This window comes from Paroedura picta, chromosome 11, assembly GCF_049243985.1.
Source record: "Paroedura picta isolate Pp20150507F chromosome 11, Ppicta_v3.0, whole genome shotgun sequence".
NCBI lineage: Eukaryota > Metazoa > Chordata > Lepidosauria > Squamata > Gekkonidae > Paroedura > Paroedura picta.
The window spans coordinates 33,678,950-33,741,958 of record NC_135379.1 but is presented as its reverse complement, the minus strand read 5'-3'; the positions used below and the strand labels follow the sequence as shown (position 1 = coordinate 33,741,958).

Here is a 63,009-nt window from a genome sequence, read left to right as displayed (position 1 = left end):
GTTCAACTTTTACCCTGAATCTTTTTCTCAGTTGACCTTCTGCTGGGGTCAGTGTGTAACCCTTTGCCCACATTGTCCATACCAGCACATGTGGACTTCCAGGGGATTGATTTATATTGAGAACAAGGTGCCCCTGTCCAGATTGTTCTGCCACTCTGTAGATAATATGTATCAATGTTTTAAAAGATGAAAAATGTGATTACAGATCTTCAATACTTTGTTTGGACATGATTTGAAGAGCTGCAGTAGGTTCTAACTGGAGAACAATGCTCCATGGGCTGCTTCTCCTTGTTGGGGGATGTTGCAGAAGTTTCTCCATTCACAGCAGTATTTTAGGTAGCCGTGGCAAGTCATCACTGGATCCAGGTTATACGTCTATTTTGCTAAACCTCAGAAAACCTGAGCAGTGGGGATGTTGATCTCTGTATCCTGTTCTGCTGTCTGATAGAGCAGAGTTATAGATTCAGCCCTAAATATACTCCTAGTAAATTATTCAAAAGACCTTTCCGTTTTAGAAAAAAACTTACCAAGAATAACAGTGCTGGATATGTGAAACCTTCCCCCTTTGAGAGCCAGCTTGGTGTAATGGTTAAGAATGGCAGCCTCTAATCTGGAGAACTGGATATGATTCTCCACTCCTCCTCCACATGCAGCCAGCTGGATAACCTTGGGTCAACCACAGTGCTCTTAGAATTCAGTCAGCCTGACTTGTCTCACAAGGTGCCTGTGGTGGGGAGAGGAAGAACAGGCAATTGTAAGCTGCTTGGAGACTCCTTTGGGTAGTAAAAAGTGGGGTGCAAAAACTCCAACTCTTGTTCTTTATTTCTGTTGGTGTTTTCTGCTTTTCTACCTGTTGTCTTGGATAGCACAAATTAACCTTGTGCTCAAGAACTGAGAGGATGAGTAAAACATGCACAGGAATGTGCATTAGAATGCATAGCCATATATGGAGGCTGCCCTTTACTTTCAGTGGTATGCACATTCTTTTTCTGACCTTGTCCGCTGTTTTCAGTGGGGCACACATTCTCAGTCTCAGTGTAATCCTGGGCATTCTTCTAAATCCATGGGCTTCGAAAGGTGTCATTACTTAGGACTGTGCCATTAGATGCACATTCAAGTCTGTATCCTCATTAATCAACACCCAGTGAGTATGACCAAGTTTGCATACTGAGCTGCTGATAAATCTTTTATCAGAAAGTAAATCATCAGAATAAGACAGAAAATGGGGTTTGGGATAATTGTCTATGGATTCCCCCAGCATTTCTATCACCCATATTGCCTTCCTAACTATATGGATACAGACTAATGTTTGTATGGGTGCAAAGATTTCTGTCCACACAATGTGATCTTTTTTTTGCCTTCCCCTCCTGTAGCAGCCCCAAATGCCTCCAAATCCTGTCATAGGGAGTTTCCTTCAATGGATTTAAAGGGTGTACTGTTAGACTAATATTTTCATATCCTCTATTCTTATCAGCAGCAGAAGAATAAGATGGTCAAGGGCCAGATTAACACTTGTGATGTTCCTGCTTCCTCTGTCATCTAGAACAGGCCTGCTGTCATGTCACATGATATGCCAGTGAGTCACTGGAAGGCCCCTGGTATCCGGGTTTCAAGAGATAGTCCCAGCCTACACAAGAGATCCAGGCACCAAGGTTAAGAAGCAATGCAAGGCTGAGGTCACGTCAGGTCCAAAGTTGAGGCCCAAAAGGTGTCAGGATCCCAGGTGAGTTGACAAAACGCCATCAGGTTCAGAACAGAGGTCACTGCACAAGGAGTCAAGATTCTAGGCAGAATCTTAGTGGCATGCTCAGGTCCAGAACGAAGGTTGTTTCACACAGAGTCAAGATACAAGGCGAATCCAAGAGGCATAGTCAAGTCCAGAATGAAAGTTAAAGCACAGGGGGGCAAGAAGCAAGGCTAATCTTAATAGTCATTGCAGGGAACTGGTACAAATATTGTTGCTAGTTGGGGACTGGTAGCAACTGCCTGGTATTTCTGGAGCTGCAGCAGTCCCCCCCCCCCCAACCAGGTGTTGCTTGTTCTTGAAGGAGCTGACAGCTTCTCCAGCTGTGATCACTTATGGCTGGGTTTTCCTCTGCTTCTGTTTTGCTCTCTTCTCCCTCTGACACTCTAACCAAATAGGTAGGGCAATGTCCTCTTCCTCCCCAGAGTTAGGTTGCAATTCTAGGGGAGAGCTGGTGCTTAGCAACAGCTCAGTAAATTGTAGAGAGTGTCCATGCTTTTGGACGATACTGGCTGTAAATCCTGGGGAGGGTCTGCAGCTGTCAAACTTTTGAGGGATTCATCACCAGCTTCTGAGTCATCTTCAGACTCCCGGCTGGTTGGATCTGGCTGAGGCACGGAAGCGACTGACAGAGCCGAACGGGTGAGTCATGAGGCACCTGCGCAACTTGCGTCCCAGCGAGTGAACTATAGCCCGTGAGTCACAGTTTGTTTTTGAAATCCCGACCGGGTTTTTGTAATCTCAGGCCAACTTGCGGCTGCTGCTAATCTCTGCAAACCAATGACCCCAAGAGCTTTCCAAACCATTCCAGAGGAAAATTTGTCTAGTTGAAACTGAACGTTTGCCACTGTCAGCTGGTCACGTGCCAATTTACCATCTCTCCTCACAATTATTTACTGGCAGCACAGCAATGGATCCAATCATTGCTTTAAATTAAACTAAGTGCTCCGTAAAGCAAAAAAAACCCCAACTCGCACGCGCAGGCACACGCACACACACTAAAGAAGACACAATAGGCTGCTTTGTTTGGCTGTATTGTACACATTGTCACTAGTATGGCTCACACTTGAATTTGTAAAAGAATTGGGGGGAAAAGAAGCTGAGTCGGTAGCTGATAGTCAAGTTCATTCTTGGTAGAGCACTAAGTGGAAGGTGTTAGTAGCGCGTGCATCCTATGGGACATCTTCCCTTCGATTAGCCTTGTTGGATAAGGAAGGTCATTTTTTGTTCTTCAGCAAAACAGCTGTAAATGCCTTTATCTATAACTAAGGAACTGCTGAATGCCCCCCAAAATCTTAAGGGGATAAATTGTGCGCTCAGTGTTTCTCTTAAATATCAAAGCAATACTAAATAATATTTTATGATCCCTGTCTGAGAGGACGGCAGATTGTCTGCATTCATTGTTTACTTCTAACATAAATATCTATACTAAAGATGTCGAGTTGGCGTTCAGGTTTTATAGACAAACTCCTAAAAGTAAATAATGAGCCATATCCAGACTTTTTCCAAAAGGGTTATTGACTGGGACTTGACTCTCCGTGGTTTCCCTCCATAATTAGAAAGTCCTGATTCAGCGCAATGAAGCAGGGCTTAGAAGTGGGTTGCTATTTCCAATTGACCTGGTTCTTTGGGACATTGAAGAGCTCTGCCACTGGGACATAAGTATGTGAAATATGATTGTTTTCCAGGAGCCTCAAGCTGTCTGAGATCTTTCTTCAGATATAACTGCTTTGAAACATTTTTTGCTGAAATTACAACACTCTTTCCTATCTATCTGTTCTCTTTTCAAGATCTAACCAACTTGTTCAATGTTGTGGGAGAGGGGCAACTTTTTTTATCTAAGGTCTTAAAAGTAAGAATGGTGTCTATGGATGAGGGTCTATGATGAATACTTGGGAAGGAGGATCATGAATGGAACATCTGAATTGTTTCTTTAAGTAGAACCTGCATGTAGAATTGATACGTCAGCTCATGAAGCATTAAAGTATTTGAATTAGTGGGGAAGATGGCAGAGTTTTGAAAGAGAACAAGCGTGGAAGAAGACTCTGACCCTGAGTTTCATGAGTCATCATAAAAGTGAATCCAAGTGTTTCTTAATATTTGGAGGCCTCTGGTTTCACATTTCTGCAATTCAGGAATCATTAGACAAACTCACCCTGGTTTTCATTACAGTTTCCTAGTTTTATACTGGCAGATTATCTAATCTGATGCTTTTAACTATCGCTATAAAATGATTCTTTAATGTGAAATAAAAATATCAGATTGGGGAACAGTAGATGGAGCAAAGGGAATTCACTCATCCCTAATGAAACCCTCCTTCTGAAATTTACCCAGAAGCTCGCAACTATAGTGTAATGCCATGGGATAGATAATGGTGTTGAACTTTTCAACAACATGCACCATTTGGCTTTTTCTGAAATGTCCTAAGCCAAGATGTGATCTAGTATAGGCATTGGAGAGACCGGTTTTGGCTAAACGCCAAGAACATGAAAATGTATAGAACAACTTAGTTCATTCCACTGTACGCACTGAAATAAGACTGAGACAGTGTTTAAAAGTATAAAACAATATGTCACAATATTGCCTTCTGGGGGAAGGCAGAGCAATAAAGACAAGTCAATTGTTCTAAAATCAGGACTGCTTCCCAGCAATAAAGCTTCACAACCCCAGTGACAAAGCACTGGGGATAGGCGAGTGGTGAGATTTCCAGTGTTTTGTATTAAATGACACTTGTTCGACTCTGCCCTCTGGCTTGGGGTAATCCCTGCGGAGTTGTGACAATGAGCTCCTTGGTCTCAGGGGTGGCTTCATTCCTTTGAAGCCGAGCACAGAAGTTGATGAAGAAGACCCTTGGGGATATGGTAAAGAGATCCCACTTCTATACCAATAACTCTTGTACTGTTAAGACATGTTGTGACCAATCATCCTCACATTCATTGGGCAAATGTCTGCTCCAATCAAATCACAGTGGACATTTCTAAATATGATGAATGATTATGCCCTAGAATAGTTGGGCCTGTGGGGCAGCAATTCTGTATTTGACTCTGAGTGGTACCCAGGATCTGATGTTGGAGATAAAAGAGACTGAACCACATCCAGAAGAATTATGCTGATGAATCCATCTGTCCATCCATCCATCTGTCCTTTCTTCCATGGTCAATCCGATCTCTAATAGTCAATCAGAAGTCTTGTGGAACAAAAGCCCCATCTGGCTCCACCCACTTTCTAAAACTTTTGGCAGGTACAAGGAAAGGTGCCCTGCAGTCCCCAAGGACCTTTGTTCCAGCAGTTGGTTGCCTGTCTTAATTATCAAAAAGGGATGAAATTAAGGAGCGTTATACAGCTCTTGCCTCCAAACATGATTGTACTTAAATGTCCCTTTCCAAAGAGTTTGTACCAATCATTGGTTTTCTTTATATATGAGTCATGCCTTATTGGTTTTCTTGCTATATGAGTCATGTCAACTGTTTGCTCCAGATATCGGCTGCATTGAGTTGCCAGGACAAACTGAGCTAACAATGGTTTGTTAATGTCAAGCGCAATCACAGCTTGCTTGCCATGTTTGCATGCTTGACCCCATTCTTCCCACCTCTCTCCTCTTCTTAAGTACATAAGCAGATTAAAAATTTTCCAGTTGATCAAGCTCCAATTTGCCATGCTATTTCAATGCAGCTGTCTGGGCAAACCAGTGTTTCTTAGCTGAGAATGCCTCTTTCTGTGGAGTACACAATCTTCAAATCACTCTGGCGCTGATGTTCAGACATCACATGAAATTATAGTTTGATCAATCTAGAATTGTTTCAATCAAGCTGTGTGTGAGAGAGAAGGTGGTGGGAGGAATTAGAGAACAGGTGAACACAGAGCAAATAAGCTGTGCTCAGGCTCCATGACAAGAATCTCTGTTTAACCCACAATTGTCAACGTATCTGAATGCAGCCACCTTGGCCTTGGGTGCCACACTGGTCGGGAACAGGGCTTCCTCACCTTGGTTAAGGTAGTGCTGAAGATGAGGAAGGGGAGAAGGCAATACCATGGACTGACCAAAAAGGCTTAAAGGAAACTTTCTTTGCTATGAATCTCTCCTTAGTTTTCCAGGGTTATTAGATGAGATAAATATTGGTGATGAACACTTTGATACCAATGGGCCAATGGGAAAGTCACAATGTAAAGAATGAAATAGAATCATAGAGTTTAAAGGGGCCATACAGGCCATCAAGTCCAACCCCCTGCTCAGTGCAGGATCAGCCTAAAGCTTTCCTGATTATTATTTGTCCAGTTGCTGCTTAAAGACTGCCAGTGAGGAGGAGCTCATGATCTTCTTAGGTAGCTGATTCCACTGCTGAACTACTCTGTCTGTGAAAGTCTTCATTCTACAAGCCTTGACATAAAATCTGGGCAAGGAATGGCAGGAGAGAGCACTGCAGTATTCATCCACAGGATTTTATTCTCTATGCACTGTTAGAAGCACTTCTTTTCATGAGAGGGAAAGCCAATGGGGTTTTCATTTTATTGGTTTCAAATTGTGATGCTTTTAATTATGATTTGTAAGCTGCCTTGAGCAAAGTTGGGTTGAAAATATTTTAATAAATGAATGTATTTTGTGCTGCTTGCCCAATATTCAAAAGGAAAATAAACCAGGCACTTAGTTCTTTTCTTTTTTTAATTGTCGAGAGTAACTTAACAATTTGTTATTGCTTCAAGTGACTTATCTTTGCTTTCTGCCCTTGACCACTGAGGCGGTTCATATGTGATTGGCTAGGACAGGCTCCAGGTTTTCATGAAACCGTTAATTAACTAATTTTAATATATTTTTAAAATTTATTAAACATTTCAGGTGATATGACCATATATGGTCATGTCAACCCACATACACCCTCCTGAATTAGCCAATGAAAAATCTTAAAAGACGATGCAGTAAAAATGCTACACTCAACATGCCAGCAAATTTGGAAAACTCAACAATGGCCACAGGATTGGAAAAGATCAATTTACATTCCAATCCCAAAGAAGGGCAATGCCAAAGAATGTTCAAACTACAGCACCATTGCACTCATTTCTCGTGCTAGCAAAGTTATGCTCAAAATCCTACAAGCTAGGCTCCAGCAATATGTGGACCAAGAACTTCCAGAAGTACAGGCAGGATTTCAAAGAGGCAGAGGAACTAGAAATCAAATTGCCAACATACGCTGGATCATGGAGAAAGCTAGGGAGTTCCAGAAGAACGTCTACTTCTGCTTCATTGACTATGCTAAAGCCTTTGATTGTGTGGAGCACAACAAATTGTGGCAAGTTCTTAAAGAGATGGGAATACCAGAGCATCTTATTTGTCTCTTGAGAAACCTGTATGCAGGTCAAGAAGCAACAGTGAGAACCGAGTTCGGCAAAGCTGTATACTGTCGCCTTGCTTATTTAACTTTTATGCGGAGCACATCATGAGAAAGGCGGGATTAGAAGAGTCACAAATTGGGATCAAGATTGCAGGGAGAAATATCAACAACCTCAGATATGCAGATCATACCACTCTAATGGCAGAAAGTGAAGAGGAACTAAAGAGCCTGTTGATGCGGGTGAAGGAGGAGAGTGCAAAAGGAGTGACTGCTCCTTAGAAGGCCATATCCTGAAGATGAAACTCAAATACTTTGGGCACCTCATGAGAAGGAAGGACTCCCTGGAGAAGAGCCTAATGCTGGGAGCGATCGAGGGCAAAAGAAGAAGGGGATGACAGAGAATGAGGTGGCTGGATGGAGTCACTGGAGCTGTAGGTGCAAACTTAAATGGACTCCGGGGAATGGTAGAGGACAGGAAGGCCTGGAGGATCATTGTCCATGGGGTCGCGATGGGTTGGACATGACTTCGCACCTAACAACAAGAACAAAGTCCAGGAGGGGGTGGGAATGAGATGAGTCCCAGGTGGGTGTTCATACAGCTATGAATGCCAACCATATTCTGCACAATTGCGCCATTTCTCAGGTTTCTTGAAGCCTAAAGAATGTTTCATTACAGATCAGACTTATAGGTTCTGGTTATCACCCTTAAGGCCATATGCAGTCTGGGCCCGCTGTATCTGAGGGATCGCCTCTCTGCTTACACCCCCCCCCCCAAAAAAAAAGAACCTTATGCTCTAGCACGTCTGTCTTTCTGGTGATCCCTAGCCCCAGGGAAGCTTGTTTGACCTCAACCCGGGGTAGAGCCTTCTCCATCCTGGCTCCCACCTGGTGGAATGAGCTCCCAGAAGACAGCGAAATAGTTACGCAGGGCCTGCAAAAGGGATCTCCTCCACCAGGCATTTGATTGAGGTTGACCTGAACCACCACTTCCTCCCTCCCGCTGAGCCTCCATCCTACGGCACCCAGTGCAGTTCCACCCAGCTCACCGGGCTATCAGTATGCGTTAATTTAATGTTCTCCATACTAGCCTATTGTTCGACTATGTTGTTTGCCATTATCACTTTATTTACTTATTAAACTTTTACACCGCCGTTTCCTTAGGCTCACGGAGGTTTACAAGATAAAAATTGCAGTATAACCCATAGTTAAAATCATTAAAACCAATCCACACTATTATCAAACTAAGTTATCTGTATCGTTTTTTTTTTCATGTGAGCCACTTTGGGAAGGGTGGTATATAAATATACAAATAAAAATAAAATATTATCTATAGTATATTTCTTCTTTCAGATAGATACCTTTGTCTCATCTCAGTGTTTAATAAACATTATAAAGCTGGTGGTGACCAATAGGTACGGTGCAAGAGTTTTGAGAACTGAAGAGTTCACACACAGTATTTTCCTGACTGAATTTAATGGGGAAATTCAATCCAATTATAGCTGTCCTTTTTTAAAGTGGTATTTTATTCTTTATTATAACACATCCAGCCATTTTTTAAAAAAATGGCCTGGTGTTCTCTGAACTCTACTTCATTGCTGATATTTACAAACATAACAGTATAAAAGCCAATTTCATGCTTACATGTGCTTTAACCTTACACCAAGCCAGTGCTGATAACAGATTCATAGAATTTTAAGGGCCTGAAATGCAATTGTTGATTCTACCTGAACAGGCCAATGTTCTTTTGCCTCCTCTTTTCCCATTTCCCTCCTTCTCATCGGTCTTGCTTAGTAAACACTAAATCCAAAGAGAAACCAGGGTAAACACTGTCATTTCTATCTTATTCTTCTGGAGCGATGCTTTTGAAACATTAATTTAAAACATTTCAATTCCGCCTTTTCACCCAAGGATCCCCACTTCATTCTGATCCTCATGTTTCAACCCGTAAGCATCCTTTTCTGGGACAGAGATGATAAAACTCGTTTGTGGTTGCTAGACAACCCAAGTCAAGCATCCAAAAACGTGAGGGGGTGGGGGAAGAAAAATAAGGCCAAGGGAGAGACTGATTAAATTGCCAAGATGAAAAAATGCTGCTCTGTTGTGTGTGTATGTGTGTGTGTTTTTAAATGCCATTTGTTTGCTGCTTTCAAGGTTTACTTTCTGGCTGAAGCTGTTGAGGCTAGGACAGTCTACATAGGCAACTAAAGTGGAAATCCTGCACAACACTGATGAATAAATGGATATATGTTTTTTTCTCCGGTTGGATAGTTGACATACCATATATTACCTACAGAATGATCAATATTCCACAGTGCTCTGCAGGAAAGCTTTCTAATGTGAATATCTCCTTGCCTTTAATGTAGCAAGTCTTTCCCCACATGCCTTCTGTGTCATTTGTCCATCCCCATTTTCAGTTTGCTTTCTTACTTTTTTTTTTTTTGGGCCTTATCTCTTGCACCTCATTATCACTTTTCTAATATCTAATAATGAATCTCTCTCATTCTTAATTGCTCGTGTCCCGAGTGCCCTCTCCTCCATGCATTAATTCCCCTAACCAAGCCCTTCTGATGATACCAAATCGAACAACAAAACATTAAAAGTGGAACGTCTGCTCCTCCAGGCTATCTGTCAGTTTCTAGTTTCGTATTATTGCCCATTTAAGCTGTGGGCACTAGAAACATAATATTTATTGGATGCAACAAGCCCTCTACCACAAGCACTTCAAAGGCAGGCATTGGCAAGGAATGCCGTTCTCACCATGCCCTTCTGCATGTAAAATACTTGAAACATGGTTAAGGCCATGGCTGTGTGGAAACTATACAGACCTCCCTCCTTCTTTGTGGTTCCTCCCCCCTATTTAGAACATCCCCAGTCTGGTTAGCCTGGCAGAGTGTATTTAAGAGGGTGAAGGGTGTGTTGTTATTATTGTTAACCACCCTGAGCCCACCTGTAAGGAGGGGTAGTATGGAAATTGAATAAATAAATTAACATATTTGATAGCAGAAAAAGCAAGTTTTAATTTTACTCTAACATGATGTTTACTGGGTCCAGATAACCTTGGTTTTTGAAGACATCTAATATCTTCCAAAGAGCCTCTTGTGGCGCAGAGTGGTAAGGCAGCAGACATGCAGTCTGAAAGCTCTGCCCATGAGGCTGGGAGTTCAATCCCAGCAGCTGGCTCAAGGTTGACTCAGCCTTCTATCCTTCCGAGGTCAGTAAAATGAGTACCCAGCTTGCTGGGGGGTAAACGGTAATGACTGGGGAAGGCACTGGCAAACCACCCCGTATTGAGTCTGCCATGAAAACGCTAGAGAGCATCACCCCAAGGGTCAGACATGACCTGGTGCTTGCACAGGGGATACCTTTACCTTTTAAATATCTTCCAGTTGTGGTGACTATAACTTTTTAAATAACATAATGATGCCTTCCTTAAGTCCTAGGAAAATTCTAAACTGGAAGAAAATGTGAAAGAAAAAGAAGAAAACAATTTATCAATGCAGTTGTCACTTCCAACTAAATCATAATTGAAATTAATCTTCTTATCAGGCTGACTTTCAGATTCAGGGCTCCTCCTCCCCCTTGTTTCTGCCTAATGAAGAAATATATGTTTGAATTGTTTGAAACTAAGCTTTGCCTCTGTTCTTCAAACTTTTTTTTGCTATCATAACATTTATGGGTACAGTGGGGACTCTTCATATCAAACCAACTTACACTACTTTGCCAAAATAAGAAGCATCACTGATGCTGAAAGGAGGAGAGAGCAAAAGAGCTGAGAGACTTCAGCTGGAATCCTGATCCTTCCACAGTGAACTTGCATGGATTCCTCATCGCAAAGAAGAGGGACCATATTAGATGACATACATATGGAGTTCTGCTCTGTTGGGTTTCCATTTGGAAGTTTGCTCTGCTTAGACCGATTCCACATGGAGGCATAAAACTCACATCATTTCCTGCTTGAAAATGCACTGTTGGAAGTTGTGTATCTGCAAGATTCCTGACAAGAGACCCATCCCATGTTTTCCTGCTGCCTCATCATGAACTTTCACTTCCCTATGAGGTGGTAAGGGAAAACAACATGAATATCTCCCCCTGCTCCTTGGCTTGTCCATCACCACAAGCCACCAATCCCTGCACATTGGTTGTACCAAGGACTCAAACTTCCTTCCCCTCCTGAGCCTCAAAATTATATATATTTTTTTTAAAGTGCACTTCTGCATTGCTGTGGAGAAATGTCACAACAATGAAATATTCCCTCCTCTTTTTAGGATTCTTCATGTAATGGTCTCTATTGATGTTTGGGTAGATTTCTGATAGGCTGGCCATGGTAACTTTACCCCAATGAGTGATTGTGTGTTCACAGTAAGGTTTAAAAACAAAGAGCTGATTGGGAGAGGGCAGCTTCATCATTCCCTTCATCAGGCCCCCCTCATTCCCTATTCATCATACCTCACTGCCAGAAAATGCTAATTGGAATGTGTTTTGGCTGCCCAATCAAAAATGACCATACCCAGTGAGAGGAACATTTTATTTTTACATTTTTACATGGGGAACGTAGATTTGTGGTCCCACAGCCAACATGGACCACATCATTAAAAAAAATCACAATCAGGAAATAGAGGGGAGAACAGGTGAGAGAGTGGGCAAAATGCTGCCACACAGGCTTGCTCCCTATCTTGCTGTGCGGCAAGAAGTGGCAAATTGAGTTTTGATGATTTCCCTCACCGCAGAGCAAATTTGACTAAAATTTGCACCAGCCACTTGAGAGCTCTGGGGTACTGTTGTAGCAGCACTAAACCCTGAGAGCAATGAGAGGCTGTCCTGAGGGTAAATTCCCCATGCAGAATTGGTCTTGGTTTCATCCTCCATCTGGAGCTGACCGTTCAAGGTCCACCAGCTGCCCAAACTCCTCCAGGATCCCCAGGTCTGCAAGAGCAATGTTGGCGAAGGTGTACAGGAGATTTACTGTCTGCCTCAGAGCAGCACTGGAAATTAGTTATAGTGGAAGGAGAAAGTTTGCCATAAGAGTGAAACAGCTGTCATAGGTGGGAAGCAGAGCCTGGTGGAACAGCTCTGTCTCACAGGCCCCGCAAAACTGATTAAGGTCCCACATGGCCTGATCCCTTTTGGCAGGTCATGTGGTTGGGATCTTTGGGAAGAGACAGAGTCTTTGCTAAATTTAAAAGGCAAGCCAGCTCCCACTGACTAGCTGATAAGCACAAGAATGTGGTCCACCAAACAGCTGAAGAGTCCTTTAAACCAGAGGTAGTCAACCTGTGGTCCTCCAGATGTTCCATGGACTACAATTCCCATGAGCCTGTGCCAGCAAACGCAGGGGCTCATGGCAGACTGACCTACTGGAGAGGAATGGGAAGGTGACTGTAAGCTGCTTTGAGCCTCCTTCAGGTAGGGAAAAGTGGTATATAAGAACCAACTCTTCTTTTTCTAGTCCATGGACAGCTGGAGGACCACAGGTTGACTACCCCCTGCTTTAAACTACAATCAAGAACAAAGTCGATGTGCTTGTAATCTTAAAAAAACCTCAACAAAGGAAGCCTGCTGTTATGTCTGTGGGCATTTGGCCACTGATGCAAATGAGGGCTTCTGCCAGCTAAGGAACTAACCAATCAAAGGAACCTGATCACTTTGCTTAGAGCCAATCTGATTGATCTGCTTAGGATCAATCGGATTGCTCTGCTAGGACCAATTGGATCGCTCTGTGTAGAACCAATCAGAGGCAGCAGCTGGCTGCCTGAAAGGTAAAAAATGCATGAGTTTGCCTGTTTTTCTCTGTTCAGTAGTTGTAGTCTGTTGCTGGAGTTGCTAAATAAAAAGAGCTGTTCTGAAGACTTGGAGTCTGTGCTCACTGAACCTGCAGACTTAATACCTGCTTTATGTTTTCACTGGATTGGAACATGTGGTTGTCTTCTGAAGTCACTCCCAATGTGCACGAAACCCAAACCGATGAAGGCAAACTGAGGCTGTTGTGCTGGGTTTAAATAGTAACTGAGGCATCACATCCCCTGCCCACTCTAGGCTACCTCTGCTGTTGATAGTGATGGGAGGCCTCACCTGGATCTATCAGTGTGGTGCAGTGGTACTTGGGATGCCATTTACTGTGTTGCTACTCCTTCTGATCCTACCTGGGCCAGGCTACAGGAGAAAATTCTATTTGGTGTTCATGTGCCTCAGCCCAGTGATACTGGCCATGGGTGACCTTGCAGAGGTGTGTGTGTGTGTGTGGGAGGGCTGGCTCTGAGTCCCTCCAGCTTTCAGGCAGACTGGCCTACTGGATAAGCTGAGCCTCCTTTCAATGACCACCAGGCAAGCAGCAGCAGTGGCAGGAAAGGGTGGTGGTAGGACAACCTAAATATAACTTTTGAGATGTTTGCATTGAGTGTGTCATGGGTCAGAAGCTTCTGGACCGGCTGACTTTAGTTCTAAGCCTTTTTGTTTCATACCATGACAACAACATTGTTCTTATTAAATTACAAATACCCACAGTCAGTATGGCATTCTGCAGAGCTGATGGAATTCTACAGGGCTGATAAAACTAAACTCTGTCTAGAATATTATTGTTGCTGCCAGTGAAGAAAGGATTCAGATGGCAATCAAGATGCAATTTATATTCTGCCCACCAAAGCGGGCCCATTTTATATCTGTTTACTTTGAAAGAAAAGTGCCTGGAGCAGGAAAGAACCTTGGAGTAGACGGCAGCTTTTATTTGTGTGTCTGTTTGTTTTCTCTTCTTCGAAAAAACAGGGAGAAGTTAACATTTCTAAGGATGCAACATAACGACAAACAAACATTATTGAAATCAATGGTTCAAGTTTCCCAGTGCAGTAGTACAAGAATTTTAAGACACATAGAATGACCAGTCAAGAAAAGAGGTTTAGGAGTATAAAAATTCAGTGACAATGCAGAAACAAAATGCAAGATTCTACTTTAAATATTCACATTAAAATAGATAAAATATGTCTAGGGTGGTAAGGCAGCCAACATGCTGTCTGAAGCTCTGACCATGAGGCTGGGAGTTCGATCCCAGTAGCTGGCTCAAGGTGGACTCAGCCTTCCATCCTTCCGAGGTTGGTAAAATGAGTACCCAGCTTGCTGGGGGGGGGGGGGTAAAATGATAATGACTGGGGGAGGGAATGGCAAACCATCCTGTACTGAGTCTGCCAAGAAAACATTAGTTGCAAAATGAAGCTTTCCCTTCTGTTCAGCATAACGGGATGAAGTCTTTTGAGTTTTTAATATAAAACTGAATTCAGCATAGAGAAAATAGTGTTCGTTTTAAAAACAAGAAAAAGAGCTTTTTATATCCCACTTTTCACTACTCCAAGGAGTCTCAGAGTGCTTTCTCTTTCCCTCCCCACAAAGTACAACTTGGCCGATTCTGCATGGGCTTTGTTTCCCAGGGGGACACATTTCAGCACCAGAGCAGATCAGTAAACTCTAGAGCTTTACGCTCCACAGCACCACACTGGTGGTGGCTTGGTGTGGCCACCACTGTGCAAAATGGACCCTTGTGAGGTAGGTGGAGCTGCGAGAGCTGTGATTGGCCAAGGTCATCCAGCAGGCTTTGTGCCAAGAAATGAGGAATCAAACTTGTTCTCCAGATTAAAGTCCACTGGCTCTTAACCACTACATACCTGCTGGCTTATCTTAATTGGACCATATGTTTTAGGGGAGCCTAACTATCCGGTACTGGAGCAAGAGTGGTCGGAAAATACTAAAACCACCAGAGTACTACTGGGTAAGGCGGTTGTTGTTGGTGATGGTGCCGGGCTTTCCCCTCCAATCCTAAATGTGGGGATCCTGGAAAAGGAATAAAGCGCATCCACACCTTCCTATGTCTGCTCTATGAGTGAAAACGTTGCTTCTGGAATAGGAATGTTTTCTCTTCTCTGACTGCAGCGAGAACCCCTTGAGTCAAAAGGTGCAGCTCTGAGAAGAGTTACAGCTGAAAATATTCTAGTGCAGGGGTAGTCAAACTGCGGCCCTCCAGATGTCCATGGACTACAATTCCCAGAAGCCCCTGCCAGCAAATGCTGGCAGGGGCTTCTGGGAATTGTAGTCCATGGACATCTGGAGGGCCACAGTTTGATTACCCCTGTTCTAGTGGAATACCCAATCTTGCAAAAGCACTTTTTGCTACCTGAAGGAGTCCCAAAGGGACTTACACACACCTTTCTCTTTCTCTTCCCACACCAGACATCCTGTGAGGTCGGTGGGGCTGAGAGCCCTTTGAGAGAACTGTTCTGCAAGAATAGCTCTAAGAGATTTGTGATTGGCCCCACGTCAAGTAGCTGGCTGCATGTGGAGGAGGAGCAGGGAATCCAACCTGGTTCTCCAGATTGGCGTCTGCCGCTCTTCAACTCTACACCTCGCTGGCTCTCGTAACTGTCAGACTTAATGGTCAGATTGATTTCATGATCTGGTTGACTTAAATTCAGTATTAAGGAATATAAAATAATAAAAAGATTAACAGATTCAGGTGGGTAGCCATATTGGTCTGAAGCACCAGAACACGTTTTTATCCAATGGCACTTTTAAGACCAACTAAGTTTTATTCAAGGTATAAGCTTTTGTATGCATGCACATTTCCTCAGATACATTATCTGTTCTGTACCTGATAAAGTGTGTGTGCACATGAAAGCTGCTACCTCAAATAAAACTTTGTTGGTCTTAAAGGTACCACCAGACTAAAAAAAAAAAAAAGATTAACGGTGGCTGCTCATTTAGGAAATCTATGTAATTTTTGTGGAGACATGAATTAGGATCAATGACCATATAATTTTATAAACAATGTAAAAAAGGAGAGCCAGGAAAATCATTAAATAATTAGAAAGCTAAATTTGATGCTGCAAGGCAAGGCTAATTATGATTCATAAATGCCTGGATGCAAAGATATAGGCAAATAACAAATGTTTCTAACACACTGGTTTATGATCCTTCTACCAAAGGACAAAGTATAGGATTTCTGTCCTTCAACAAAAATCTACATAATATAGTTTGAAAAATGCTTATTTATTTTTAATCAGTTTTCTGGATGTTTGAATACAGACTTAAGGATCAACACATTAGTAATGACTAGAAAATTTCCAAGAAGTGGTCACTGCGGAGCTTTATGCTCCACAGCACCACACTGATGGCGACTTGGTGTGGCCACTGCTATCTCAAAACAGAGACAATATGAGGCGTCTGGGGAACTATAGAGATTGGTGTTGAAAAAACTAAGAACATTACACTTCTCAGGTCTGAGAGCCCACGTGGAGTGTGGAGTGGTGGTTTGAATGTTGGATTGGGGCCTGAGAGACCCAGATTGTTCAGATTCTTATTTTGTTATGGAGCTTTGCTGGGTGACCTTGGGACCACCACTCTGCCTGTCATGCTCCTCTACCTCACAGGGTTGTTTGGGAAATATAATTGAGTGGATTTCATCCTGTCTTTTTTCTCCATGGAAGCCCCGACCATGTAAATGATGGCTGTTTCAAATACAACAACGGTCCATCTTTCCAATGAAAATATAACAAAGGCACTGTGACTTTTCTGAGTTCAGTATTTATTTTGAGAAGTCCGGTGTGCATTTTCTACTCCTATACATACATCTAAAAACATTTTCCTGAAAGAAATACTGATGTCATGAACAAAAGCATGCCAAGGTCACTATTTATAGCCTATCTATACTTCCAATAAAAATTATATTTTAATTATTCCTTTTGTGTACATTAGGATTAAGGTTGTCCCCCACCTCCACCAGTCTTACTCTATAAATTCTGGTCTAGAATTTGTGAGGGGAGTGAGTAATGTGCCAAGAAAAATTAACAGTCACCTTACAAGCACAATCCCACCATTATTTGTGCATCCTGTTGCTGATTTGACCTTTCATCACCGTCAAGTAGCCATAGTTCACAACAAAATATAAAAACCTTTATGCCTGATCAAGGGCTTTAAGGATCCTATACTGTTTCCTGACAAGATTATGAAAACTCTGAAGAGAAAATTTCATTAGAACTTTCTGTGGGTACCTGTGTTGGGGAAGTGAGAATCAGCAGGGGAATCAAAACCATGATAAGCTTCTTAATCAATTCTATGGACCAGAAGACTAGATAAAATTCTTTGAGGCCTCTTATGTTTCTAAAGCAGGCCCTGGTCCATAGGAGCCAGACTCAGAATACACCTTAGCATACTTCGGAGAAAGGCTGGCTCCTACAGGACACTCAATGGACACTGCAAGTGCTCATCTGGACCAGGGCCTGCTTTAGAAACATAAGAGGCCTCAAAGAATTTTGTCTGGCCTTCTGGCCCACAGAATTGATTAAGGTTCTTAGTGTCCTATTACATAGCTAACATATTATTTTATGCACATGATGCTTTATTTATTTATGCCTAACCATTGATAAAGGCAGCCATGCCAAAATGCAACTGGTCAGTGGGGCCATTAGTATGAATGTACACTTGGATTTTAATGAGGCTATGTTTTAAGCCTTGGGTTTTTAACTTAAAAAAAAAAAATATTTAATTTTCCAACACGTTTTAGCCTACAGAGGCTTGAGCACATTTTCCTTAACCCTTTTTGGGGGTGGGTCCTTGACTTGGGTCAGGATATTTTCTCCTTTTTGTTGTTTGATGTAAACCGCCCTGAGCCTTCAGGGAGGGCGATAGATAGATAGATAGATAGATAGATAGATAGATAGATAGATAGATAGATAGATAGATAGATAGATAGATAGATAGAACTAGTGTGGCTTACCCAGCTGGGAGGTCAGGGGTTGTTTGCCAGGTGGCCAGGGGGCAGCCAACTGAGGTTTGCTCCCCAACGTAGGTCACTTCCCTTAGCAAGAGATTCCAGTATGTATGGGATCTGCTGTCCCAGCGGGGAAAGGTGCAGATCCCCAGGGCACCTCTGGTCTCCGTGGGGTGTTGGTGCAGTCTGCTGACTGCTAGGTCAGGCTCCCTCTCCCATGTTGCCCCAACCCTCCCATGGGGAGGAAATAAAGCTGTAGCCTTGTTTATATCCAACATTGGTGTGTCACGTCTTACTCCATCCCAAAATGCCCTCCTGCAAGTCAACTGAGTTCCAGTTACAAGACTGGAAATGTTTGTTCATTTATATTTAGATTTAAAACCTGCCCCATCACAAGGATGTTCTCTTCACTGAAACAGAATAAATAAAGAAATGGAGAGGGGCCATTGCTCAGTGACAGAGCATCTGCTTGGAATGAAGAAGGTCCCAGGCATCTCCTGGTGACAGGATTCTGTAGAGGGTGATGTGAGATCCTGCAGAGCTCATGCCAGTCTGAGTACACAATACTGACCTTGATAGATTGAGTCAGCGCCAAGCTACTTCCTGTGTTCATGTATCATAATCAAAAACAGACTTGCATAACTGCTTATCAGAAGAGAAGCATTTTTCTCTATCCATAGTGTCTCAAATCACATGCTCTTTCCCTCCCCACAATAGGCATCTTGTGAGGTCGGTCAGGCTGAGAAAATTCTGAGAAAACTTGTGAAGTGGGGAATCAAACCTGGTTCTCTAAATTAAAGTCCATTGCTCTTAACCAGTGGTCCCCAACCCCCGGTCCAGGGACCGGTCCTGGTCCATAGATCAGTCGGTACCGGGCCGTGGCTCCTCCTCATCCTCCTCCCTGGCTGCTGCCTTGGGGGCTGCCCTGCCACTCTGCCTCCGGCTCACCTTTGGTGCTGTGCAGTGGCCGCTATGGCTGGGGGTCCCCCTCAGTGCTGGCAGGAAAGCAAGTGCAGCAGGCGCTCAGGTGGCAGTGGCAACATCCCTCAGCAAAAGACTACCTCCCCACCGGGCCTCAGTAAAATTGTCAAGCGTTGACCAGTCCCCGGTGATAAAAAGGTTGGGGACCACTGCTCTTAACTACTATGCCATACTTTTTGCTGGTTTCTAGATCATTCTTTGGGACATTGAAGAGCTGTCTGTGTATCTTCTGTAAAACGTCAGCTTCACAAGCTCAGTTCAGATGTCACAAAAACTAACTGGTTAGAATGTGATCATCAAAACATGAACCAGTCCCTACCTAGAGCTCTTTAAGGTACAGCAATGTAAGAGCTAGTTTGAAGTACTGCTGTGCATATCCCCAAAATGAAAAGCTTGCCTGTCACTGTCGGTTTTGGTAAATCCCCAAATAAACCAAAGCATTCCTAAAATTCTAGAAAATCAGTTTTGTTGTTCAGAAGTTTGGGGAGTGTTTGGGAAGGTAGCAATAGGAGGAGCAGCATGGGAAGAGGGAGGGAGAGAAGGAGCCCCCACCCCACAATTAGGACCATTGTACCAATACAGCACTTTAAACACCCTTTAAGCTTTAAATTTTCTGTGCTGTAGACCTGGTGTCCAGAGGTCACATGTCCTTATGGTCTCTTTCACAATACAGCCCATTCCTGGGTTTTATTGTTATAGATATTAAAGTGTTACTGAAGGGGAAAATATTTTTGTGGCCCCCCCCCCCACAGTTTTGCAAATGTCTACCTAATTGGCCACAGCTGTGCAGTGGCACAGCACCTACCAAGAAATGAGGATTTTGATACTTTCCCATTTCCAAAGCACCTCTTAAACGTCTCGTGTGAAAATGCTATCCGTATTACCTTGGAAGCTTAATGGCATGGGACGAGATTTATCATACTGAGCTGTCTCCTGGAGGCATTTAGAACAATCTACTTTCCAGAAGTGTCGACAACAGTATCATTACCCATAACTTCCCTGAAACATAAACAAAATGCACAGAAAGAGCGATAAACTTTGGAACACTTCCTTTACAAAAAAGAGAGAGAGAGAAGGGCGAAACTTTGCCCATAGAAAGTTTGGTGCATGTGTGTTTTTAATTGGTGTTCTCTGCATCATCTGGGCTCGAGGCCAATAGAATTCTGTACATTATTCGAAAGTATTCTAAAGTACTTCGTTATGAACTGTCTGTTGTCAACATCCTGTTGGCAATTTCCAACTGCACTTTTTATGAGCCAATTTCACCATTATATTCTTTAGGACAAATCCCCAAGTTGTGTAAACTTGCTGATTTACAATATCTCTAAAGATGACTTATTTTAATTCCACTTCCTGAAGGATTTGCAGAAAGTCCTGACATCTTTGAGCTGAAGATTAGGTCCCAAAGTTGCTTCTGATCTATTGATGGGTTAGGATACTGGCCAACATTTGATTCCTCTGTTTCTTGACAGCTCAGGTCTTCCAGATTGTAAACTCACACCGGGAGCCAAAATCCACATGCAGAATTTAGCACTCTCACACCCCACATTCAATATTTCCTCCTTCCAGCCATTAAATCTCCAATGGGTAGAATTTGAGACTCTATTAGAAGATAAAACTCTTTATATAGTGGGATGGACAATACACATTAAAAGTAGCTCTCCCCTCCCGCTGCTCCTATAATTTACAGTGTGGAATGCTATAAGACCCTCATAATGATGGCTGCTTGCTGACTCATAATGGTTCAATATCTTTTACTGATATCACAGATTATCATTAGGGCTATCTTTTCTCACACTGTGGGATTGTCCATTTTGAATTAGAAACATGATTTGTACCAACATGGCACATATCATGATATGAATATTTATATTTGATTCCAGATTAATCATGCACCTAAGCTTGTGTCCTGATTAGGCATGTACGCGAGCACACGCACATACACACACAGGGTAATTTTTTGGTTTGGGTTTGGTTTTTGACCCGAAAAATGTCTGTATTACCCCAAATTCAGGAAAGCCATTTTTTTCCAGCTCCTTGGCATTTAAAGGGACTGAGGATCCTTTAAACTCCTACCAAACAGCTGATCCTGTGGAAGGAACACTCTGCCGGATGAACTTGACGGGGCCCCTGGTTGGAATTGTGTCCTCCAGCAGAGCCTGTCCAACAGCTGATCCCATGGAGATCCACAGGATTGACCTGGGCTGTGGTGGGGCCCGGTTTCAACCGCGACCCCTGCAGAGCCTGACAAATAACTGATCCTGGGAAGAGAAGTGTCTCCCCAGGATCAGCTTGGGCCCAGTTTGAACTGAGGACCCCTGCAGCACCCACTGGCTTGCGCCCATTCCAGCGGTCCCTTTTGTTTCCCCCCCTCTGGAAAGGGAAGAGTGAAAGGGAGGGATTCAATGAATTCCAGCCGTTTAAACTTATTTATTTATTTATTTATTTTTGTGATTTATACACTGCTCCCCCTGGAGAGCTGACTGGCAGAATGGTCAAGCTATTCCGAGTTCCGTCTCACTTACCCCCTTCCAAAGAGATTTCCAGAATGAAGTGTGCATGCTGTAAGGCTTAAATGGCTGCAAGCCATTTCAGCAGTCTCTTTCGCTTTCTTCCCTTTGCAAGTGGGGGAAGGAAAAGGGAGGCTTTAAGTGGCTACCACCCATTCAAGCGTGTCAGCTGACCAGTGGACCACCCTCAGTGTATAGCTTGTTTGGCTGCAAACCCTTTGGAAGAGGGGGAAGGTGAATGGAAGGGCTGCTATTCAAGCTGTTGAGTTTAAATTTCAGCAGTATAGCTGCTGAATATGCCTGAATAAAAGCCGGGGGGGGGGGGATCAGCTTTTATTTGGGTCAGCTGCTCCACTAGCTGAAACTGACTAGAGAATCTATATTCAGCTTAGAAATACTGGGGGGAAAAATACCAATACGTTTTTTTCGGTTCAGGTGAACTGAATGCACTGGCCCAATCCTGATTTGTGTGCTTTGTTATAGACTTCATCCTGCTGACAGTTGCCTCCATGCTTTTATTTCTGTGCACATAAATGCTTGAGGGGAACTTGGAAGTCCACATACATAGGAGCTCGGTGTATTATAGCACTCATGGGGCTCAGAACGGGTATGCAATACAATAAATAGGTGTCTGGTTTTAGTAATTCTATGGCACAAATATTTCTGAAAAATTGAATAACATATTTTTTTAAAATAAAGACTTGCTTATGCCAGAAAGTTGAGTGTTTGCATGAAGGCCAAACCAATGACCACCTGGAGAAGTTTATTGCTTTTAAGAGATGTTTGGAAGTGCAGTGGGTTCCAGAGAATTCCATACAAACCATGCACTGAACCCTTTCGCTGAAATGTGCAGACTTGCACTGTTGTCTCTGAAAAGCTATGTATATTTATTTTCCAAAAGATAATTACCCTGGACTATAGAAAAATCTATTTTTACAGACTAGTTTGTCTCCAGTGATACAAAATGCATACCGTGTTGCTGACATCATTATCCTAGCTTTGTATATAATCATTTATGCATGTGCTGAATAGTTTGGGACCCGTCTGAATTAATTTGTGCTACTTTACAGGAGGATGAAAATATGGAGCTGTTTAGAGAGTTTGTTTTACATGGGAAAAATACACTTACCCAAGCTGTGCTGGAACCAGTTAAGTCTGCAGAAAGAGGAAATTAGTCATCTGAATATGAAATACACGCAGCTGTGCTGGATCAGACCAATAGTTCATCTAGGCTAGCACCTTGTTCCCACAGTGGCCAACACAATGATCTAGAACAGGGGTAGTCAAACTGCGGCCCTCCAGATGTCCATGGACTACAATTCCCAGGAGCCACTGCCAGCATTCGCTGGCAGGGGCTTCTGGGAATTGTAGTCCATGGACTTCTGGAGGGCCGCAGTTTGACTACCCCTGATCTAGAAGGTCTACAAGTGTGGGCCAGAGGGCAAAAGCTCTCCCTGTTGCCTCCTAGCCCAGGTATGCAGAGGTCTTACTGCATCTGAACATGGGTTTTCATTTAGTCATTGTAACTAATGGCCATTGATGGACCTGTCTTCCAGGATCTTGTTTAAATCCCTTTAAACACACATAAACTACTGGCCATCACGACATCCAGTGGCAATGAATTCTACAAGCCAGTTATTCTTTGAGCGAAGAAAGAATTTTACACACATGCACGCACGCGCACACTGAATATATTTCGGTCTCTGGCTGATATTCCGGGATTTTTTTGGAATACTGAAAATGGGTCCCAAAAGTATTCAGGAATAACTTGACATTTAGGAGCCAGTTTTTAAAGGGTCTCAGTGCTTTCTTTATTTCCCAGTACATCAGCCTTTCCAGGGCTTTGGTATCACCTTGCCATGTCAGTCTGGCTTTGATTCTGTCTTTTCACATTGTTCTTGTTGGTCTTGCAACTTTGTATTCTTTGTGCAAGTTGCTTCAGGTCAGATTTGCTTTCTGCAGCAGATTCTTGGGTTTGACATTGCTTTTGACAGGCTGTACATTGACTCGGGCCTCTAGTTTTATATTTGTTGGGATTGCAACATTATTTCTATTGCATTTGGATTGGATGAGTCTTTGGCTTGACATTGACTCGGATTCTCAGGTTACACATATGCTGTGATGGTGCCCTCCCCAAGCCCCAGATACCTCCAGCCCCCCTTAAGGTCCAGACACCCCTAAAAAATTCAGCATTGCTCAATATTACCAGATCAGGTGCTTCAAAGTGAAGTGTTTGGACAGAAGTGAACCAAGTTAAATGCTGCAGATGCAGTCATAACAAAACCAAGGTCATTAGTAGAGGGGAAACAATGCACCTTAAACCTTCGGCTGGTCTCACAACATTATTTCAATAGAGGCTGAAATTCTGCAGGATCCAGGCTATTTCAAATCAAGGTAGGTTCACTGATTTGTGGATACCAAGGGTGTGATCCAATGGGCCAGTTACTTCAATAACTGGATTAGATCCAGACTACAATGGCAATGTCCAATTCTCCATTCCTGCTACAGAAACGCTTTCATGCCACTCCTTGGAATCTCCTATCCTTCTGGAAAAGCGCTCAATGGACACCATCAGTTGGCAGTGGGAGGAGGGATGCAGAAAAGTTCTGTTCTGCCATTGGAGAATGTAGTGTGTATCCTACTTGCTAAGTCAAATTTTAAACTTCTAAAAATAATCTACTGACAGCAGTCTAGTCCTGAGTGATCATGCGGGAGCGTGACTATTTTCATTCTTGAAAAATGAACTCTCTCCTGCTCAGGAAACTTTCATCGCACAGTGGGACTATTCACAATCAGTTGCAGATGCAGGTGAATGAGGATGCCGTTCCACTGCATTCTGAACATTCAACCTCATGACAACCTGGCACTAACCAGCTTGGCATAACGGTTAGTAGTGCAGACTTCTAATCTGGTGAGCCGGGTTTGATTCCGTGCTCCCCCACATGCAGCCAGCTGGGTGACTTTGGGCTTGCCACAGCCATGACAAAGCTGTTCTGACCGAACAGTAATACCAGGGCTCTCTCAGCCTCACCCACCTCACAGGGTGTCTGTTGTGGGGAGAGGAAAGGGAAGGGATTGTAAACTGCTTTGAGACTCTTTGGGGTAGAGAAAAGCAGCATATAAGAACCAACTCTTCTTCTTCTAACGTGGAATCAGCTAGCTATTGGATGGCAGGTATTTCCTTCAGATCCTTCTCCCCACAGCAGGCTCATCGATTTGCACAGAACAGGAACTATCAATCTGAAATATGAATTTGTGAAAGGGTTTCACTGCAGATGCTCCTGAAAACTCTCTGAACATTATTCCATTTTCCCTCCAGTTCTGAAGCACCAATGACCTATAACAGGGATAGTCAACCTGTGGTCCTCCAGATGTTCATGGACTACAATTCTCATGAGCCCCTGCCAGCATTTGCTAATTGACTTTCTCCATAACATTTTGAGTTCTGTGTTTGCCACATTAAATGCCTATAATCCTAGCTCTTAACTATATTAAAGAATCAGTTACATAGACAGAGCTTGGACTTTTATAAGGGGCAAAAGCAGCTGACATGCTAAAGAACACAGAAGATTATTCATATTCCCATTAATAAGCTTGAACTGTGCCGCTTTCATCTTTGCTCCATAGCTGCTTCAAGAGAAGGAATTTAACATTTGAAAATAGGAGCCGATTAATATAATTTATATCATCTTTTCTTTCCTAAAAGCAATAAGCTAAGTCTGAGGTCTAAAGTTCATTAACCATTCTGTGCTACGCTGCAATTTCATTGCGTTGATGGCAGAAATCTCATTTCACTTTCTTTCACTGCGTTCATTTTTATCAGATGCCATTTACCTGGCAGCTTGCAATGTTCCCGCCTGAAGTTTTTCTGTTTGACCTCCAGTGGGCTGGCTTTGTGAACAGGATAATGGGGGAGATAATTTCTGTTTGCAGAATAAATGACATTTGTATTTTTATCTGCTTTGGAATGTTAGTGACTGACAGAATTTCAGACTGATTCAAAAGCTTGCTTCTGATAAGAATCTTTAAACTCTTTTTGGGGTTGGAGGGTTGATGGCATGCAAGCATACATACTAAAGTTTCCCTACGGCTGGCACTTGCTGTATTAAAATTTAAAATTTACTAAAGTTGTAGGTACATGGGAACATATGTGTTGTTCTGTTCACAAAGTCGTTTCACCCACGTTGGTGTTCCAAAACTGAATGTCTGGAAAAGGCTACTTTCATTCCCTTCCTTCAAGGAGCTCAGTTTACATGGGTATCTTCTGCATTTTTATTCTCAGATTAGCCTTTAAAGGTAGACTAGACTGACAGAAAGTGACTATCCCACAGCTGGTGAAGTTGTTTCATGGCTAACTATAAATTTAAACCAAGGCTTTCCATTCATAGTTCCAATTCTAATCTGGCATGCTGGGTTCGATTCTGCGCTCCCCCACATGCAACCAGCTGGGTGACCTTGGGCTCGCCACGGCACTGATAAAACTGTTCTGACCGGGCAGTGATATCAGGGCTCTCTCAGCCTCACCCACCTCACAGGGTGTCTGTTGTGGGGAGAGGAATGGGAAGGCGACTGTAAGCCGCTTTGAGCCTCCTTCGGGTAGGGAAAAGTGGCATATATGAACCAACTCTTCTTCTTCTTCTTCTTCTTCTTCTTCTTCTTCTTCTTCTTCTTCTTCTCCTCTTCCTGTAGTCCTCAGAGGAACTCAGCCTCCTACTTTACTTTTATAAAGAGTTCTAAAGTAGTCTTTCTACTTTCTCTTGCCCTGATGAAATTTCTGGCACATACCAGGACAGAATCTAGAAGATATTTGCTGGTTCAGATGAAGATAAAGGGGTTTTGCCAGGTCTGAGGATTGAAAAACAATATAAAAAATAAATAAAAATCTAGTGACAAGGATGTTTGCCCCTTATGTGGAACACATTCCACATAAGGGGCATGGCTGGCAAGGGCCTGGTGTTGAGCACCACACCGCACAGCCACTGCCACTCATTTTCCAAGGCCATCCCCTCCTGAGTGCTACAGCAGCCATGGGAGATAGGCGGCTTTGGTGGCACAGTGGGGCTCAGTGTAGAGACCTGGCAGCCACAGCCACCTCCGCCACCCATCTTGCAAGGCCATCCCTGCCCTCCTGTGGGTGGAGTGGCTGTGGGAGATGGGTGGCATCAGTGACACAGCAGGGCTCAGTAAGGAGCCTTGGCAGCCACTGCCACCTCCACCACCTGTCTTGAGAAGCCGTCCCCACTCTCCAGAGTCAGTCTGGTGGATGCAGCAGCAGCACAGCCACCACCTACTGGCATCCTCCCTGAGTCAGGACAATGGACATCATGTCCATTATCATTTCCGTTACAGGGAGTGTGGCAGTAGATGTGTTCCACATTAAAGAAAACCCCTTCTCAGCTATTTATTTTAAAAGAAACGTGGATGGAAAAAATGGATATACACACAAGCACTTCCTTTCCCCACTTGTTGTGTGCAGAGGACCTATTCTTGCATTGACTTTGTAGAGGAAGGGACAGCAGACACAAGTGCACTGTCCCCCTCATGCAAAATCTGAGTCACCTGCCGAGTACAAATGGGGAAAGGAAGTTCTTGTGTGTATGTCCCCTCCTTCTTGCAGATCATGGGTAGGGAGCATAGGCACGGGCACTTCCTTTGCATGATTTCAGTTCTATGACTCAGCAAGTGCATAGATGCAAGGAGTGGGAATGTTTTTTCCAGGGAATGTTCAGCCTGGAGAAAAGGAGGTTGAGATGGGGCATGATAAGTATTTGAAAGGTTGTCACTTGGAGGAGGGCAGGATGCTGTTTCCGTTGGCTGCAGAGGAGAGGACACACGGTAATGGGTTTAAACTACAAGGACAACATTATAGGCTAGATATCAGGAAAAAAATTTCACAGTCAGAGTAGTTCAGCAGTGGAATAGGCTGCCTAAGGAGGTGGTGAGCTCCCCCTCACTGGCAGTCTTCAAGCAAAGGTTGGATACACACTTTTCTTGGATGCTTTAGGATGCTTAGGGCTGATCCTGCATTGAGCCGGGGGTTGGACTAGGTGGCCTGTATGGCCCCTTCCAACTCTATGATTCTATGAGTGCATTCATTGTTATTCTTCCTCCCCATGTGATGAGTCAGATAATCTACATTGGGCTAGTTCCAGCCTGTTTTACTGGGTTCAGCAGTGAACCAACCCACATTTCAGTCATTTTTTCCCCATCCCCTCCCAGAATATGTGGCCGTCTTGTAGAAGCTGCTGTAACAGTTGATATTGAAATATGTAATTCCACACTAGACTTTCTGTCCATTAAAAAAGCTTGAACTAAGAGGATTTATTTTATTCTGTGAATGAAAATCAAGGTTAATTCCACCGCTTTGTGCAGTATGTTAACATTAATTTTAGGCTGTTCATTCGGAAGTTTCCATAGGCATGTGCCAATCAAAACAAATTGGGGTGATGCCACTCCCTAGGTGTGCAGCTTTCCCCTGAAATTTATGCAAAGAAGGAGATAATGTCTGGACCAAGGTCAGAAAAATCTAAATCTCACCAGGAGAAGCTGTGTGCAAGCAGCTGGGGAAATAATTATATCTGATTTTTTTTATAGCATGGTTGAGGTCAATAACTATTCCAGTTCTGTGACCCTGGAGAATTATAGCAGTTCCAGATAATTCTGGAAACTCATTAAGAGCCTAAAGGATTTCTGTACCTCAGCTGAATTTCTATATGGAAATTATAAACCAACAACATGAAATGCCTTCAGGAGAAACTTTTTACAACCCACCAACTATGGAGAGATTGAATTCTAAAGCATTAGAAGCAATAGATTAGCATTCTACTGGTGCAAGCATATACATACATGATCTGGAACTTCAAAACCATAGTGCAGTTTCAAGAAAAATCTCTAATTATACTTCAGCTTGCAGCTCTTATGATCTGCTGCAGTAGACATCTGATCTTCTTCAGGATGCAAGAAACACAGAAACAAATGGGCTGCCCTGTTCAGAACATTGTTCTATCAAGGTCAGTATTGTTTAATTAGCAAGTGCTTTCTAGGGTCCTTGGCAGAGGTCTTTTACAATACCAGCTATGTATATATGTGCTGTCAAGTCACAATGAACCTATGGTGATCCCATTAAAAGGCTTTCAAGACAAGTAGGAGAGATTTGCCATTGCCTTCCTCTTCAAAGTCTTCTTGGGTGGTCTCCCATACATGTATGGATGTTTAGCTCTCATGATCTGATGAGAAAATACTATACTACATCATTTCACATCCCTCATCATCAACTACCTGCTCACTTTTAACCGAGGATGCCGGGGGGGGGGGGGGCTGAACTTGAGACATATCTGTGAAGCAGATACTTGTGACCAGATTTAGCCCAGCATCTTAGACATCAGGGCATTGGTTTCATTTTTTTCTCTTTCATTGCAGACTGCTAGTCTGGTTTGCTTGTTATTTGTAAACTGTCACCTTATCTTACATGTGGCTATTTTAGAGGCTTTCAAATTAAATACTCAGGTCTTTTGGCATTCTGATGCAGCTGCACTGAATGTACAAAAGCAGACATGTGGGGTAACAGGCAGGCATTTCTAAATTTACACAGGCTTAGCATCACAATCATTTTGTCACAAGATATTACTATTCAAGGCTGATTCCACATACAGCCTTGCAATACTCACCTGCTATCTGCCAAATGGTCCCTGTCCTTAACCTCATAAGTTCGTAACAGTACAGAAGGTCTGTTTCATTTGACATTCATTATTGCTTAGTTTGGCAAAGGATTTCAGCATTTCTGTATCAGTTTAGAAGGATCTTCCATTTCAGTGGAAGGGAAAGTTCTATCCCTACATGTCTCTGGTGGAAGGGTAGGGGTGGAAGAATTGTCTATGCAAATATGAGCTCTCCAGCCTACTGGGCATTGTTGGGTGTGTGTAATGTGCGTGCCCTATGTCTTTTAGCACTTGCACTTTTGAGCTAGGGAGTATTTGTGTCTGCTGTTTGGACCCCATACAGCAAAAAAACAACAACTACTATAGAGAGGAACCATGGAAGAGATAAACCCAATTGCCTGCATAGCAAAATAAATATTCCCATTTGGAAGAGGCAGCACAACAAGACAGATGAGCGCTCCCAATAGCCTTGACTTAGCAAATCTTCCTGGTGAGCAATGTGGAAGGAGAGGTAAGGCCTGGGAATAGAAGTAAAAGCTGATATATCACCCCTGTGAGAAAGAGTATGAAGTCAACTACCAACTAAAGCATTACTGTAAAGTACATAAGCACAGGCGGTGCTCTGAAAGGCCTGTCTTTTGAGTGAAATACTCTTCTTCACTTGATTCAAAGTAATGACCCTGGCAGCCAGCTGACTGTCCTTTCCACCACCACCACCATCACCAACAGAAAACACAGCTTATTATAGACTTCTTATACCAATAGATCTTATGGTGCTCCCAGGGGATTCATGGAAAGTCAACAAAGCAATCTGTTATGCCAAGTTAATTATTGAAAACAAAGAAGAAAACAAGCAAGTACTTTTTACTGGCCCAAACAGGAGTGGTAGCTTTGACGACTCCTTTTAAAGAAGTCCCATGAGACAAAGCTTATGAATGCTTAACATTCTGAAGTGCCAGGAGTGCTTTCCATACAGAGTGTACCAAGTTTTTACATAATCTGTGGCTTAACAACTAGAATTGTGTGACTGACAGTTGTATACACATTGGAAAGTGTGCAAGCAGGTAGGAACCACGGTCAGCATTGTAGTTTGTTTACAGAGCCAGCAAGCTGTAGTTAAGAGTGGCGGCTTCTAACCTGGCAAGCTGGGTTTGATTCCCTGCCGCTCCACATGCAGCCAGTTGGGTGACCTTGGGCTCCTCACAATCCTGATAGTGCTGTTCTTACAGAGCAGTCCTGCCAGAGCTCTCTCAGCCCCACCTACCTCACAGGGAGTCTGTTGTGGGGAGAGGAAGGCAAGGCAACCATAAGTCACTTAAGAGACTCCTTTGGGTAATGAAAAGTGGGATATAAAGAACCAACTCTTCTAGATGTAAAATTTTGATGATAATAATCACATAAGCATGTTTTCTTTTGTGTTCATGTTTTGTGTACATGGTCTTTTGTAGGCTTAATAATATCCAGACTTTGGAACATTATCTCCCAAGTGACCAACACTGTCTCTCCCCCATGGCCAGGACCGAAGCCCGACTGGTATGCGTCAAGAACCAAAGCTTATTCCAAGTATGCCAGGAGCTGGTCTGCTAGGTTCTTAAGGATTCATGGTTCAGTTTGTCATTCAACAATCTAAATTGCAAATATATAGTTTGTGACCATGGCTATTTGGAAGATTTCACCTTCTTTCAGTTTTCAGATTCTGCAAGCCTGGGGTTCCCTCAAATTTGGAGAAAAGCCCTTGTATCCCAGTAGCCCCAATCTGAAGATGTAAATATATGGCACCATGCTTGTTAAAATATTTTAGGAGAATATCTGCTGTATGGATTAAATTAAAAGTATATAAACAACTTGGGAAATCAATTGTTAGCTTATCTGAACTAATTATGGAAAAATTAGTTTCCTACCTTTAATTTGCTTTTAAACATTGATTTTAAATTCCTGTTTTAATGAAAACGTACTTTAAATATTGTGAATTATGGGTGCTGATAGCATATTGGGAACGTTACTAAAAGGTATGAAATATTGCATTTTGCAAACTGACATTTAAAATTCTTACACTGACATTTGTCAACAGGATTCAAAATGTAATTTTTAAAAGGCTCCATTAATGTTCACTTTCAAAGAAAAATAAAGATGTCTCAGGGGCTGAATATGGAAATGAGCTGCCAGTTGATAATGTCTGCTAAACCTTTAGGTAGCAGCAAATCCCAAGGTGGATTTTAAGAAATATTTCAGCTCCCACCATTGTGTGCTGTGTTTTTGATGATCAGTTTCATCTGTTCCTATTATTAACTATGTAGTACGGTTAAATTGCCTTTTAATGCATAGGCATGCTCATCTGCATAGGCATGCTCATCTGGTCTGATTAAGTTCTACTCCCCTTCTGTCATCATTGGTGCACAACTATTCTGCCAAGCAATTAATTGACTCATAAATTCCATTAACCAGTAATCAATAATGCTGTGTTTCAATAAAAACCTACACTTTGTTGTTCATATAAGTGGTTCTTAGTGATGCTGCTGGCTATTTTCAGTCAAAAGCTTCTTTGTTCATTCACAGTTTTGGGGAAATCTTTTGCAGCCATTGGTCACTGAGGAATGTGAACAGAGCAGAACAGGTAATCATCTCCCATCTGATCACCACCTTTAATTTGAAAATAGAAAGCTCAACCCACTGAACATGTCTGCAGCAAAATGTATAGTATACCTAATCAGGATAGAGCAGCAGAAGTACAAGGCCATGATTACAGTACCATGAAATGTGCAGATGCTAAATGGACATGCACTAAGTGGGTTTACTTTATTCAGTGAGTGATTAAAATGGGGAATTCACTTTAGGGATGTAATGATGGCCACAGGCAAAGACAGCTTTAGAAGGTAATTAGATTAATGGAGGATACGTCTACCAGTGGCTACTAGCCAGAGTGACTTAACAGGAACTTCCATATTATGTTCAGAGGCAATAAACTTCTGAATTAGGCATGTGTGCTAATAGAAAAATCCGGACTGCCTCAGCTTTGGAGGAAGCCGCCTCGGACTGCCTCAGTTTTGGGAGAAGCCACTGTTCAGTGCAGCAGCAGCAGTCCAGCCAGCCAGCCAGCCACACAGCAAAGCCCAGCACACTCTCTGGGAGTCAGACTGTAAGAGTCTACTCTACAAGAGCAGCATAGGCCAGGAGGCTGCAGCCAGCAACAGAAGCAAGTAAGAAGACCCCCTAGCCTTATATACCCTCCTGGCCAAGCACAGAAGATTTTCAAAAAGGAAAAACCCTCTATGATAGGCTAGGAAATATCCCCCAAAAAAACATGCCTCCCTATAGGCTAACTTCCCCCCAGCCTCCCCCCCCCACCTACCGTGTCCTCCCTTACAGCAAGCAAGCAGAGCAAGCTCCAGAATCTTAGTCTTGCAATACATTTGCAAATGCAAAAGGTTTTGGAATGATTAGCTGGCCTCCTACAGGGAGCCCAGGCATTGGTCTGTATCCTTCACTCAACCCTCCCTTTGTTCCAGAGCTTGGGAACCCTGGACAAATGGCAGGAAAGGTGAAGTGTAAAAGAAGCCAAGGTAAGCCTTTCCCTTTAAACTTTAAATGGCCGCTTCTGAAGCGCTCCTCAAAGACGTCTGAGGTGGGTCTGAAGTGGCTGAGGTGTTTCTGAAATACACTTCAGAGAACCCACCTCAGATATGTTAAACATAGGGATTGCCCACCTCAGCCCGCCTTGGAGCAATTGGTTTCTGAGGCGGTCCTGCCTCGGAGGTTGTTCATCCGAGGCTGACCGAAGTGCACATCCCCACTCTTAATACTGGTGCAGGAGGCCCATCAGTGGAAGGCCTTGGCCTCTGTGCCCTTTTGTTGGACCTCCAGAGGAACTGATGGGCCACTGTGTGAGACAGAATTCTGGACTACATGGATCACTGGTCTGATCCAGCAGGACTTTTCACATGTTCTTGTGACAGTGCAACATACATGATGTTTGTAGTTGCCACTGCCTTCATAATTGCTTCATGATGCCCACTGGAAAAGGTAACACATCACTCTCCTTTAGTGTATTTAATTTTAGTCTTCTTAGTTATCTTTCATATAAAGGTCTGTCCAGAACCCCCTCCCCAGTCTAATAATTATTTCTAAGCCTCAGTGGCCTTTGAAGGGTGAAACTCTAGGATGGTACCCTCACTGACAAATCCCTGGTATGTACCAAATAATTGTGGAGGATATTTCTGAGCATTTGTAGAGTGCCATTCCTCCATTACTGAGTAATTATGACTTAAGCGCAGGGGATGAGTCATAAGGTTTTGACTCATGCCTGCTTCAGACCAATCTTTTGATCAGAGAGCATCAAAGGTTCCCTGCACTTCCCAGGGTGGTATCTCTATTGGGATATTTTGAGGGAGTCACTTGGTAACATCAAAATTCCCTGCCTGGTGCGCTCAAAGTCATTATTAGTATTAGTAAATTCGCCAGTGAAATCATCCAAAATGTGCATTTTAAAGAGCTCCTAAGTCTAGTATTTGACAAGAGCATGTCATTACAGAAAGTTAGATAGATACAGCCTGTGGTGTCAGCACAGCAGTAATCAGGTTTTTGATGCTATTAACTTATTTAAAAACATTAAAGAGGAAGCCTTTGCTTTGCTGAAAAAGGAATACATGGGATTAGCTTGGAAACATATTGTGATATAGATTAGTCTAAACAACAAAGCTATAGTATATGAAAAGTGCTTGAATAACTAAAGCAGCTAATATTGCTACTTCTTCCTACACACATTTTGAGTATTTAATGAATATAGCAGAAAGAAAATAATTAATTCTTATATACTTTTCTATACCTGAAGAAGTCTCAAAGTGGCTTACATTCACCTTCCCTTTTCTCTCCCCTCAACAGACACCCTGTGAGGGAGGTGAGGCTGAGAGAGCCCTGATATTACTGCTCGGTCAGAACAGCTTTATCAGTGCTGTGGCGAGCCCAAGGTCACCCAGCTGGTTGTATGTGGGGGAGCATGAAATCAAACCTAGCTCATCAGATTAGAAGTCTGCATTCCTTACCAGTACACCACTACACCAAACTGGCAGTCACAGGATGGGGGGAAGGGGCTGACAAGTTGGTCTTGGATAGAGGAAGTAGTAAACAGAATACTCTTATTGTGGAGGAAAATAGTGATACCTCTATGGGTTTGGATGCTGTGGTTGTTTGTGCTATGAGGAGTAAACCGTGAAATGGCCAGGGTCTTATCTGCACTGGGCTTTTATCTTCTATAAAGCCAGATTTTTAAAAGCAATCTGCACCTTTAATGATTTCCATTTTGATTTTGATTGCTTTAAATTTTCCACCTGCAATATCCATGGTTAACTCCATGGTGACACCACCTTTTCTCTGAGTGGATATTATATGCTGAACCTGAGAAACGCATTCTGAAAGCCTAGTATTGCAAGGGTAGATTTCCATATTATTTTCAGTTTATCTTCCACCCTCTTCTCCATTCCTCCACCATGGATGTAATGTGGTAGTCAATTGCTGATTGATTAGATATCATTTCAAAGACTGTAGGAGACTTTCTCCTCCCCCTTCCCCTGGTTTGCTCTGGTTGTAGAATAGGGGGACAAAATACTGGAAATAAAGCCGTCTCCAGACTCATGCTCCTTCAATGCCAGCTGGTTGGATTCAACCCAATACTGATATGTGTCCAGCTGAAAATAAGGAATGATGGCTTATTTACCCATACTTCATCTTACTTGGGCTTGAAACTGAACATCTAATGACAACAAAAATTGAGTCCAATAGCACCTTTGTTGGTCTTAAAGACACTATTGTTGGTCTTAAAGACACTATTGTTGGTCTTAAAGACACTATTGGACACAATATTTGCTTCGCTACTTCAGGCCTCCCACTTGAATCACACACACACACACGAATGCACACACCCTGCAAATCCTGATCAACAAAAGTGGAATATTCCAACCCGTTCATTCAGCACACATCAAATGATGTGCTTTCAATGTGCTTAAAACAATAACAGTTGAATAAAAATGGATATTCCATTCCGTATTACATATTGCTAGATGAAAATCTCTAATTATCAAAGTTAAGATGAACATATGCATTGCACTTCCTCTTAATCCTACAACAGATAGCATTCAGTAGGTTATTTCAGAATTGGCCAGCTTTTGCCATTCCAACATGATCAGTTCCAACCATTGAGAGATATTCCTTTTCATGCAAGCAAACATTCCATTATACTGGCTCCATTCTCTGAATTACTCGGTAAAAGCAATAGGGGAAAAAAGAAATAATAGAATGGCAATATTGGCATTTTGCAGTGCTATCAGAGTGTGTTTGCAATCAGAATGTGTGCAGAAATTCTCAAGAGAATCACAGGTTTAGTCTAGAGCTCTCTAACTTCTATTAAAACCTGATGGAGGTATTGCTGATGACAGGGCTGTGATAATAGCCCTGAAAACAATACACCACCATAATGAACTGCAGCTTTCAGAGGAAAGCATTTGGTGGCCAGATCTATTTGCAGAGACAGTCAGATGCAATGGTTAATTACTTAGAATTTTATTTATTATATTTTTCATTTATTTTTGGATTTATATCCTGCTGCTCTGAGCAATGCTGCTCATGGTGGGTTACAGATAAAACTCCAACATGCATATATAAAACAGCATTCCCTGTTACAGATATAATCCCCAGCACAGCAGCAGGCAAAATGAACTCAAAATCCCACCCTCCCCGAAGTCCCCAGCAGCTCACAGCTTATATGTAGGCAGCAATCTTTGTAATCTCCATGGCCCCTGCCAAGGGGAAGGAAAGGGTGGGGGAAGGGCCCAGGATCTTATGGCTCTAGTCTCGACCAGAAGCCTGGCTCCATCTTGCAGGCCCTGCAGAACTGTGACAGCTGCAATAAGGCCCTCAGCTCTTCTGGAACTTCATTCCATCAGGTTGGGGCCAGGACCAAAAAGGCCCCGGCCCTGGTTGAATGTCAGATGCACCTCCCGTGGGCCAGGACCGACCATCAAATTCATACCTGCAGAGCACAGTTTAAAATTAAGAAAACATTAACAAGTACCATTAATAATCTGGAGAGAAAACAGGTGTTATATGACAGGTGTTAACATCGTCCATAGGTGGCCATATACCACTTTGTAGCCTGTATTAGAGCCTCTTGTGGTGCAGAGTGGTAAGACAGCAGACATGCAGTCTGAAAGCTCCGCCCATGAGGCTGGGAGTTCAATCCCAGCAAGGTTGACTCAGCCTTCCATCCTTCCAAAGTCGGTAAAATGAGTACCCAGCTTGCTGGGGGGCAAACGGTAATGACTGGGGAAGGCACTGGCAAACCACCCCATATTGAGTCTGCCAAGAAAACGCTAGAGGGCGTCACCCCAAGGGTCAGACATGACTCAGTGCTTGCACAGGGGATACCTTTACCTTTACCTTTAGGCTGTATATACATGGCATGAAATTCATTCATGGCTCTAATCGAGCCAGAGATGCCATTGAGCCAGGGTATCTATTTCAAATGTGGCCTGGGGGCATCACTGATAAGCTGGGCTGTTGTCCAATTAGTTGAAAGTCTCAAAGGAGATTCTTCCTGGCAGGCTCTCTCTTCCCCTCTCAGGCAGTAACGTTGGCCAAGCTGGGAAGCAGAGTGGAGTTGCCCAGAATGCTGGTAACAAATGCTTGGCCTTAACCCAGGGGTAGTCAACCTGTGGTCCTCCAGATGTTCATGGACTACGATTCCCATGATCCCCTGCATTTTCTGGCAGGGGATCATGGGAATTGTGGTCCATGAACATCTGGAGGACCACAGGTTGACTACCCCTACCTTAACCCATACTTAAACATTAAGAGAATAGTTTAACAATGTAGATCAATTAGTACATCCTAGTTTAATCATTTGTTAGCATCTTGTTGAAGTAGGGGTAGTTCTAGTATAACACAAAGTAACTTTGTCGCACATAAAGTCACTATCTCAGTAAAGAAGCATTGACTTCAGATTTCAAGTACCTACGTACCTGACACCTAACTCTGTTCCCTCTCCAAGGAGATAAAGGCCTTGTATATAGTTTCCTGCTCCTGCGTTTAATATCTTCATGACAAAAGACAGGCTGAGAGGGAATGATTGGCACATGGTCCCCCTTGAGCTTCATGTATGAGTGAGGATATGAACCCACTCCTGATCTGACACTTGAAAAACTATATTGCACTGGCTTTCAGCGAAAAGAAAGTCCCTACATGCAGTCATGCTGGTTTAAACTAAACAAAACTCTGAAATGAAAGCCATGCAATGCCTCTTATTAGGAACAATCAAAACAAATAATGTATAAACCTTTTTATTCCCTAGATATCTTCATCGGCCTGAGTGTTAAAAACAAAATAAAAAGAGAAGGGGGAGAGAAAAGCACCACCATTTTTTGCATGTATTGAAAATTCTGCAGAGTTGTCTATCTTGATCTTGTGGAACAAGGACTTTCCCCTTCCTGCCTAAAGGCTAACCTCCCTCCTCATATGTTTGCACCACAGAATATCGTGGCTTCATTTGAATAGCATAGCTACTGTCTCTTTTCCATCAGTTTATGATACACTGTCTAGCAGTTTTATGATGTTCTCGGCATTCACACCAGACAGTTGTCAAAACAAACTGCAGCCGTCTAATAATACCTAATGATTGGATCTCTCATTGAACAGGATTCAACTATCTGCGAGTGTTCTGCTCATAGATGTGAATTCTCTGGCGTCTTGTCTCCAACTGTAGCTTCCAAGCCTCCCAAAATGTTACCTATAGAATCCTCAGGAGCTGCACTGTATATATTGTGGGTATATGCAGTGGGAAGGGAAAATTTGAGAAAACAAATGGTCCCATTTCTACTGACAGAAATAAGAGCATGGACCATAGGATTGACACCACAATGAGGACCATCCAAAAATATATCAATTCATCCCTCAAGAATTGGGCCCATTGCTTCAGTGCAATGTAATTCAATAGCCCCAGTTTCCACTAGACTACAGAAAAGGAGATGCCACCCATATGAGAATGGTGCTTCACTAGCCATGCCTGAAGCTCTCCTCGAATACTTATCTCATTTCCTCAGCTATTCTAGGGCAGTCACCTTTATATTACATTAAACTTACATTTCATTATATTTAAAGGTCAACTTGTAATCAGACACAGTACAGAAAGAGGGTCAACTTCTCCTAACACCAGAAATGCTGAACAGATCCAATGTATGTAGAATTGTTTCATTAGCAAAGCTTCATGTTTGCCTACCTGGTTTTAATAATGATAAATTTGATAGAAATGGAATGAAGCAGTAAAGGGGAAAAAACTGTTTTGTAGAAGGAGGGAAAAATTGATTTTTAAAAGCAATTCTGACTCCTCTTTTGTACTTAAATCATTTCATTCATTTTGTTTCAGCTGCCGTTTTGAGTTGCACACTTTACAGCACGTTCAACGCCTGATCAGTAGGGCTTCTGCTGGACAACATGCAGTGCGATAGCTAGTCCTTCTTGGAATTAAACATTTTTTTTCCTTCCTGACATCCCAAAATTTTAAAAGGCAGCTCCTTCCCATCCATTAGCTAGTTGTGCTGTACACAATGGAAAAATTATGCTACAAGTAGAATTCAATCTCAATAGAACTGCAGATGGGGAGGGTGGCCACTGTAACTCTTCCACCACAATGGAGTTGTAAAATGCAGGCCATTAGAAGGAAAAGTTCACCACCTCCTTACAATGACACCCTAAGCTGAATTCAGCTTGGTGTAGTGGTTAAGAGCAGCAGCTTCTAATCCGGCAACCTGGGTTTGATTCCTCACTCCTCATACAGGATGGGGTGACCTTGGGCTGGTCCCAGTCCTGTCAGAGCTCTCTCAGCCCCACCTACCTCACAGGGTGTATGTTGTGGAGAGAGGAAGGGAAGGTGACTGTTAAGTGCTTTGAGACTCCTTCGGGTAGTGAAAAGTAGGGTTTAACAACCAACACTTCTTCTTCAATAGCTTTAGAAAGTATAACTCTGCTTGGAATGGTGCTGTTAGACTTCACTTCCACTAAAATGGTGTGCAAGGTATGTTGTCATTTGTTTTAGTGATACTATCAGGGCTCAACTTTGGAGCAAGAGTTCCAGGTCCTAATTACCGTGGTTGGACAGTCTTCACTCCACCTGCAGCACAATTCAGCAAATGGGTTTGTACTAGTAAGCCCCCCCCCCCATTAGAAGAACAATCCAAAACATTAACTTGGCAGATAAATTGCAGTCTCTGGTGCATGAATGCATTTAGGCGTTCACGTTGTCAGATGGTACAGCCTTCCTGCGATGGCCATCTCTATCAAGACTAGCAGCAGATTTCCTATAGAAAGTTCTGCAGCGGATTATTGTGACACAAATGTATTTGCCATATTTCCTGACTGCATTGCTTAATGAAGGCCACATGAGCTGTTGGAAAACACAGCCAATCCTTTTGCCTACAAAGCCATTTCAAAGATTGTGGGAATAACAGAGAACAGCTGCAAGACAATGTCTTGCTTAAAACATCTGCAATTTGCAAATAGAAAGAAAGATATCCAGCACAGCATGTCTACCTTTTTTAATTTACCCCAGTTCTTCTTTCCAGCTTGCTCACCATAGGATTCACATCCAACACTGAATTTATGTCTATAAAGAAACATTATAATTCTGGTTCTCCAAATTGCTTACTAGTGAGTATCCTCATATACTCTTAACAGGACTAATCCATAGGTAAGAACTTGAAAATTGTGATTTGGATCTACTAGCACATAGATGCTTCTTTTCCACTTATATATTCCATATGTGTGCAAAGGCATCACGTGTGCCACACAGCTCCGCTGAAGCTATCCATCTAACTCTTAAAACACTATTTCCCACTGATATTTTGTTCTCTACTTGTCCTATTTTTTTCCAGACAGAGAGATGTATTTATTTTAATAAGGGAAGAAAGTGTCCAAAATACACAAAAAGAGAGTACATAGATAATGTCTTAGGCTTGAATAATAATAATTGGACTCCTTTCCAGAGAGCTCATACTTTAAAATGGATGGAGGGGTATTCGCTGAGATATGGGACAAAGATACAGCAACCTTTCCAAACGCTAGTCAGCCACTATAGTTGTGCTCAGTGCCTGCATAGGAGATGCTGCTTCACTTCCGTGATGGAAGAGAACATAATATGATATGGGATTGTGGAATATCAATCAATAAATGAAGTGATCCACTGCCTGACCAACAGCCATACACCCGCTGGCAAAATGCTTGCCCAGAGACATTAGGAATTACAGGGTGTATCACCGCATTTAAATAGATAGATGTCCTCTCAGACACACGTAAGCCCGTGCCCTAACATGACCATGTAACGACAGGTAAGACAGAAGGCAACAGACATATCCAAGGCATAGATGCACAGGAATGGAAAGAGTGGCCCAAGTCGATTACGATATCATGCACACACAAAACAGGCTCATGCACATGCCACGTTATGAGAAGATATATGTGTGCTACAAAGAAAACACAATGTTTAATGAAAGTAAATGGTTTTACAAATTGACCTGCTTGCCTGTTGACAAATACGGTCGTTCTTATTACACCCCCCCCCCAATTAATGTGTCTTGAAATGATTATGAAGTATCAATAAACCATATAGTTTCAGAAATGATGGGTCACTTGCTACCTGATTGGCCCTCAGCCAGTAATAGCCCTCTGCTGTAGCTGACCCCCTATTGGAAGGGAGGCATTGGCCAGGAAGGGCTGATAAGGAGTCATCTTTCTACTCCCAACTTCCTGAAGCCCTCAGAATGTGCTGGGTGGAAATGGAGCCTGCCCCACTGAGTGGCTCAGGTGTGGAGGGAAGGAGATGAGAAGCAGCAGCAGCAGCAACAGAACAGCCAGCCCCACTTAGTAGGTTGGCCCTAGAAGGGGGGACGGGGAAGACATACTGCCCTGGTGAGTTGCCCTGGTGTAGAAGTGAGGTGGGGGGATGCCAGCCCTGGAGGCTGGCATCCCTGGACCTCTGTGGGCAACAAGACTGTAGTCCCTCCTCCCAAGCAGCCCTTTTCTCCAGGGGAATTGATCTCTGTCATTTGTGGATGAACTGTCATAGCAAAATTCCCCCTCCAAAACAGTCATTTCCCCCTTGGAAGCTGATTTCTATAGTCTGCAGATGAATTCCATTTCCAGGAGGTCTCCAGGCTGCACGTGGAGGCTGGTGACCCCTGGGTTACGAATGTTCCTTGAAGTTTGGACGTTTGGCCTCAGAGTCTGGGTGAGGTGGGTTGGAGAAGGAGTAAAGGCTGCCCACCAGCTGCATGGGACTGAGCGTGGCCTCTGTTCTCCCTCCCTCCCTCCCTCCCTCCCTCCCTCCCTCCCTCCCTCCCTCCCTCCTAGTTGTCCACTGCTGAAGAACTGGTGCCTGGAGATCAGTGTTATTCCTGAACATCTCCAAGCCCCCACTTAGAGGTGGGCAATTCATCTGTCGGCAGATAGAAGAGGAGTGGGGGATTAATATGGGCTCTTGAGATTACAGTCTCCTACTGTTTAATCAAAATCCAGCAGGGAACGGGTTGGGGGGGGGGGGAAGGTCAGCATCCAGGAAAGCCAGAGGGCAGGCATGTGTGCTAGCGACCATTGTATTCCTGGGTACAACAGGCTTTGCCCGTAGTATGCTATAATATGAGGCTTAGTGGTCCTAGTCATATAGCAGAATGAGTGGGAGAAGGACAGGCTGATGGTGGGCAAGAGATGATGTTTGAATACCTTAACTGCTAATTAAAAGTTACATTAGAAACACTTCACAAATAGAAAACTAGCACTTCATTATTGCCGCCATATTCCCTGTGACGCAGGCGAGATCAAGAGAGCCCTGAGAGAACTGTTCTGGTCCAAGGCCACCCAGCAGACCCCATGCACGGAGGAGCTGGTAATCAAACCCAGCTCTCCAGACAGATTCTGTCCCTCTTAAACACCACACCACACAGGCACTTTATTTTTTTTTATTTTTAGTCATATAGTCTTAGACCAGGCACCATATTCTGCTAGATGTATCTATTCAGTCTGACATGGAGAGCAACCTTTGCTAGGAGCACCATCTAAGGAAAAGGATACAAGGATTATTTTCAGTCACAGGGATGACTGCTAGTGGAAAGAAGGTGATCTGGTTGAAGATGCACTCAAGTCCCACATTCCCTCAGGCAGTGTTCAGAATTATAAATGGTTTAGAATCGTAGCCCATCCATTACATCTATGCTATGGAGAATCACTGATACAAAAATCTTTGCCAATGGTTTTGAGACATTTGAAAATACCCTTATTTACATACACAATAGTACTTACTCCATTAAAAAAATATTTTCGGGGATTGCCAGCGCTGATGTTTGCAGCACTGCCAAAGGGTAACAACATCAGTTTAGCTTATGTATAGAAGAGTCATTTCCCCCCATAGACGTGTTAATAACTTCAAAGAGTCTGTCTCATCAAAAATAAATGGACCATGCTTCTAAAATAGGTGTTTAGGAAAAAGAAGGCCTGATTCAATGTAGTCAGGCATTTAAATTTCAGTCTAAATAAGTCTAGTCTTAATTGCTTTCTCAATCAATGCTTAATTAGTCCAAACAAAGAGCAAGAAAAATCTGAATGCTGAAAGGCTGAAACAGCTAGAATCAGCTTATTGGTTTGGGCGTCAATGGAGGACCTGTTCATAGCTACTGGGGCCATTTTGCAACACACCTGCAGCTTACAAGGGTGGCCTCCTTGCTTGGGTGGTAAAGTATGTAATGTCTGGATTATGGATTTCGGGGACAACTTCTGGAAGACATTCTAGAATTTACCAATATGAGGCAGCTGCAAAAAGTTCCAACAAGAATTAAGCATGAAACAAAACATCTCTGAGTTCCATTTGCTTTCCCTGATTATGTCCAAAAAGGATTCGTTATATAATTGTCTTTCATTGTTTAACAAGGATTCCATTAAAGAAAGAGAAAAAGTCATATTCATTGAAACATATAATTCTCTGTGGTTCTTTGCTATCTGTCCATCTCTATCCCTCAGTCCCTCCCTGTAAATCCCCTTTTTCCTCTGGTGTGTGGTGGGCCCCTCCTCATCCACAACCATTGTGTGTCACTCCTCTGTGCCCACAGGTATCACATGCCTCCTCTCCTTGCAGATGTTGTGCAGGATCATGCAGGCAATCACCACCGGGGCGACATTGCCCAAGAAGACATGAAGGCAGGAGAGAAGGCACCTCACCTCCCCTGTGCCTTTAGTCTCCCAAAGGCAGGCCTCACCACATTCCATGGATGGAAAAGCCTAATGTTAAAATGCCTCTGATCCTCTGTGCGTGGCCGTTTGTATGGAGTCATGAGCCACTTCCACAGGGGTTTGTGCCATCGGCCAAGATCAGGGCTGGCACATGAACCATAAGAGCTGACACCTATTTCCTGTAGCAGTGCTAGTTGACATGAGGAGTGGCAATCAGATTCTCCAGGGTCGACTATGCTTAGCTTCTGAGATCTAAAAAGATCAGGCTAGCCTGAGCTATCCAGGTCAGACAGAATGCATATACGATGTCTCAAGTTTTACTAGTTCTGTACTAATCCACAGTTCTGCACCCCAACATTATGCAGGTTTGGATGGTGATGGTTAGAGTTTGGGGGGCAGCATTTAGAGTCTGTGCAACATGCACCATTTTTCAGTTTTTGAAAGGGTTGTTTCATGCTAAAACCTACCTTGATTCAGTATATGATGAGCCAGCTGTGTAATTGTTTCAGCATCTTGCCAGGTTGCTCTCCTTTTGCTTGCTTGTACGTTTCTAAAGTTTCCCAGTGGTTGGAACCCATTTAGAGCGATCTTTGAGTTAACAACTTTGATTATTTGCATAGGATACCTAGCTAAGGTATACTTCAAGATACGTTGAATGATTGCCATTGCCGTTTTGGAGAAAATATCTTTTAATATGGCACTTATAAGAATTCTACCTGCAAAATCTAATCTACTTTTGTAGCACAAAAAGTCCTTCCTTAGCAAAGCAATTTACTATACACAAGAATAATTCAATCTGATTTACCTTCATGCTATAGTACTTGTATATACACCAGTGATTTCATGTTTGTTGGGTTCCCTGTTAATCTGATCATATATTGCTTCCTGCAGTTGCTGAAGCTGGGTTGTTTCAATTTTTTTCTAGAGGCTGTAGCAAAGGCTACAGAGAACGCCTGGAAATTTCTAGCATATAATTTGCATTCAAAAAGATTATTTTCAATTTGTTTTTACAAATGGTAAAAACATTGATTTATGGGGACAAAAGGACCTTTATTTGTTCTCAGAAGTGCTCAGAATGATTGGCGTTCACATCATTTTGACTTTTATGTCCGTAAATGCTGGCTTCTCCAGATGCACGTAAATCATGAGTGATGGAATTCAGTTGTGGCTCATCCCAGAATTTCTGCTGAAAGGTAGAAAGAGACCCAGTGGAACCATTAATCTAGCACATTGGCTTGGTTTCCATGTGTCAAATGTAACTGAGCATGCCACTAAAGCAGTATCTCTGTGGCCTGGACTTTATGATAAATGCATCTCACCTGCTGTGGAATCTTAGGTTCCTAATAAAGTTTACAATGTATAAAACATTGTCTTAAAGTATTGATGCAGCTCTATGAGTAGACTCAGGCTGGGTTTTCTATTCTGTCTGTATTATGCAGAACTACAAATAATATGTTCGTTTGCATAAAGCTAACACTCTTTGATGACTGTAATTACGTTCCCTGTCATTTTTTTTACTGTATCAAAAGATTATGTAACAGTGGAGAATGTAACTGAGCTATTTATAAGCTATATGCCGTGTATACCAGGGGTAGTCAACCTGTGGTCCTCCAGATGTCCATGGACTACAATTCCCATGAGCCCCTTCCAGCATCTGCTGGCAGGGGCTCATGGGAATTGTAGTCCATGGACATCTGGAGGACCACAGGACGACTACCCCTGGTGTATACCATTTATATTATTTATTTATTTATTTATTTATTATTATTATTATTAGAAGAAGAGTTGGTTCTTATATGCCGCTTTTCCCTACCCGAAGGAGACTCAAAGCAGCTTACCGTCGCCTTCCCATTCCTCTCCCCACAACAGACACCCTGTGGGGTGGTGAGGCTGAGAGAACACTGATATTACTGCTCGGTCAGAACATTTTTATCAGTGCTGTGGCGAGCCCAAGGTCACCCAGCTGGTTGCATGTGAGCGAGCGCAGAATCGAACCTGGCATGCCAGATTAGAAGTCTGCACTCTTAACTATTACACCAAACCATTACACCAAAATTAGGTTTCTATGCCACCCTTCCCACTTTTTCGAGCGGGTTCTGGGGCAGTTCATAATTGCCAAATGGAAACATTACGATTCCAATTAAAACATTACAATTATAGCACCATTAAAACATCACCGGTGTGACTACCTCCTTCCTTATGCTCCTCAAAGAAGTTTATACTCAAGCTCACAAAATTTGCTCAAGATCCCTGGCCCTAGAGAAGTGAAACTGGTCTGAGTCAGAGCCAGGGCTTCTCTGCCCCGGCACTGGCCTGGTGGAATTATCTTTTGGAAGGAACTGGGGCCTTGCAGGACCAAACCAGTTCCACAGTGCCTGTAAGCCAGAGCTGTTCCACCAGGCCTATAGTTGAGGTCCATAGATCAACAGCAAAACTGGTCTCCCTACACCAAATTCATACAGGAAATAACACCAGACACTTATACTAGTACAGTGCTACCCCCCACCCCCGATAGAGGATAGCTGTTTCTGGGGGTTTAATAAATTTTAATAATTTAATAAATATTTTAAATATTTTAATAGTATGTTATTTTAAACATACTGTATTTAACAATGTTGTGAGTCCTCAAGTCTTTGGAGAGGGGTGGCATAGAATGTGACAAATAAATATAATTAATTAATTAAAAAGAAGCAGTATGTCATCAACCAGACAGCTTGAGGGGACAACTGGAGTGGGTCTAGAAACAGAATTTTGGCACCAGCCAAAGGCCTTGTGTAACAGCTGTTTACAGGCCTTGCAGAATGGAAGAAAGTCCTGCAGGGCCTGGATCCCGTTCCACCATTGTACATATCCAGGTAATCACCTAGTCCCTTTCCCTAGCTACTTATAACCTAGTATGAAACCCTACAAGTCAAATCTGTTTCAACCAGAAAGTGTGTGTGTGTGTGTGTGTGTGTGTGTGTGTTGGGGGGGGGTGCTATCCCCCATTCCTTTGTGTGGTATAAATAAGGAGAAGTTTGGGTCACAGAAATATCTCACAACCAGAGAGTTGGGATAAAAAAAAAATTAAATTATGCATTCAAAATGTTTGTGTGTCCACCTTTCTTCCAGGGACCTTATTTTGCTTTTACTTAGCATACAAAGCTTGCCAGTTACAAAAAGGGAAGCATAGTTGAGCCAGTAATGATCTATGTGTTACACCTGGGCAATGTGGAGAGAGGAGTCATAAACAAAGACATAATATTTACTTGCACATTTGAAACATATCTATGAATGAAGGTAAGGTAAGGACTAAACTTGAAGTACAATGGATTGTTTCCATTTAGCTCATGATAGCCTCAAGAATCCAGGTTGAATTCAAATTAAATTTTCTGCTAATGAAAGGGATAAGGTAAAGGTAAAGGTATCCCCTGTGCAAGCACCGAGTCATGTCTGACCCTTGGGGTGACGCCCTCTAGCGTTTTCTTGGCAGACTCAATACAGGGTGGTTTGCCATTCCCTTCCCCAGTCATTACCGTTTACCCCCCAGCAAGCTGGGTACTCATTTTACCAACCTCGGAAGGATGGAAGGCTGAGTCAATCTTGAGTCGGCTGCTGGGATCGAACTCTCAACCTCATGGGAAGTTCTTCAGACAGCATTTCTGCTGCTTACCACTCTGCGCCACAAGAGGCTCCTATGAAAGGGATAGGAAGGGATAATTTCCAATAAATGCAGCCACTGACTCAACAGCGGACCGTCCATTACTACTGTGGCTGGATCCAGCCGCAAATGTGGTGGTGCAGCCGGATCAACCGGTTCCTGCCCCAGCCCACGTGGCTTCCATGTGCACTTGCCTGCCATGTGGAAGGTGCATGGTGGACGTGAGAGGCAGGGCAATCCCAGGGCACCCACGTGTTCTCCCTCCTTTGCACCTCCCTTATCGCTGCTCATTTTCCCATCCTCCCTCACTACAGGTTTAATCTTTTGGGGTTCACTTTCTGTCTCTGTGTTGCTTTTGGGCTTGTGATATTTTGTTGTCTTTGTCTTTTTACTTTGTTACAGCTGGCGGTTTGGAGGGGAGTGAATTCTTTGGTGTGGAGTCCATGCCTATGTGCTGGGCTTGGCTATTATCGGGGGCCTCTGTGAGAGGCTGGATGTTTCTCCAAATGGGAAGGAGCTGCCTTGCTGTGTGGGTGATGGTGGATGCTCTAATAGAGGCTGACTCATAGGGCCTTCACCAATACCACCCTCCTGTAGGCCCAGTAGGCCTGATGGTTCAAGGGAGCTTGACCTGGGGTATCACCCAATCCCCAACAAGCAGCCTGCTGATGGGGGGGGGGGTGTTTGGTCAGCTGGCCACTTGGAAGCCAGTCACACAGATAGCTAAATAGTTTCCATTTTGTCAGAGGCTTTGGAATCAATGGCCAGCAGATACATTTCACTTGAGCATAATGGAAATGCTCAAAAGGACAAAGAAAAAAAGTTTGCACCAAATCATCCTGAAATTCTCAGTGTGCATTCCTGAACTGCACAGCAACCACTGAACACACCAAGTGCACCTGATGACCTTGCTAATGAAAACAAGTAATGTGAAAAAAGAAAGCTTCCTTTGGGTAGCATGTTGGTTAGAGCAGGCACAAGGAATCTGGAATTGCAGCATCCTGCAGGTCCAGCAGAGTCTTTCTAAACGGTACCAAGGCCAGAGTGTATTTCTAAATCCATGATAAAAACCAAACAGCTATTTGAAAGCTGTAAAGGAAACTACCACTTTCTAACTATTCATTCCTAAACAAACTACTCCTTGCAACCTCTGCAACACTTATGCCTGGGCAATCAAAGCAGCTCAGATGTTACAAATTTACCTTAATTAATGTTTGGTCTTTCTAAAAGCAGTGACATTTAACTGTGGCTTTAACTTTACAAGATTGAAGATTTAGCTATACATATAACTTTATGAGGTTTTGCAGCTGAATTGCTGCAGTGCTTTCTCTGTTCAAGGGCTCAAAGCAAAACATTTTGCAATGTGATTCACCTCCTGTGCTAAATCGTGAGAAAAGGAACTCCATCGTATTACGCTTGTTTCCTTACAATGGAACTGTTCAGTATGGTGATCTAATAGTTCCAATTCTTGGGTATTTTTCTATTGTCACAAATATTGTTTTAGCAGTTTTGGAAGGTTAAAGTTGAACAAGGGCAAAATCAAAACATCATATTTCTGAGTATAAGAGAGATAAAGTAGCACTGAAATTAAATATTACATTCAAAAGAGGGTGGGTTGGCTTGAATCAAATTAAAGGTTCCCATGAGATAGCTAAATATTTGTCTAGAAAATAAGTAAACAGCCCTTCACATACGATTTGCAACAATAAACAAAATACATACCACAAAGATGATACCACAAAGATGATAACAACAAACCATAACAATAAAAACATAAAGTAAAGTACAAGTACAACGATATAGGCTAGATATCAGGAAAAAAATTTTCACAGTCAGAGTAGTTCAGCAGTGGAATAGGCTGCCTAAGGAGGTGGTGAGCTCCCCCTCACTGGCAGTCTTCAAGCAAAGGTTGGATGCACACTTTTCTTGGATGCTTTAGGATGCTTAGGGCTGATCCTGCGTTGAGCAGGGGGTTGGTCTAGATGGCCTGTATGGCTCCTTCCAACTCTATGATTCTATGATTCTATAACAAAGCAATCCATGCCAATAATTTAAAAATGACAACAAAAATCATCACTAAAAGTTATCCAAGGCAGAAAAGCATTGATGTTGATAAAACAGTTCTCAGGCTACAAGCAGACTGTAAAATATCTAAAAAAGATAAAACCACCCAATAAAAACCTGAGCAAAGAGAAATGTTATGGCTTGGTGCCTAAAGGAAAGGAAAAAGGTTCCAAGAGAGCCTCAAGGGAGAGCACATTCCAAAAGCCACCAATGAAAAATCTCTGTTGCTGGTGCTACCTCAGCCTTCCTCAACATTATTCCTGTTGAGAACCCCCTGAAACATTCTTCAGACTTTGAGATAGTCAGTATCTGGTTGCAGAATATGGTTGGGAGGCATAGCTGTGTACGAGGCCACCCAGAGCCACCTCTCTTCCCACACCCTCCTGGCCCACCATTGGCCATTTCGGGGGGGGGGGGGTTGTATCACCTGAATAAATGTTTAAAAAATTTAAAAAAATATATTAAAAACTCCCACCCATTTTGTAAACCATAACAGGGTCATTAACAAACTCCAGGGTTTCATGAAACACTGGTTGAGAAAGCTTGCTCTACAGCTTGGACCACAAAGAATCATAGAATCATAGAATAATAGAGTTGGAAGGGACCTCATGGGTCATCTAGTCCAACCCCCTGCACTATGCAGGACACTCACATCCCAATCGCTCATCTACTATAACCTGCCACCCCTTTGCCTACACAGAATCAGCCTCTCTGTCAGATGGCTATCTAGCCTCTGTTTAAAAATTTCCAAAGATGAGAACCCACCATCTCTCAAGGAAGCCTGTTCCACTGAGAAACTGCTCTAACTGTCAAGAACTTCTTCCAGATGTTTACATGGAATTTCTTTTGAATTAATTTCATCCCATTTCTTCTGGTCTGTCTCTCCGGAGCAAGAGAGAACAATTCTGCTCCATCCACTAAATTGCACCCTTTTAAATACTTGAAGATGGTTATCAGATCCCCTCTCAGTCGTCTCCTCTCTAGGCTAAACAGACCAAGCTCCCACAACCTTTCTTGATACGTGTTGGTCTCCAAACCCCTCACCTTCTTTGTTGCCCTCCTCTGGACACGTTCTAGTTTGTCAACATCCCTCTTCAATTGGGATGACCAAAGCTGAACACAGTACTCCAAGTGAGGCCAAACCAGAGCAGAGTAAAGTGGTACCATCACCTCCCGTGATCTGGACATGATACTCCGTTTGATACAGCCCAAAATCCCATTTGCCTTTTTAGCCACTGAGTCACACTGCTGACTCATGTTCAATGTATGGTCTACTAAGACTCCTAGATCCTTTTCGCAGATGCTACTGCCAAGACAAGTCTCCCCCATCTTATATTGGTATATTTGGTTTTTCCTACCTAAATGCAGAACTTTACATTTGTCCCTATTTATCTTCATTTTATTCAGTTTAGCCCACTTCTCGAGCCTATCAAGATCATGCTGTATTCTGTTGCTGTCTTCATTTGTGTTTGCTACCCCTCCCAGTTTAGTATCATCTGCAAATTTAATAAGTATACCCTCTAATACCTCATCCAAATCATTTATAATCATTTATAGAGCCATGGTTGACAAAATGGACTAGACCAGTGGTTCTCAACCTGGGGGTCGAATGACCCTTTCATAGGGGTTGCGGAAGGGCAAGCAGCTTGGCCGGGGCCCCACTGTTGCCACTCCTCCTGCAGACAAAAAAGAGCGAGATCATCATGGTGGGACAAGAGGCAGAACTGAAATTAGAAACCCCAGAAAAAATCCAGTTTATATACAATCATGAACAATGTATCTTCATGCCATTGGTCAGTTTCTGTTTAATTTCTGTGAAAGAGCACTTGCATAATTTTATGGTTGGGGCTCACCATAACATGAAGAACTGTATTAAAGGGCCGTGGCATTAGAAAAACTGAGAACCACTTGACTAGACAATATGAGAAAAGGCAGTCCTTCAAGCACACTAGGCCTTAAAGCTAAATACCAGGATTTTGAATGGTGCTGAACAGTCAATCAGGATATTTTAAACAGTGCTCAGGTGAAATATGGGCTTAGGTTCATTTGAGAAGGACTCCCAAATACAGTTAGTTACCTTTACTGATTCTAAACAAAACTATCCTGAAGAGATTTTCTGAGTAGGTCTTCACAATGCTTCGGTCTTTACAAATAACATGTTAAACATTAAACTTGCTCCTTCCTCTATTCCATTCTCCCACTAGTTGGGCACCCCATCGTCTCAAATTGATGTTTTGTTCACAATTTAAAGCAATCAGTATTGTAAATGGTTTCAAGCCTGCACAGTTGGGAGCCTTTAGCATAGAACCTTGCCAGGTAGCTGCTGCCGGTTCCTGCTGTTGATGTTCAGGATTCCTGAGATTATATATGATCCACAGTCATTACGGGAAGGTCATGAATCATTTAACAGAACTACCTTTAAAGTCTATGTGCTGCTTCCACACCGGGAGAGAAGTGGGAGAGTGAGAACATGCTAAGTAACCACAATCCAGCTTTGGATACTTGAATAAATATATTGGACTTTGGATGTCAGGTAGGCAAGGCCCCTCAACCCATCTCAGAACAATTGGGAATACTGAGGAAAACACCTCTTGTGTAAATTTTTTTTTTCTGTTGGCTCAAACTCAGTGGATGGGAGAAACAAATGTGATGTAGGGTGATAAAAGGGCCAGCTATTTACTATGCAATTCAAACCAATGCCAACGGCTCCACTGAAAGCAAACTCTTTGATTGTTTGAGATTCCTGGTAGAAATATGTTGTCAAATTGGCATTCAAGCCCAGTAGAAATGACACGTCGCTCTTTTTTTTAATGGTTTGGAACAAGCTATAGATCGGCCTTCAACAGAAATCAGAGAAGTAGGCGGTAGCCCACTGTGACCAGTTTACTAGACACTTCAAAGACAAAATCACACATATTTGTTCTAAATTGGATGCTGCATCATTTACAGGTAGAGATGGCTTCCATGTGTTTGGAAGGATGTATCACATTCCTTTTAACTTGTTCAATTTGAGGATGTGGAGAGGTTCTTAGAGAGATAAAGTAAACCTCTTACATGCTTGAGCCTCCTTGTCCTGCCCAGCTGGTTAAAGCTGCCATGAGGGACTGAACAAGTGGTTGAGGAAGGCTATAAATGCATCTCTGTGGGTGGGCAGGTACTCAGGCAGCTGCCAAGAGGCTGTGATGAAACTATTACTTATGAAATCCTCCCTTCATCAATTCAACTTCAGATCTGACTGTGGCATCCCTAAAAGCTAAGTATCACAGGACTTATTAATCTTGATAGTATTACCAATAACCATCTCAGTCTGGTTTCCTGTGTAAGTTTTGAAATGCAGATGTCCTTCGTTGCCCTGGGAAATAACCTATGCTGAGAGATGGACAGGGAAGTTAGTTTTGCTTCCATTAACCAAGAATCATTATGGGAGCAGACCATCTATACATATAGGGAATAGTACCCAATTTAAACAATACAGAGAATTTATTCAAGGTGCGAGCTTCTGAGTGCATGCACTCGAAAGCTCACACCTTGATTGAATCTTTGTTGGTTGAAGAAGAAGAAGAAGAAGAAGAAGAAGAAGAAGAGTTGGTTCTTATATGACACTTTTCTCTACCTGAAGGAGTCTCAAAGCGGCTTACAGTCGCCTTCCCTTTCCTGTCCCCACAACAGACACCCTGTGAGGTAGGTGAGGCTGAGAGAGCCCTGATATTACTGCTTGGTCAGAACAGCTTTATCAGTGCCGTGGAGAGCCCAAGGTCACCCAGCTGGTTGCATGTGGGGGAGTGCAGAATCGAACCTGGCTCGCCAGATTAGAAGTCCGCACTCCTAACCACTACACCAAACTGGCTCTTAAAGGTGCTATTGGACTCTATTTTTTGTTGAGGACCTGGGAGGACCTATTTGGAAAGTATCAGGAAGTTCATAATCTAACTAAGCTAAGTACGCATCTCCTCTGATACCCCCTATTGGATATTCTTCAAATACTTTTGAAACATGCACATTAGAGAAGCACCTCTAATTTGCCTGGGTTGGTTCAATAGTTGCACCGCTCCTTAAACAGGAGGTGGTCTAGGGATGGTCACTCATGACTTAGTATAATCCATGTTTGTTTCATTTTCATATTAATCACTATCATTATGAAACATCCTATTTTGTAATTATTGTAATTAATAATGAAAAGAATATGCAAGTCTAGTATATCACTGTCCCTATCAGACTGTGCATTGCTAGGCTGTTGATAATAAATTTCTTAGAGCACCTGACTCATGATGAGAACATGAAAGTGCTTTCTGTTTCCTATATCATGATTAAGTCTACTAGTAAAACATCCATGAGTTAAGTGACCCACTTCGCTAACAGTGTAATTTTAAACAAAGTTGCACACTTCTATATCCACTGAGCTCTAAGCGGGCTATGAAAGTTATTAATTCTGCTCGAAGTCTCATTGTAAATTCTAAAAACAATCTGCTTGTGCTTTGAATTATGGACCATAGATTCACTCATTGCCATGTAAATCTGGGCTATAGTGTTTCTCATCTGAAAATCTGTAAATGTCTTCTAGATGCTTAATTCCTTGATTATATATGTGTATATCTTGACCTTTACCTGTGTCCTTTAAAAAATTGCCCTTTCATGGGATTTTCCATGCATTTGCTTTATGGCAAAATTTGTGTTTTGTTCTGATCTTTAGGAGCCTGATATAATTCGTGGTCAATTGTGCATGGTGGCAGGAGTAAGCACTTACAATCACATCTCTTCAGACCCCATCCCAGGACTCAAGCAGGCTCTCTCTATGCACCTCCTAAGACACCCAGGTGCTATAAATATTTTGAAAGTTAGCAACACTAGATATGCAGCCCTTGAGCTACAATTTGTACCATAATTCTTCATCTGCTTAAGGATTTGCTCATGAAACCTGCAGTTTCTAATTAGATCTGTGTGACACTGAGTACAGAGAGCAAAGAGAATCTGATGAAATGTATGCAGACTTTGCTCAGATTTGCATTTCACCCAAAATGTCTGATGAACAGTTTACCAAAAAGGAACCCACATGAATCATGCAAACAGATGCGAGTATTTGAAAACAATACATTTTAAACATATATAGTACACATAGAGCATCTGCAATCTATTTGCCCCCCCCCTTTTACACATTGCAAAATCATTTCCAACGAGGCCTATATAGGACCTTCAGAAGCCAATTTCATGGTGAGGAAAAGCTGTAATTGGGAAAAATGGCAAACAGATTGCATGATTAACTTTATCCTGGATTTTGTGCTTTGATTTCCTTTCCTGCCTTGGAAGCTTTAAATGGCTGAGAAAAATGCCCCGAAATAAACCATGGAATGACTTTCCCCCAGCAAATTAGAAACTAAAGAGGGGGATGGTGGGAAGCAGCATGTCTTGGAGGAGAATTTGTTCAGACATTCTTTTATTCGGTATGAAGAAATAAGTACTGCTTTATTCAACTTCAAAGTTGTGTGTGACAAATCCTGAGTTTGTCTCACTCATGTTTTTAGCAGTGCAATGTCACAAGCCTCTAGCCACAAATATCACTTTAGCATACACAAAATTCTTGCAAAATCAGTTTCGAGCAATAGAACATGTAATGCAATTAGATGTCCACATGATGACACAAAAGCAGCTGCCTCCCTCTTGCTTTTCCTGATACTCAAGACATCAACACAAGACTGACTTCTGTGTGACTTCCAGCATTTATAAATGGCTTGCCAGAGTATTTCTATAGGGGGTGCTTTCACACTGTTGCCTTTTCTAGTAATAACACCTTAGGTTTGAGTGGCAGAGATTGCATCTGGTATTGTCAACCATTTGTCTTGCCATTTGTTTAAAAAATTATCTCATGTGTATCACTTCATTCACCAAGGCTGGCTGCACCTGTTTCTGGATCAGTCAGGGCAACACATTTGAGATGAGGCCACCCCAGAAAGCCAGCAGATGGTCAGGATAACACATTGGAGAAGATATACTTAAATGGGTCTCTCCAGAAACTATAGTGTCAGCTTAAACAGCCCTTTTCAACCTTTTGACCAGAGAGGAGCTTCTGAAATATTTTTTTGAAGTTTCAAGGAGCCCTGGAAGTGATGTCAGCTGGCCACACCTCCCTGCCACATTCTCCAGAAGTGACATTACCAGCTGCATTACCAGGTAGGCTTGAGAAGGACTGAAGGGGGAGAGAAAGGAGGCAGTATATTATGAGAGTAGGCATACAGGCTCTGCCCCCTCCTAGGCACAAAAACTATGAGTACTCACTCATGATGAGGAGAGGGGAGGGGGAGCAATGAAAGTGACCATTTCTCTAGCTTGTGGCCAAATCCATTAAGACAGGAGGGGAAAGGCCGCTGACCCCTTCTGGACTCCCTCTGGTGTTTCCAAGGCTGCAGAATTCTACCACCCCATCTCAGTTGCTTTGCTGCTTTGATAAGCATTTTGTTTGAGCAGAAACAATTTGTATAGGAATGTATCCATTCACAAACCACCATGAATTGCTGGAAAGTTCATCAAACATTTGAACTGATTGACTTGCCATGAACTTCAATTCTCAAACTATGAGTCTACCAAAATTTGTCATGAACATTAGTTAATGAGCCAGTTCATGGCCATTCCTAGTAAATAACTCTAGGGGAAGTAACTAAACAGATACTTGTGCTATAACTGTGGACTCCGCCTCTTTTTTTCTGACTATGGAAAAGACATGGTAATTGTCTTAGCAGCTAATCAGTTGTATACCATAACATCTTAGTAGGAGGTGGGGGGAGGGGAGTGAAGCTGATTCAGTGACGAAGATGGCTCCCAATTTAGAATCATATGATCATAGAGTTGGAAGAAGCCATACAGGCCATCTAGTCCAATCCCCTGCTCAATGTAGTATCATTCACCTTTTGCAAGAAGCTGGGAGCAGCCAGTAGGTAATTGTGACTTTCTGAACTGCCTTCAGAAGGATCCTAAGAAGAATACCTGGCTACCCACTGCAGACTATTAATCAATTAATTAATTAGTTTATTTATTTATTTATTTATTATATTGCGATACCACCCTCCCCTGAGCTTCAGATAACTCTACTTGTGCCATCTCATCACTACTTCCAGACATCTGGCTAAGGCTTCAGGAAGAAGAGGTTGGTGTCTTCTGCATATTGATGACATTCCAGCCAAAGAGGTTTGCATGAAGCAAGATGGAGCATGAAGATGTTAAACAGGATTGGAGAGAGGACTGCTCCCTGTGGTTCTCTGCATATGAGCAGGTGGTGGCTTGATATCCTCTATACTATTGCTACCCTTTGTCTGTGACCCCAGAGAAAGGAGATCAGCCATTTGAAGGCTGTCCCCATATCTCAGTGTTGATAAAGTGGCAAGCTCATGATCAACTGTGTCAAACATTGCTGAGAGATCTAATAGTACAAGCAGCGCTGATCCACCTCGGCCTAGCTGGCAGGGGGAATCATCCGTCAGGGCGATTAATACTCTTTCTCCCCCATGGCTAGGTCAGAAGTCTGACTGGGATGGGTCTAGGGGCTTCTTCCAGGAATGCTAGTTGGTCTATGGCAGCCCTTTCTATCATTTCCCCTAGAAATACTAAGTGCAAGAGTGGTTGGTAGTTATTGGGCTCTTGCAGGTCCAGAGATGTTTTTTTTTTTTTCAGATGGGCATACCACTGCCTCTTTTATCCCATCCAGAAATTCTCCTGTTGAGAGGGAGAGGTTGATTATTTCCCAGAGAGGGAGGGTCATATTCTTGCATCAGTTGTTTTTAGTAACCACGATAGGCAGGGGTCTAGTGCGGTGGTCCCCATGCATATGCGCATGTACGGGAGTGCCGCGCATGCACATCTGTGGACGCACATGGCGCAAATGCGCATGCGTGACCCGGCTGTGCATGCACGCATGCACGGGAGTGCCGCACATGCATGGCATGCGCGGCCGGGCAATCGCCCTCCCCACCACCGGCGGTCCGCAGCCTGGAAAAGGTTGCAGACCACTGGGCTAGTGGGCATGTGGTTGTTTGTGCTGAAGGTAGCATCCTGTCCATTTCAGTCAGCATGAGTCATCTGAAGTTACTTAGTGTTCTCTCCAAAGATGACCAAGGAGCCCCTAGTTCACTTTCTGTGTCTAAGGTTGGAGGGAAGTCACAGCGGAGTGTCGAGATTTTGTCTGTGAAGTGGTTCACAAATGCCTCACAGCTAATATCTGATCGACTTATGTTTTGGTGCCCTTCATCCAGGGCTGTGAGAGATTGAACTATCCTAAACAATTGTGCTGGGCATGAGTGTGTGGATGCGATGGAAGTCGAGCAAAAGTTGTGTTTTACTGACTTCACCACCATCTCATAGGCCACGAAAGAAGTTGCCTGCAAGATGACATGGAGGTGGAATGTACTAGCCAACACCTTGCCTTCTGGAGTCTGAAGCTACCACTACTATTTGAGCTACTGTTCATTCAACTGGTGTCATAAACAGGGAAAACAACTAAAATAGTAATGGAATTAGAGGTTTAAGAAGCTATCACTATCACTACTATCAAATATTTTGTGACCTGCCAAGTCATTTGTTGTTCTTTGTCACTTATTGACCACAAAACAATCCAATCCACAAAAAACTATATTCTTTCCAGTCAAAGGAAATACCAACTCATTACTAAAATCTGAAAGTCAAGGACATTCAAAAAGAATATGATCAATAATATCAATTTTCTCTAATCCACAGGCACATAATCTATCAAAAATGATATACCAAAATAACTTCCTGTCATAACTGCGGAAGGGAAGGCATTCAGACAGCCAAGCATAAAAGTCCTTTGTATTTCAGTACAAAGTCTAAAAATACTCTGGGGTCTTCAATTGGGGGCATATTCCAACAGGAACAGATGAACAAACTCTATGAGATCTTTTAGCAGTACTGCTATAATCTAGCTTTTTCAAACATCTTTTGATCAGGCAATAGAAGTCCGGACTCCCTAACATGTTTAACACATCAGGAGTAACAATTAGGCAAATCAGCTTATTTTCCAGTAGTCTGTCCCAGTCAGAATTAAAACTTTGCAGTGATGTTATCACTTTATTCTGCCTTGGTAAGACCTAACTTGGAGTACTGTGTTCAGTTTTGGCCAAGACAACTAAAGAAAGATGTAGAGAACCTGGAGCAAGTCCAGATGAGGGCTACAAAGACAATGAAGGGTCTGGAGATCAAGTCGTATGAGGAAAGGATGAGGGAGCTTGGTCTGTTTAGCCTGGAGAGAAGACGACTAAGAGGTGATATGATAATCATCTTCAAATACTTGAAGGGCTGTCCTATAGAAGATGAGCAGAGTTGTTTTCTGTTGCCCCAGAGGGTAGGACCAGAACCAATGGGATGAAATTAATTCAAAAGGTTTTTTGACTAAACATCCAGAAGAAGATCCTGACAGAGTGGTTCCTCAGTAGAACAGGCTTCAACTGTAGGTGCTGGGTTCTCCTCTTTGGAAGTTTTTAAGCAGAGGCTAGATAGTTACCTGACAGAAATGCTAATTTTATGAACTTAGATTGTGAGTGGGTGGGCAGTAAGGGATGTACCAGTGTATGTCTCTTGTGGCTCTTCCTTGCATACTCAAGGAATTGCTCATTGCTGCTGTGGAATAGTAGATTACTTTCCTCCAGCCCAGGCTGGATTCTGGAGATTTTTGGTGAAGGGATCACTTGGTCATGAAATTGGGGTCACTGTGGACAGGCAGGTAGTTGTGAGTTCCTGCATTGTGCAGGGGGGTGCCTTCAAACTCTGTGATTCTATGACTCTGGCTCCAACAAGAAACAGGTTCAGTGGGGCTATTTAAATCATTGAATAGTATCTGAGTATCCCTTCCCTGCAGAGACCCTTCCCTGATTTTCATGGTGGTTGCTCATTACTGGTAATTAGATCCAAAATAAATTTTTCTGTCTTGCTCCTAAGAATCCTAAGAATCTACATGACCTGACAAAATACCCCCCACAAGGGCTATATGTTATTACACAGAGTGTGAAATGGATCTGTATATGCATTTAGTGTGAATTTAGGGTCTGGAAAAGTGTAATAGGCTAACGTATCTGGTTTAATTCAGCCTTTTGGAACAATTGGTATGCTATACCTATTGGCTTCATGCAATTTCCCCATGAAAATGAAATGAGGGTGAAAAAGCTGTGCTTAGAATAGATATTTATTTTGCCAACCAGCATTCAAATTTGAATATAAAATCACTTATTGCAGCCAATGATTGCTTAAGGAGTTTTTGATGAGCTGTAATAAATATATAAAAGATAAACTATTTCGCGTTATAATTTTACTATATTGGCAATAATGGCGAGCTGTGCTTTTATACTGATTCATTATTCTCACTTTGTTTAATTTACTGGTAAGGCAAAGTTTGTATAGAATATAAAAAGATACTGTCCCACAGCTAAAGAATATTGGATTTTAATTACCTTTCTTATAAAATATAAATTAGCATGGTTAGCAGTTCACTTGAAATCTAATTAACTTGCCTCTGCTATCTTGTCAGATGCCTCTAATACAGAAATATTCCTTACAAGGCTAACATATTAATAAGAAAGCGATTTTGCCGTTTTGTTCATTTAGTTACATTAAAAACTTCGTTAGTCTCTCAGATGGGTATCAAGCGTCAGTTCAAGTAAGGGCTTCTTTAACAAATCATTTGATCATTGCCTTGTGCAATCTGATGTACCCATTCCATATCCATTATTAATTACGTTTGGATTTAATGTCCAATTTGCATTCAACTGTCCTGTTTCCCAAGGACTTCTAAAGACTTTCTAGGAGGCCTTCTCTCCTCTCCCCGCACTCTGCTAAAGTGCACAGATTGAGTTCTTCAAAATTAAAATGGGAAGCTTGTGAGTATTCTGCCACTAAGTCCAATGTCTCATGGTGTAGGAAACAGAAAATATCTTGTGGTATAGAGGGGGCCAGTCACCAAAGAAGTGAGCAGCAAACTGGGCAAAGGGGCCTTTTATAGCAATGGATTGCCCAAGCTGAGGGAATACGATGCATCTTTCTAAAAAGATTCACAGGATTGGATCCAAAATTTCTGTTCCACCAATGGCACAGCCTTCTTCCTGTACAAGGATACTCCCATAAGTATACCTTGTGCAGTAGATACCTTGTGCAGTAGAGGAAGCCCCCTGCAGCCCCCCACTGCCTGCCTCGCCTTTCTTCTCAGCCTCTCCTCCTCCTTAGGACACCCCTCGAGCCTCACATTTGGCATTTCCACATAGATATGTGGACATACTGGTTTTTTTTAGTGCCACTGAGGAGAATCAGATCCTCCTGGACCTTTTCATCAGGATGAGCTGGTGATCTGTGCCCAAGGGCAGGTATCCTGGGGCCTAGTCACTGCATCTTCTGCTGTCCTGTGTACTGCACCAGATTCCTGCAAGCTGCTACGCTCCTCACCCACTCTCCCTGACTTGTTTCTCTCCCTTGTCCCTTCCCTGGCTCTCATTTTGGCTCCTGAGAAGGCTGATTGAAGGTCCAGCTGTCCTCTCATCAGATCTCTCGCTGCAGCTGCTGCCCCCATAGACTGTGGCACAGCCGTTTCTCTCCCCCAGTCCTCATTTTGTCACCTGTCTTCTAGCCCAGGGGTAGTCAAGCTGTGGTCCTCCAGATGTTCATGGACTACAATTCCCATGAGCCCCTGCCAGCAAATGCTGGCAGGGTCTCATGGGAATTGTAGTCCATGAACATCTGGAGGACCACAGCTTGACTACCCCTGCTCTAGCCACTTCTCCTGCCACAACTGTTAACCATTTGTTTGTCCCACCCCTTTCATAGTCCACATCCATTGCACAGGTTCATGCATGTGCCTAAGGATGTCTTCATATCAAAAAGCAAAATAAATGTAGCAGAACTTGAGGCTTCAGAGCAGGCAGTACTATGGAATTCATTCCCAGAGCATGATGATTTTGACCAGTAAGGTTGGTACCCAAGATTAAATTACTTGCAGTTCCATCCTTTAATCTGTAGGCTTGGAGGTGAAGGAAGCAGGAAATCAGTAATAGTTTTTAGGATTACAGCCTTAGTCATGAAAACCTTTGAAAATGAAATGAAAACCTTTGAAATAAAAAAAAATGAGAACCATTTGAAACTACGCTAAGGGTAGCAAGGATATTTTCATAAGCAGAAGGAAAATGAATTCCTATTAAGTTACGTGGAACTCTCTTTGAGACGCTTTTATGTTGCGGCTGCCCCCCCCCCCATGAAAATAATAAGGAAGGAATAATAAGAGCCAAATATATACTATATCATGATCTATGCAATTCTTAATCCACCCGTGAGTTTAAAATTTAGTTAACTCGGCTCCTTTATGGAAGTGCTTTCAGTTTGCAGTTCCTGTTATGTCTGCAAATGGGTGCCAGACATTCCAAGCAGATGTAGCTGTTTAGTAAAGCAAATCAATATGTCTTTTCAAAGAGTAGCACATTGCTATAGAAATGAACATCAAGTTGAGATGAGATACCGAGATAGATTCACTAAACACATGATACATTTGTCCACATTGATATCGTATATCAATTGTTGCTCTGTGTTAATCAAATTTTTTAAACTGTGAATTGTTGCATAATATATGCAGTATACATTTGCTGTGCTAATATATGTACATACATACATACATACATACATACATACTAGTAGGAAAGCCCATTTTAAAAATGGGCCTTGGAAAGGGCTTCCCGCAGGGCCCTGCTACCGGGTGTGCCCTATGGGAACTGTTGCTGGCTGGTCAATGGCGAGGGGCACAGCGGCGGACTGTGTGCTAGTGCAGCTGGACCATGACCAGAGAAGGGACCCCGGTGGAAATCTGCATCCTTGGGCAGCAGGCTTAGAGATCAGGCCCCTGGCCCTAGAAGGCTGGGGCTGGCAGCCGAACTCCGCAGTGGAGCTTGGTGGCTGGAATGGCTGGGAAGGCTGAGGAACCCGATGTCCTCGCTCTCCGTTATGGCTTGCCAGAAGAACAGCCCTCCAGAGAAGGTGCCACGAGGAGCTGGTGGGGGCGGACAGATTGCTGGTGGCTCTGGATGCCTCTGGCTGTCATGGCCATGTTGCAGATGCTCCTCCGGAGCATGGGGCTGCTCCCACTCCGGGGAGCTTAGAGCTTACTGGCCTCCATCCTCAGGACCGCAGGAGTTAACGGTGAGTGGAAGCATGGGTGGTTTGCTCTGAGGCGCAGAGGGAGAATCCTCAGCGGCCCCGCCGGGCCTGATGGCTGCTGGCACCTGGGTGCACAATCATGAAATGGTACCACAGCTCCAGCATCCCACGACGGCGGTGGGCCCCTGCTTCTCTAAGGGCGTACTCATGCTCTTGAAGCCGCCGTTGTGGGGGTGGGCTGGCAGCAGCCAGAGGGAAGGTGGAGAGCGGGTCCAGGAGCAGCAGCAGCAGAGTGCGGGACCAGCGGGCGGCCATTTTGAGTCACAGCTGCGAGGGGAGGTAGGAGGCAGAGAGGCAAAGGTTGGTGGCCAGGCAAAGGGCAAGAGAAAGCCCGTCCTATTGGACAACATTTCAGAGAGGAGCCGCTGGGGTGAGAAAGGCCTGTCAATGCTGCAGCTTGGGGGCGAACAACAAGGGGAAAGCCTTGTTCTTGCCAGGGTGGCATTCCGGGAAGGAATGGCTTGGGGTGCAAAGGCGTCTTGGTGGGTCAGGCCTTGCCGAGGCAAGCGGCCAAGGAAGGGGTCCCGGTCCCGGGCTGGCAGACACAGGAACCTGAAAGCCATAGAGGCCAAAACTGGCCAAAAACCTTCTGGTGGAGAGGCTGAGCGAGCGGCTCAAGGAGGTGGGTGCTCCAGGGGCTGGCCCAATCTGGAGTAGAAGCAGCTGTTGGACTATTTCCCAAATAGCTTTCTCTGTTGCTGCTACAATATGCAGTATGCACATACAGTATGCAGGTGAGGTTGCAAGAGCAGTTCACCGCTTAGTAGCAAAATGGTCTGGTTTATTGTTACATGGGTTCGCCAGACCTTGTACAATTATATCATCAGTCTCTTCCCTGCCACAATTTTTCAGCTGCAATTGTTTTGTACATATTTAAAAGGCTGGCCTGCATAGCAG

General features: G+C 43.1%; 1 long non-coding RNA gene across 1 annotated transcript; it reads left to right on the top strand.

Annotated features, from left to right (window-relative positions):
* The first annotated feature begins 2,266 nt into the window (after positions 1-2,266).
* On the top strand, positions 2,267-31,407 carry LOC143821018 (uncharacterized). The gene is made up of 3 exons (XR_013225636.1): positions 2,267-2,386; positions 28,216-28,319; positions 30,416-31,407. It is a non-coding gene; the product is annotated as an uncharacterized LOC143821018 (long non-coding RNA).
* The last annotated feature ends 31,602 nt before the right edge of the window (positions 31,408-63,009 follow it).